The sequence below is a fragment of the Bombina bombina genome, chromosome 2 (assembly GCF_027579735.1).
Source record: "Bombina bombina isolate aBomBom1 chromosome 2, aBomBom1.pri, whole genome shotgun sequence".
Lineage (NCBI taxonomy): Eukaryota > Metazoa > Chordata > Amphibia > Anura > Bombinatoridae > Bombina > Bombina bombina.
In genome coordinates this window covers 481,038,669-481,110,757 of record NC_069500.1, presented here as the reverse complement: position 1 = coordinate 481,110,757, position 72,089 = coordinate 481,038,669, and positions in this window count along the sequence as shown.

The following is a 72,089-nucleotide window of genomic DNA, read 5'->3' as shown; positions in this document are numbered from 1 at the left end:
GAAACCAGTAGTGGCACTGCTGCTTCTTCACTAAATGATACCAAGAGAATAAAACAGATTAGATAATAGAAGTAAATTAGAAAGTTGTTTAAAATTGTATTCTCTATCTGAATCATGAAATCATTTTTTGGGGTTTCATGTCCCTCTAAGCTAGCCCATAAATGGGTTGATATGCGATATGCAGATGAAAGGCATTTGAGTTTGAGCTTCTGAAAATGGTATGCCTGCATTTTTCTTGTTACGTTAAGCTCATTTTATTTTTTATTTTTATATTTTTATTGAGGTTTAAGTTAATCACATTAATGGGAAAAAAAGAATACAGATATAGGAACAACAGGTAGGATAGGTTTATCTAAAATATAGTTTGTTCTGCATTTTAGAATTACAGAAAGCCACATTATTGGTTTATGGAAATAAGAATAAACAATTGCTAATGGCAAACTAGTTTTGGCCCCTATCTCTGTAGAGTACACAAGTAATATCACATACTTAGTTTATCTGCCAGTGTGACAAAAACAAAGATACTCACTTAAGGTATACTGAGTACTGTAAGCTAAGAACTACAGAGCAATAATTAAAATCAGGTAAAGAACTTTAAGCATTCTAGCTAGCTTTTTGTAGGAGACTGCATAAAGATTCATATTAGCAGATCCAAGGAGCATTCCAGTAATCTAATATCAGAACTTTAAAAATTCTGTATCTCCGTATGTCCACCTATATTAATAATACTTTATCAATCAAGGTTTTATGCAACAAAGGACACTGACAGGTAGACGAGCACCAAGTCCATCTTGTTGCTTGAATGATATACAAGTCTCAGCCCACCCCAATCCTCGCTGTTGTACAGGTATTCACAAAGTATATATTGCTGATTGGCCCTTTAGTATAGAACTTAATACCTACCTAATGCCTAGCAGCGAGGCATGTGAAACTCATTTTTAATTGTGCTTGTGGTGTTCTCTATACGGCCAATTTAAAAAAAAAATAGTATGTTTTTTGTGTGCAGAATTTGTTTTTTATTGTGTTTAAATGTCTTTGTAAGCCTTTGTGTGAGTGTGTGTAAGAGGAAGAGTGTGGAAGAGTGGGAGTATGAGTAAGTATATGTGAGAGAGTGTCTGAGTGAGAGCATGTGAGTCTGTGTGAGAGTCTGTATGATACGGTGTGTGTATGTGTGCCCCATCTGCAGCAAACTGTTATACATTGTGTGTTCAGATACCTTTCTATTGTGGCCAGCATAAATTTTTCAGCAATTTCTGCTACAGTAGCTCTTCTGTGTGATCGGATCAGACGGGTTAGCCTTTGCTCCCCACGTGCACCCTTGGGTGCCCATGACCCTGATGCCAGTTTACCGGTTGTCCTTCCTTGCACCACTTTTGTTAGGTACTAACCAGTGCATACCGGGAAAACCCCACAAGACTTGCCTTTATGGAGATGCTCTAAACCAGTAGTCTAGCCATCACTATCTGGCCCTTGTCAAAGTGACTCAGATCTTTCTCTTGTCAATTTTTCCTGCTTTCAAAACATGAAATTCAAGAACTGACTGTTCACTTGCTGCCTAATTAATATATCCCACCCCTTGACCGGTGCCATAGTAATAATATAATCAATGTTTTTCCCTTCACCTGTCAGTGGTTTAAATGTTGTGCCTAATCAGTTTATATGCATCTCTGAAAAAATTAAGAGACCACTGCAAAATGATCAGTTTCTCTGGTTTACTATTTATACATATGTGTTTGAGTAAAATAAACATTTTTGTTTTATTCTATATACTACTGACAACATTTCTCCCAAATTTCAAACAAAAATATTGTCATGTAGAGCATTTATGAAATTTAGAAAATGACAACTGGTAAAAATAACAAAAAAGATGCAGTGTGTGCAGGGAGGAATATTAATAGTGCTGTCCAGAAACACAATACCTGTTCCTCCCTGCACACCCTGCAGCATGTGTAACTCATAAGTGTCCAGGAAAACATGGCTGAGGTGGCAACCCTAACTGTATATAGTGGTACTGTAGAGTGACACTGTTTACCCCCTGCCCCCCCATGATGTAGTAACAAGGTCTGTAATTTGCTGGTTCCACACATACATATACATGTATAAATAATCACACAATCACATACATACATACACACATACACACACACACACACACACATAAACACCATGGGGTAAAACAGAAACACTAACCCCTGTAATCATAGACACTAGTAAAACATCATGTCACACTCACATGATATCAGTGCAGGCAGTGGCAGGTCAGCGTTTTTTTATAGAAAACCCCCCTTTAGTTTCGCCCCTGGGTTCAGGTCTGGAGATTGAGCTGGCCATGACAGGGTCTTGATCTGGTGGTCCCTCATCCACAACTTGATTGACCTGGCTTTGTGGCATGGAGAATTGTCCTGCTGGAAAAAACAATCCTCAGAGTTGAGGAATATTGTCAGAGCAGAAGGAAGCTTTTCTTCCAGGATAACCTTGTACGTGGCTTGATTCATGCGTCCTTCACAAACATAAATCTGCCTGATTCTAGGTCATCTTCTCTGGTAAGTCCAATTTTCAGCTTTGCCCAACATCTGGTCATTTAATGATTAGATGGAGAGATGGAGAGGCCTACAAGCCACAGTGTTTTGCACCCACTGAGAAATTTGGTGGAGGATCAGTGATTATCTGGGGGTGCTTCAGCAAGGCTGGAATTGGGCAGATTTATTCTTGTGAAGGACACATGAATCAAGCCACGTACAAAGTTATCCTGGAACTGCTGTGACAATGTTCCCCAACTCTGAGTATTGTTTTTTTCCAGAATCAAAATGCTTCATGATACAGCCAGGTCAATCAAGGTGGGGATGGAGGACCACCAGATCAAGACCCTAACATGGCCAGCCCAATCTCCAGACCTGAAGCCAATTGAAAACCTCTGGATTGGGATCAAGATGAAGATGGATGGTCACAAGCCATCAAATAAAGCCAAGCTGCTTGATTTTTTGTGCAAGGCAATGCTTGGATATGTGATAGAAACCATGTAAGGTTACACCCGATGGCCTACATGACAAAGTATAGTTTTATAGAGGGTGCATTTTTCCAATTTTAATTTGTTTGTTTTGTAAGTTTTAATGGCCTTTTTTTGTAATATTGGGACCCTTGGTAATGAAACTTGTTCTATGCAGTGATAAGTGAATTCTTAGAAGATAAATGGGGCTTCTTTGATTATAATGGAGCTAAACATGCAACTCACAGCTGTGAAAAGGGGCTGGTACATATCTGTTCGAGTTTATAAGCTAGACAATGTCAGGTAGTTTCTTGGCTGCTTAGCCTGGCATTCAGTTTATACTTTACAGTCATCCAACAGAGAAATTGACTTCTCAGTGAGCCCAGTGTACATAGAAAATGACGGGTACATACTTGTTGTCTCATCTGTAAGTCATTTAATTTCAGCAATGGAATTACCTGTATCTTTGCCTTCTATAAAAATCAATTGAGAGAGTATAGAAATCCCTTGAGAGTGGGGGAAAAAATCGGCCCCATGTGTTGTTCACCCTTTGAGAGGTTCTCCAAGAATTGAATGCGCTCTCCCAATATGACCAATTGTGGGATGGAATTGAATTGAATGCTCTCTCCCAATATGACCAATTGTGGGATGGACATAAATATATATGTATATATACAGTACATATATATTTACAGAGAACACACTGTTCTGCAATGTAAAGGCATTTTTCAGTGCCATTTTTTTTCTAACAGTCCAACACCCGTCGCTTTTAACCCCTTAAAATTGCCTAGTGCCGTTTTTTATTAAAAAAAAAAAGCTACATTTTTTTTAAAATAAAAAAAACTATAATAACCTCTATTTTGAGGGCATTTGGGGCTCTTTTATAAAATGTATAAAAACTGTAAGTCTTATTTGTATGTCCAAGTCTGCATTGATATTGCTCAATGATGATGAAATAGATCCTTGCTTCTGCTCTTTACATTTGGATGATCGCATTAGGAAACTACTGCATAATATGATCCTAACTTTACCGCGATGCAGACCGCTCCAGATCCCACAAAGGCTGCAGACACCACCGGAAGTGCTAGGGAAGCAATGGTGTGTAACAGCCAAGGGGGTGCACGCCAGAAAGCGGCCAGTTCCGCCGCAAAGTAGAAAATCAAAAAAGGAAACGGCTGCACACTTCTTTCCTGTGTGAGGGTTTTTACCTTTATCCATAGTGTAAGACACAGGAAATGGCACTGTTATGGGTAGTTAAATCTTTCAGTTAGACAAAGACCTTATTTCACAATCTTATGTTAGTGATGATCAACACCATAACATAATGATGCTGGGCATTAAGAACCATGCTTAGATTTGGGACCATTTACAAATCCAGATGGTGAAATAATTCATACTGATTATGACAGTGCAGGGCATCACAGTTGTTTCTGTTCCCCAAAGATACATAGGGTCTGATTTATCATCGCTCAGCGGATCATGTCCGACAGACATCGATTAATGCCGACAGCATGCGCTGTCGGCATTTATCATTGCACAAGCAGTTCTGATGAACTGCTTGTGCAATGCCGCCAGGGGTGTCAATCAGCCCTATTGTATAGGATTGGGAGGATTGATGTCCTCAGCCTCAGAGCAGGCGAACCAGTAATGGAGGAGCGGTCTTAAGACCGCTGTCGGCATTTATCATTGCACAAGCAGTTCTGGTGAACTGCTTGTGCAATGCCGCAAGGGGTGTCAATCAGCCCTATTGTATAGGATCGGGAGGATTGATGTCCTCAGCCTCAGAGCAGGCGAACCAGTTATGGAGCAGCGGTCTTAAGACCGCTGCTTCATAACTGCTGTTTCCGGTGAGACCTGAAGGCTCGCCCGGAAACAGGGGCATCAAGCTCCATTCGGAGCTTGATAATTCCGCCCCTTAAACTGATCTTCGCTCCCTTGTTGTTCCTGGTTTGTGCACATCGTGTTAGAGAGCGGCCCCACCAACTCTATGCTTAAGAATAATGCTCTGCTGATGTGCTTGCTATAACTCGTGCATGCGCAAAGTTCAACAACTGACTCAATTGTACTTAGATACTGTTATAATTGTGATTGGAGCTCTGTATCTAATGAGCTGTTGGCATTGATTTCTTAATTGCAGGAAGGCTGAGAAGATCACTGACATAGCGAACCCATGCGCAAAAGAACTGTTTGCTTGTTTTTCTAAATGCAAACATGCCAAAATGCCACAAATCTTATCGGACAACAGTGATAACTTCATCACACAGCAAAACACACTTAGTGGTGGGGCTGCTGGAGCAAACAATACAATTGGAGCGGTTTGATTTACAATACAAAAGTAAATTGGATTATTGGAAGTTTTCAGAAATGAATCACATAGCTATTTATATAGTTGCATCGATTGACGCTAGACAGGCTTGTTGAATTTACCATCACTTTAAACATTCTTGATCTTCTCTAGTCCTCACAGTAGGACTCCAGTCATATTTTTCTTACTATCCTGTACTGCTGCATTAGAGGGAACTAAGAAAATGCTTTGAAATGTCTTCTCTCCATGCTGGTTCACCGTTCTCTACCACAGCTGTAATTCTGGGGTCACTAAATTTTTAATATATAATTTACATATAATTCTATATATACATATGCACATTCATTTTTTTTTTTTTAAATAACTGAAAGAAAAGATGCACAGATTAGATATCTTTGATTTATTTGTGCGCGTGTTATATATTAAGGCTAGATTTATAATACTACTGTTGAACAGGGGCGGACATCCTCGCTCCTGTCGGCCCGGCATTGTCTCTGGCGGGCAGTAATTTGCTGCCTGCATTTATCATTGCACATGTGCGCTTGTGTGCAACCCCACCCTCTGCCCGCGTGCAGCCAATCATGCATGGGCTGTCAATCTCCCCAGTAAGAAAATTCCAGTGAGATTGATATCCTCCACTTAACAGGTGGAGAATAGGGTTGTTTAATGTCTCTTTAATAAAAGTGAGGCTATAAAGGTAGTAGGGTTAGGAGTAATTTACGGAAACACACAAACAGGGTGGTTAATTCATGGAATAAACTTCTAGTTGAGGTGGTGTAACACTCATGGGATACTCCTCTATCAGACCAAACTCGGCCAGTAGTCTTGTTATGCAGTCATCGAGCCGGAATGATAGGAAAAATCCCAGAGCAGAGAAAGTTAGTGAGTTGAGGAAGGCGGCACTCATCACAGGCAGGACAGTCCCTAGCGGCAACAGCAGAGCAGTCCAAGGATGAACCACTAGAATGGTCAGGCAGGCAGGGTTTGGCAACAGCAAAGCAGTTCAAGGACAAACCACTAGAATGGTCAGACAGGCAAGGTTTGGCAACAGTAAAGCAGTCCAAGGATAAACCACTAGAATGGTCAGGCAGGCAGGGTTTGGCAACAGTAAAGCAGTCCAGCAGATTGAGGGTTAATGCAGGTAGAGTAGTCAGGCAGGCAGGTTCAGCAACAGTAATCAATCCAGCAGTTTAAGGGTTAAGGCTGGTAGAGTAGTCAGACAGGCAGGTTCAGTAACAGTATTTAGGCACTTAGAAAGAACGATCTGTCACACCCAGGAGTACACAAAGTAGCACCTATACTTGGGCAGTGACAGATCATTTGTGGCAAGTTTAAATAGGCGCAGGATTCACGCCACAGAGGTCTGACCGGCATCAGGAGCATGCGGCGATGATGTCAGCGCTGCACGCATCTGAGCCAACACTGCCCCTTGCAACGAGCAGGAAGGAGACGCCATGCCCCTAGCAACGGCTAGAGTGATGCAGCATGACATAGCCCCCCTCTCAAGGGTTCCCTCCGGGAACCAGAGTCGGCCTCAAAGGATGAGCAACATGGAATCTGGAGACCAGAGATGGAGCATGCACATCACAGGCAGGAACCCAGGAATGATCTGCCACAGAGTAATCCTTTCAATGAATCAGATACTGCAGTTGTCTGCACCTGTATCTGGAGTCCAGAATCTTAGCTACCTCATATTCGGGGTCACCACGGACCAGAAGCGGAGGAGGAGGAGCCGGGTATATCTATTCTTTATGTAAGGTTTAAGTAGTGAGATGTGGAAGGCTGGATGTATGCGTAGGGTTTTTGGCAAGGAGACAGTCTTTTCAGGACCTTGTAAGGACCGATAAACCTAGACCCCAATTTGTGACAAGGTTGACGTAGACGAATTCGTCGAGTAGAGATCCAAACACATTCACCCACAGGAATGGCATGTACAGAAGCCCTATGATGATCAGCAAACTTGTTATATCTAGAGACAGATGAACGCAGCTGAGAGCAAATATGTTGCCAGTGAGTGGTGAGTTCAGTGACGTGTCGGTCTTCAGAAGGGACCCCAGTGGACTGAGCTGAAAGAGGGAAGACACAAGGTTGATACCCTGCTGCGGCTTGAAACGGAGCACATCGAAGAGAAGAGTGCCAATGAGTGTTTCTTGCCAGATCAGCTAGGGGTAGCAACTCAGACCAGTTGGTATAGTGAGCGTTGATGAAGGCTCTAAGGTAGGCTTCAAGATCCTGGTTTGCTCTCTCTGTTAGTCCATTGGTCTGAGGATTGTAGCCAGAGGACAAGGAAACAGTGGTTCCAATCAACTTACAAAAGGCTCTCCAGAAGGCAGAGATGAACTGTGGACCTCTGTTGGAAACAATATTCACAGGAATGCCATGAAGTCATACCACATGCAAGAGAAAAAGGAACGATACTTCTTGCGCAGAAGGCAGTTTGGTTAGGGATACGAAGTGAGCCAGTCTGGAAAAGCAGTCCACCACAACCCAGAAAACTGTATGGTGGTTGGAAGAAGGAAGGTCCACAATGAAGTCCATTGTTATGTGTGTCCATGGTTGTTTGGGAATGGACAATGGTTGGAGCAAGCCAAGAGGCAAAGATAGATGAGTCTTGTTGGCAGCACAAATTGTGCAGGCTTTCACATAATCCTGAGCGTCAGACTTCACAGTAGGCCCCAAACATGTTGAGAAAGACGCTTGAAAGTCCTAGTCGAACCAGGATGTCCTGAGAGTTTGCTATCATGAGCCCAGGCTAGCACAGGGATACGCAGGTTCAGGGGTACAAAGAGGATATCAGAGGCATCAACCTCTAAAGTGAACTGTAGGTCAGGATCAGGATTGCAGATAGCTGAACAGAAAGCCTTTTACAGACAAGAGAAGGCATTTATGGCCTTAGAAGGACAATATTTACAGTCTTTGTTCCGTTTTGTCAATTCAGTGAGAGGAGCGACTGTTTGAGAAAAGTTCTTTATAAACTTGCGGCAATAATTGGAGAATCACAAGAACCTCTGCAATTCCTTTAAAGAGGCAGGTTGAGGCCATTCGAGTACTGCGGTGAGTTTAGCAGGATCCATGGCAAAACCCTCCTTCGAGATGACATAACCAAGGAATTGAATCTGAACTTGATCAAACTCACACTTTTCTAGCCTGGCTACCAAAGAATTGTCTCTGAGACAAAGAAGAACCTGTCTCATGTGTCTATGATGCTCCTCTAAAGTGGAAGAGAAAACAAGGATATCATCCAGATAAAAGATGACAGTGCGGTTGAGGAGGTCATGGAAGTCATTGTTGACAAATGCCTGGAAGACTGCAGAGGCATTACACAGCCCAAAGGGCATTACAAGGTATTTGTAATGCCCAGCTCTTGTGTTAAAGGTGGTCTTCCATTCGTGGCCTGGATAGATGCGAATCAGATTGTATGCCCCACTTAAGTCCAATTTGGTGAAAAAGCGAGCATCCTGGAGCGAGTCGTACAGTTCAGTGATCAATGGTATGGGATAGCGATTCTTGATGGTTATGTTGTTCAAGGCCCTGTAGTCAATGCAGGGTCTGAGCCCACCATCCTTCTTACTGACAAAAAAGAAGCCTGCCCCAGCAGGAGAGGAGGAAGGGTGAATGAAACCTTTAGCTAGGTTCTCTTGGATGTACTCCTCCATGGATTTGGTTTCAGCCTTGGAGAGTGGATAAGTCCTCCCTTTAGGAAGTGGGGCTCCGGGAAATAGATCAATCTTGCAATCATAAGGATGGTGGGGTGGCAGCACGTCAGTTTCTTTTTTTCTCAAACACATCCGCGAAGTCTGTGTATACTGAAGTAAGGTTTGAAGGAGTCTGTATACTGGCTATGGAAATATGGGGCAGAGGAATGACTTTAGCAAGGCAGGAGTGGAAACAGGAGGTACCCCAGCCCATTCGAACTGTGGATTGTGTACCCAAAGCCAAGGAAGACCAAGGATGACAGGCTGTGCTGGGGAATGAATGACCTCAAACTGCAGCTGTTCAGTGTGGAGGACTCCCACAGTCAGGGTCAGGGGTGCTGACTCAAAATGGATCACGCCTGAACCAAGGGGGGTGCCATCCAGGGTAGTTATTTTGAGACAATGTCTTTTTCTGCAGAAGAGGCAAACCAGCTTGAATCATAATACAGTGATCCAGGAAGTTTCCAGCTGCCCCTGAATCAATGAAGGCTTGAGTGTGGACAGTATCCTGATGGAAGGTAAGGGTAAAATGTACCAGGATCTGAGAGGAGTGAGGGGATTTAGTTGAGATCATGCTTAGAGGTATCCCAGTGTTATCCCCTAAGCAGTGACTTTTCCCGGATGAATGTCACAGTCCTTTAGTTGGTGGGTGTTAGATCCACTATAAAAACATAGTCTCAGTCTCCATCTTCTCTGCCTTTCAGACTTTGAAGGTTTGAAGGAGGAGAGATCCATGGGTTCCTCTATCTTTGATGCATTCATGGAGACACCTCCTAAAGGCTGTCTTGAGAGCACTGCCATCCCAAGTGGTTTCAAGTGCCAAGGTGCAGAACTCAATGGCAAATTGTGCCACAGTTTTATTGCCCTGGCAGAGATCCAGGAGAGAATATTCCACAGCAGAGGTACAGCCAGAAGTCCCAAACACAGAAGATAAAGCAGAAATGAACTCATCAGCATCATGCAGGAGTGTAGCATTCTGTTCCAAAAGGGGAGAGACCCAGGATAGGCTCTCGTCCTTTAGCAAGGAAATGATAAAGGTGACACCCTTGACTTGTGAGACTGAAAGGTGTGAGGATCATTGCGGAAGTGCAGCCTGCATTGGTTTAGAAAGCCCCTGCAATCAGTGGTACCTTCATACTTGTCAGGCAAGGGTATCCAGGGTATACTTCCAGAAGCAGAGGAATAAGTCACAGTACTAGGAGTAGGGGCTGGTGGTGTCGTAACAGGAGCGGCATCCCTCGCTGCAACTAGTAAGGAGAGGTGAGCGGTAATAGCCTCTAACTTGGAATCCATATTCTGCAACTGTGTGGTATGGGTTCCCAACATCTGTCCCTGAAGATAAACAGCTTGTGCCACCTCATCTGGCTGCATGGCCCAAGTATATTGTAATGCTCGTGGAATACTCCTCTATCAGAGCAAACTCGGCCAGTAGTCTTGTTATCCAGGCGTCGAGCCGGAATGATAGGGAATATCCCAGAGAAGAGAAAGTTAGTGAGATGAGGAAGGCGGCACTCACCACAGGCAGGTCAGTCCCCAGCGGCAACAGCAGAGCAGTCCAAGGATGAACCATTCGAATGGTCAGGCAGGCAGGGTTTGGCAACAGTAAAGCAGTCCAAGGATAAACCACTAGAATGGTCAGTCAGGCAAGGTTTGGCAACAGTAAAGCAGTCCAAGGATAAACCACTAGAATGGTCAGGCAGGCAGGGTTTAGCAACAGTAAAGCAGTCCAGCAGATTGAGGGTTAAGGCAGGTAGAGTAGTCAGACAGGCAGGTTCAGCAACAGTAATCAATCCAGCAGTTTAAGGGTTAAGGCAGATAGAGTAGTCAGACAGGCAGGTTCAGTAACAGTATTTAGGCAATTAGAAATAACGATCTGTCACACCCAGGAATACACAAAGTAACACCTATACTTGGGCAGTGACAGATCATTTGTGGCAAGTTGAAATAGGCGCAGGATTCACGCCACTGAGGTCTGACCGGAACCAGGAGTGTTTGCGGCGATGAAGTCAGTGCCGCACTCATCTGAGTCGACACTGCCCCTGGAAAAGAGCAGGGAAGGAGACGCCGCGCCCCTAGAAATGGCTAGAGTGGTGCGGCGTGACAGGTGGTAAAGAAAAAAACTGTGGGGGTTACCCTACAAACTAATTAAGTTTACACTTTATAGGAAATACTGTCCGAGTTGTTGGGACTATGGTTCTTATCTTCCATCAAAAATCTATCACCGAGATTACGAGTTTTGCTGTAACAGGGGTAAAGAGCATTTTTTTTTCAATGCTCCGTTAAGACAACGTTTGGAACAGACAATAGAATGCAAGCTCAATCCTATTGGCTGATTTGATCAGCCAATAGGATTTTTTCTACCTTAATTCTGATTGGCTGATAGAATCCTATCAGCCAATAGGAATTCAAGGGACGCCATCTTGGATGACGTCATTTAAAGGAACCTTCATTCATCGGGAGTCGTTGGAAGAAGAGGATGCTCCGCGTCGGCTGGCTTCAAGATGGACCCGCTCCGCTCCGGATGGATGAAGATAGAAGATGCAATCTGGATGAAGACTTCTGCTCATCTGGAGGTCCTCTTCTGCCCGGATCGGATGAAGACTTCTGTCCCTCTGGAGGACCACTTGTGCCCGGCTGGGTGAAGACGGCTCAAGGTAGGGTGATCTTCAAGGGGGTAGTGTTAGGTTTTATTAAGGGGGGATTGGGTGGGTTTTAGAGTAGGGTTGGGTGTGTGAGTGGTGGGTTTTAATGTTGGGGGGTATTATATTTTTTTTTACAGGTAAAAGAGCTGATTACTTTGGGGCAATGCCCCGCAAAAAGCCCTTTTAAGGGCTATTTGTAATTTAGTATAGGGTAGGGAATTTTATTATTTTGGGGGCTTTTTATTTTATTAGGGGGATTAGATTAGGTGTAATTAGTTTAAAATTCTTGTAATTATTTTTTATTTTCTGTAATTTAGTGGGGTTTTTTTTGTACTTTAGTTTATTTAATCTAATTGTATTTAATTGTAGTTAGTTTAGGTAATTCATTTAATGATAGTGTAGTATTAGGTGTAATTGTAATTTAGGTTAGGATTTATTTTACAGGTATATTTGTATTTATTTTAACTAGGAAGATCTTAAATAGTCAATAACTATTCAATATTTATTGTACCTAGTTAAAATAAATACAAACTTGCCTGTAAAATAAATATAAACCCTAAGATAGATACAAATGTAACTATTAGTTATATTGTAGCTATCTTATGGTTTATTTTACAGGTAAGTATTTATTTTTAAATAGGAATAATTTATTTAATTGTAGTAATTTAATTTTGTTTTATTTAAATTATATTTAAGTTAGGGAGGTGTTAGACTTAGGTTTAGGCTTAGGTTTAGGGGTTAATAAATTTAATATAGTAGCAGGGACGTTGGGGTCGGCAGATTAGGAGTTAATAAATGTAGGTAGGTGTCGGCGATGTTAGGGATGGCAGATTAGGGGTTAATAAAATTTAACTAGTGTTTGCGAGGCAGGAGTGTGGCGGTTTGGGGGTTAATATATTTATTAAAGTGGCGGCAATGTCCGGTCGGTAGATTAGGGGTTAAAAACTTTATTTAAGTGTTTCCGATGTGGGGGGGGCTCGGTTTAGGGGTTAATGGTTAGTTTATGGGTGTTAGTGTACTTTTTAGCAATTTAGTTAAGAGTTTTATGTTATGGTGTTAGCCCATAAAACTCTTAACTATTGACTTTTAAATGCGGTATCAGTCTTGACAGGAGAGGGTGTACCGCTCACTTCTTCCAAGACTTGTAATACCAGCGTTAGGCAAATCCCATTAAAAAGATAGGATACGCAATTTACGTAAGGGGAAGAGTCGCAGAAGAAAAGTGAGCGGTACACCTGTACCTGGCAGACTCGTAATACCAGCAGGCGTTAAAAAGCAGCGTTGGGACCTCTCAACGCTGCTTTTTAAGGCTAATGCAAGACTCGCAATCTAGCAGTATATTTCTAATTGTATTTGCTACTATACAAAACAGTTCATATTTATCTTTGTATCTTTAAAATAAATATCAATTTTTCACAGCACATTGTTATTGTTGAACTCAAGTCATAAGTCGTTGAATAAAGGGGTTGATCTTTGAAACTACTGCTGATCGCTCAACTTGTGTAAAGAAAAAGAGTTTTATATTTCATCTCAAATACACTGTATGCCAGGAGGTTCATATCTTGTATAGCCCCCACTCTTTTTCCTGAGGCTATCAAAGCATAAAAGAACAACACTGGGTCTTGATTTTTAAGTAACTGTAACTAAAGTCTTGATTGGCTAACGCAGTGGAAAATATGCTAAAAGCGCTCGGAGGTAAAGGAACGGGGATTGTAAGGGTAATTTAGTCAGAGCTGCCTTATCTCCCTCACATGAAATGGCACGGCACAGAATCTGCATGTCAAAGACAGTGCCGCTTCTCTGAGCATAAACACAGCAATCCTTCTGCATGGATTCCAGCTATTCTCTTCAACCTCCTCTACACATATAATGCAGAGTACTACTATATTTTTGTAAGAGCAAAATAAAATGTATTTCTCAACAATATTTTATATCAATGACAGAAAATAGTCATATAGGATGTAACAAAGAATAAAGGCTATATTTCAAATTACCTTATTCAATTATAGTGTTTAGGCAAGCAGTGATACAGTGAGAACATTTGTAAGAGTTCAGTAACCTGTTATTGAGTCATTTCTGGATTATGTCTTGTGCACTGGGACAAAAAGCATGACATATAAATCTTAAAAAATGATTCTAAAGATTGTGTTTTCTTTCATTGTAGAAATCAAATACAAATAATATATTTACTCTTTGTGTGTATGTAATTATGAGGCTTTCATGACAAATGAATTTCTCTTGCCCAGTGAAGAAGCCTTTTTAAATGGCAGGTAAACTCTTCATCCCCCGTTAACAGGTTAAAACGTAAGACATAAAATTGAAACACTTATTATGTTTGTATAATCTTAGCTATGTGTTATACTTTAAACATACGTGATTAAAAGTTTGGGTACAGTTATATATTTTAGGAGAATGTAAATTTTTCTTAGAATAGTTGCAATATGCAACTTGGAACTGATGTATACATAAGAAGTAAGGACATACTCTTTTGTGTTATTTTTCTCATCTATGTAAACTGTGTTGTTGTTGTCCTATAAATGATACATGCATATGTTTGATACCTGAACAAAAATAAAAAATATAAAAAAAAATTGAAACACAATTGAATTTCCATTTTGTTCATCGCTGCCGTGGATCTAAATACGATCCCCTTATTTATCAAAAAAGCAGTCAAAACACGTGCGTCAAGTACGGTGCAAAGAGAATCGGACTGTTGTTAACTAAGAGTCATCGATGATGCGGTTATTCAGGTTTTTCCCAACTTTATTTATATCATTTCATTACTGTCCATGAACAAGCACATTTCTCTAAAGCTAATCTTTTATTGTTCAACTATTAATGTCCAAGAAATAGATAGATTTATACCTCAACAAACAATATCTCATAGAAAGTTATTGTTATATTGATTTGTTATACAAAAATTATTAGTGTCCTAATGTCAGCATCAATGTTTATCTTTAATACTAATTTCACATATACATCATTTCAAAGTGTAATACACAATGTAACAAATGGCACTTACAAGTTCTGATGAGTGATCAATGACACAAGTATCGAGCATTTTGATTCGTTATTGATAGTTTAAAATGTATATTTGAATCAGATAGGCTGATGTCATAAATCATGTGATTATGCATATTACAATCAAAAGTGGTTGGAAAATTCACTAGTGTGTGGGTTGTTTAGGAGTTTGCGTCATAATTTTTGCGAAAAGTGTTGCGTCAAAATTGGTCTGAAGTGGAAAGTGTGACTTGTATTACATGGCTTAAACATGGTGCACATAGATTTTTCACAAAAAAAATAAAAAGGAAGTTAGCTATATTAAGTTCTGTATTTCATTGTTATCTCTATATCTATTAGTGCGACAAGTTTGGGGCAAAACTTTTCAACAAATTTGTAGAAACATTGTCCCCATGCTTTGTAATGAGAGACAAATTTGTAACATAATCCATAAGTAGTAATGTATTTTTCATTATTATCCCTATATGTACTAGTGCACCAAATGTGGAGCAATAATATTGTTTGATTTAGAAAGGGTATACAATTTTAGTAGAGTTTCTAATTTACTTTTATTAAGTAATATACTTCATTCTCTTGCAGCATCGAACATAAGCCTTCAGTGTTTTCAGACTATCATTGACTTCTATGGCATCCGCGACCTGAAGGGTGGGGGATTGAAAACTAGGTACGCTGCGTCAGAATATACGCAAGCGTACCTGTTAAATATTTGATAAATTTGGAAAAGGTTCAAATAGAGTTGAATCTGAATTTGAAACATCTGTAATGACGCAAGCATCGATCTGAGTTGGATTGAAATTGCGGGATCATATTTTACGTCACAAAGTTCAACATTTGCTGATCTTGACACTTTGATAACTACGGCGGATCAATCTCACAACAAATACGATGCGGAATTCAAGTGTATTATCAGTTGACGCTTTAATAAATTGACCCCTGTAACTGTACTTTTAAATGCATTTTTAATGTTTTGTTTCCACGTTTTAGTTGAGAGTAACAGTTATTCAGAGCTCTGAAGTCGCGCTATCCCAATGAGCGTTAAATACTTTCAACTCGTAATCTGCTCAATACTTCTGATGCACACAAAGAGACGCAATATATATGTTTATATGTGTGTACATATGTTTCTATGTATTTCTATGTGTATATATGTATTTACAGACATATATACACATATAAACACATAAATATGCATGTATACATATATATAGGCATATATATAAATGCATTGGAGCCCTTTGTAGTCAAGTAGATAAAAACATGAAAAAGCATATTTATGCAATATTAATATTTAATAATGGTTTTCCCTATGTATTTACTAGAAATATTTCACATTACAAAGTTCTGCACATAGCAGAATATGTTCTTAGTGTTTATAAATATATATATTCCTATGTATCTATGAATAAATAAAACATTCTGCTATGTGAAGAACATTAGAATGTGAAATAGTAATATTCTCATGCCCGATTAGCACACTTGAGTATATGGATTTGCGCGCGAGTAGGGTGTTTTTTTTTCACTTTTTTTGCTCCTTTGACTTCGATGAGGAAATACGTATATTCTGATATTCTAACTTCGTCTTTTTGTGAGCATCGGGTTAGTGCGCGAGCAAAAACTTTTTACTTTGAACTTTTAATACAAGTGCTACCCGACGCTTGCAAAAAGCTTACTTTTAGCAAAACTAGTGCACGAGCGGGAGCGATAAATAACGCTCCACTCGTAATTTGGCCCTTAATAGGTAGAGTAAAACCTCTCTTGTTAGGGACATTAATCATGAGCTAGCTCACTTGTACACAGAGAAAATAAACTTTTATATCAGGGTAAGCTTTTGACCTGTTCCTAGAATGTGACAATAATGGCACTGAGCTGGGTATAAAGCTTTACATTTTAAGTCTAGGGGGTAGATTAATCAAGCAGCAGATGCTGCAATCTACCCCCGAAGTTTCAGGTCCACCTGAAACTTAAGTTAAAAAGCAGCGGTCGTAAGAATGTGCAGGGGGCGACATTGCACAAGCATTTCACCAGCATACACTGTCAGCATTTATCATGTCAGCCCGACATTTGATAAATCTACCCCAGGGATCAATTCTTTTTTGCTCAACACAGCGTCAACCTTATTTGCACAGTTGACCACATTTGAAAACAAATAACTGTAAGGGACACTTTACAGCAGACCCATTAAAGGGCCATTATACACTAATTTTTTATTTGCATAAATGTTTTGTAGATGATCTATTTATAAAGCCCATAAAGTTAGTTTTTTTAAAAAATGTATAATTTTGCTTATTTTTAAATAACATTGCTCTGATTTTCAGACCCCTAACCAAGCCCCAAAGTTTTATGTGAATACCGTCAGCTACCTTCTCCAGCTTGCTCCTGTTTGTGTAAAGGGTCTTTTCATATGCAAAAGAAGGGGGAGGGGGGAGTGTCTTATTTACCACTTGCAGTGGGCTTTCCAGCTACCTTTTCAACAGAGCTAAACTGAAAGCTTCTAAGTAGTTTTTAAACCATTTTATACTGGATTTTTATATCAGTATCTGTGCATCTTATTCTTTATAGTAGTGTCTATGACATGCAGTTATATGAAAATGAGTGTATACTGTCCCTTTAAGTAAGCTGGTTACTACATTATTGACCACATCCACTGACAATTCCTCCCCAAATAGTAGGCTGACCATATTGCCGCTTTAAGAAGGAACACATATGAAAAATACATATGTGAGGGTTCTTATACAAAACCATTTCTTTAAACAGCCCTGAAAACAGCCCTGACATATGTATTTTTCATATGTGTCCCTTTTTAAGGCGGCAATATGGTCAGCCTACCAAATAGCAATATTTAGCACTCCACTTGTAATCTAGCCCTAAATAAATCATTGCTTGATTGATGTATTCAGAGCAAAGATTAGCCTGAGAATAAATTGTACAAGTATTTTTAAAAATTATATTAGTTTAGTATTTTAAATATTGAAAAAAGGGTAAAGTTAATGTCTATAAAGCAGTGGGCACCACCATATTGTTCCTTAGGTTATCTTTCCTGCTGAGGCCAATTAGGAATGGTTATAAATGGCTTACTAGAGTGTGCAACCAATGACTGTGTGGAATATAGCTGTGTCTGTACTTCCATGTTTAACATGAATTGGAAAGCCCACAATATTCAAAATTAATTAAATTACAGGAAAGGAGGACAAAATAAATAATGAAAGTATATTGCAAAGTTGTTTTACTACATGTTATTAAACAGTCTATATTAATATATTGAGGTGTTTAATGTGCCTTTAAGACCAGAAAAGATTCCATGTCGGATTCCCACAGTCAAGCTTGCTCATCAATTCTGGTTTTTACAACGTAGGGATATAGTACAAAATGAATTAATTTATATTTAGCATATCATTTGTTACATATGGTGCTGTATATGATATTTAAATAGTTAACCATTACAACAACATTTTTTAGTGATTCAACTAGCAAAGAAATGTTGATTAAAGAATGTTTCCAGTTCATCTGCAGTCACAGAGTTTACCAATTCCAGTCCGACTTATGTTTGTTCAAGAGCAAAGAAAAAAAAAAATCTTTAGCATATTGTTTACAGCTTGCTATTTTAAGGCAATTATTTTGTTGCATGATTTAAGATGACTTTTGGCAGGGGAAAGGGAGGCAGAAATATATTTGTGCATCTAAAATCTCTTTTGTTCTTACATTGTTAAGCATCAAAAGCCAAAAGATAAACAATATGTTCCTGACTTGGAGAAATGTTTATTTATTGGGTTTGAAACAGATAGAGAAAGCAATAGCCAATATAAAGGCACAGAAATGAAAACAGTAAGAAAGGAGCCTAAAAATAGTAACATCCTCAGATCCTTGGGAGTCAGGTCTCACCATGGTAAAGTGACGTGTGTCTGACCACATTGTAACCAAAAGAGAGGAAAGTAGCTTGCTGAGATGAAAAGGGCTAAAACGTGATCACTTTCAAAATATAAACCAAGTTTTATCAATCCGACAGAATCAACACTTTCCTGGTGTTGAAACGTGTTCTATCTAGATATATGGGAAACAATTGTTATAGAATGATCTGTATATTTCTTTCATGAGAATGAAAGGATTCCATCACTGGGGTCCTTGCTGTGTAAGAAACACATAGAGCTAGATTACAAGTGGGGAGGTATTTAGCGCTCATGCTTGAGCAGTAATACCATTGAGAGTAAACAAACATTTGCGGGTTAGCATGCGTATTACAAGTTGAAAGTAAATTATTTGCACGCAAGCGACAACCCGGTGCGCACTAGCTGCTGGATACTACATTAAGTTCTTCTCCCCATAGAGTTCAATGGAGCACATAAAAAAAAATAAAAAAAATGCTGTAGCGTATCATGTCCGCCAGACATCGCTGAATGCCAACAGCATACGCTGTCAACATTTAACATTGCACAAGCAGTTCTGGTAAACTGATTGTGCAATGCCGCCCCCTGCAGATTCACGGCCAATCAGCCTCTAGCAGGGGGTGTCAATCAACCCACTCGCATGCGATCGGGCGGATTGATGTCTACAGCCTCAGAGGCGGCGGACAAGTTAAGGAGCAGCGGTCTTAAGAAGGCTCATGCGGAAACAGAGGCATTGGGGCCGATACGGACCTTATTAAATCGGCCCATATGTGGAGAACTTTGGAATGTAAAATATTTACAGTACATACACAAACATTATTAAATAATAAAATTGATTAAAAACAATGTTTCATGTTTAAAAGTATTTGAGTGGAAAGGGCTGCAATATATATATATATACATATATATATATATATATACTGTATGTGTTTATGTGTGTATATGTATGTGTATATATATATATATATATATATATATATATATATACTGTATGTGTTTATGTGTGTATATGTATGTATATATATATATATATACTGTATGTGTTTATGTGTGTATATGTATGTGTATATATATATACTGTATGTGTTTATATGTGTATATGTATGTGTATATATATATATATATATATATATATATACTGTATGTGTTTATGTGTGTATATGTATGTGTATATATATATATATATATATATACTGTATGTGTTTATGTGTGTATATGTGTGTGTATATATATACTGCATGTGTTTATATGTGTATATGTATGTGTATATATATATACACACATATTTAGACATGTATATGTATGTGTGTATATATATATATATATATATATATACATATTATATATATGTTATAGACCTTTCCTTTAAAATACCTTGCCATGTGTCATATACCATATACCTTTGAACCCTGATAACTTTTTTTTTAGAATTTATTTTAATTATTTTATCAGATAGTGTATGGGTGTAGCAGTTTATTTTAAAGTATTAATGTTGTGTTTAGTGCACATTTTACGGGACGTATTCACTCGCAGTGAGCTGACAAATGCAAATTTAGATTGCTACCAACTTGTAATATGAGCGCAAGTTAGCACGGTTGCGATATAACATATTGTGTCCCACGCTAACAATAGCGCGCCACTTTTAATCTAGCCCATTATGTTATGCATGTAAAGCCAATATTTTAAATATGAATGGCATATATTAGCAATTATGCACTGCATTATATACATTTTTAAAATGTTTAGCCAACGTTTACAAGGTTTTAAATGGTTTCGCAAATAAGTAAGTAGCTCAGGGAATGGTGGAAATAATGTTCCTGATTTTGCTGTAGCTAATTAGGGTCACATGCAAATTAACTTTTTACCTCTGTGATTACAGTACTTTATATCAAAGGCTCTGCAGACTTATCTTAGTGCAATTTACAGACTTGCATTTTAACCAATTAGTGTTGACTCATGAATAGCTCCACAGGAGTGAGCACAATGTTATCTACATGGCACACATGAACTAGCAGTGTCTTGTTGTGAAAAGCTATAAAAATGCACTGAGATAAGAGGCTGTCTGTAGTGGCCTAGAGACAGGTAGAAATTGAGAGGTTTAAAGGTTATAAAGTATATTAATATAACAATGTTGGTTGTGAAAAACTGGGGAATGGGCGGTAAAGGCGTTAACATTTATTAGTTTATTTTTAACAACATTAGGCTCAAATTTAGAAAGGTTCAAAATATACTTCTAACCCCCCATGTTACAACATATTGTCTAGCAATATGCTTCAGCAAACTGGTTAAAAAGCATGTATTATTATTATTATTATCATATTTATATACAGAATGGCAGCTATTTTGTATTTGAATTGCTGTAATTTCATACAATTTTATTTGTGACCAAAATTAAACATTTCTGTAAGCGCAATTCACCTTGCTGCATATTCACGTGAGAGCTGAATATTTCTACCATCCCTCACTTGCACAAAATATTGCTATAACCAGACTTTAGAACAAAGCAAAGATTTCCAAATGTTTCTCATATTTGCTGTTTTTGGCAGAGCTTGAAGGAAACGTGAAACAGAGGGAATTTCAATGGTCTGGACTCTGGCAACTAAACAGAGTCCCAGAGAGGCAGATTTCATTCATTCGTGTCTGGCCTATCACAGTCTTCCTTTTTTCTAAGTCTCCGCCTCTCTTCTTCTCATCTTACACGTTTCTGTTCCCTATAACAGAATCTCTTGGTTTGCTTTGTTTATTTTTCCAGTCCTTTTCTTTCTCTATTTTCCATTTTTTCTATATCGTCATCTGTTTTCCTGTGCTCACTGATGATAAGATGATGTAGAATTATGTTACTTAATTCATTGTAAACGTTTTCTTTTTAATGGGATCCAGGGGTGCAGTGATGGGCTTTTTGTGCATATTATTTGCAGTGATAGGAAATACAATAATGCTGCCTCTGTTATGTATCCTTATTACTGTACTGTTATTACTGTATTGTGTAAGGACCACTCAAGACTCACATTCTTCCGCCAGCAGTTTATGTCTCTATTTTTCTGTAACTCTGTAACACATTCTTATGTTTCTTGCCTTTCCGTCTTGATTGTTAACACTGATTTTTTTCCCCCTCATTCTATTCTTTTGCTTTTGTTCTCTTTTTTTACACTAGTACTCATGACATTGTCTCTTGGTAAGCCCAGAATAAGTTACAGCTTATATGTAACTTGTATAATTTTATTAAGGGACATTAAATGCTTTGTATGAAGTATGCATTGTATAAATAGATATATACATAGGTAGATAGGTAGAAAGATAGATAAATAATAGATATATAATAGAAATATAGATAGATAGATAGATAGATAGATAGATCTTATATTTAGCACATATTTATAGAACTTCTAAAAGAACTGCTCTTAAATAAAAACTCAAATTAAGCATATACACTGAGGTATTTTGAGATTTCACATGCTTTTGTGAATCTACTCAATATAATTACATAATGATTGTAGGACCGAGGAGCACGTCTTAAAAAGGTTACTAATAAAAAATTATACATACGCACAGTATATATATACAGTATATATATATATATATATATATATATATACACACACACAAGGATATAAAAAATATCACTATAGTCAGGGGGATAAAAGTTACTAGTTCACTCAAAGATAAAGGCAATGCATGTATGTGTATATATATATATATATATATACTGCTGTCAGATTAGTAAATACGTAGGTGTGGTGTTTTTTCCTAGTCTTTGGTTGCTAAGCTTGTCCTGTAGCCCTAAAAGTCAACACATGAAAACAGCGCATTGTTGCAACATCCTACTGGATAACTGAGGATTCAAATTTGATGATTCTAATTTAAAAAAGATGGTGAAATCTGTAGATTCTATTCCAGCTGAAGCCTTGTCAATTTTTTTCTGTGTGCATCTCAAAATATAGAAGTGTTTTTAATAATTAAATACCTATATATTTAACACAGATGTGTATCTGGGAGCATAAAAGTCCCATTAATACATCCGTTAGACCAACCTATCCATGTATGTTACAATTAGGGTGTGGTACATATATTTCTGACAGCGTTAATAAAAAATGTAGCAGCACTTCCTGTTGCTGTTTACGGCAAGAAAAGCATGATATCCTTGTTGGGTCAACTAAGTAACAATCATTTTAGACTCAAGAACAGGGTGAACCCCAAAATATGTATCACTATAGATAAGTTTTAAGAATCTGGACTGTCTCTCTGTTTTAGATAATTACAACATATTCCAGGAGGACATACTGTTGCTTTTTGCATCTCTCCACATGCAAATAGTTCACCCTTTCATCACCCAAGCCTGATCTAAGCATGTTCCAAACATGAAACACGCCATAAATCTGTAGGTCTGGAAAGTTTTACCATACAGTGGGGAGGGAATGCCTTTAGATGAAGCACTTTCTCTGCCTTGTGTATTTCAGATCACTGTGAGGTGGGAAGATTCCCAGACTCACTTCTGCCTCCCCCTTCCTGCACACTTGTATGGAGCAGGAGACCAGATGTCTCACACTTTATAAATATTGCTCTTCTGAGACACCTTGATTTGCGTTCCTCTCGTCATCAGACTTTGCCGGTGACCCCCTTCAGAGAGGATTGCAGAGTATCTCGTAATCTTTTGCTGGAGAGTTCTGCAGAGCATCACTGAATGTTTGCTAGAATGGTTAAGTTTTGTTTTTTTGTTTGTTTTGCAGATCATTGCATGTGTGATAAAAATGCAAACTAAACCATTTAAGGCTGTGACACACTGAGAGCGGTGCGGCGTGCAGCGTGATGATGCGGCTGTCCACGCTCAGTGTATCCTGCCATTTCATCTCTGCACGCTCAGCTGCGTCAGGTCGCGTAGCTGAGCACTTAGAGTTGAAGTATTTGAACTTCAGAAGCCACACAGCACGAAGCAGCTGCTTCGCCTTTCGCCGCATCGCTTGCAGTGTATCACAGCATTTAAAGTTTAAAGCGATATCCACTTATTAGCAAAGACTATATTGCAGTTCAAAAAGTTATCAACATCTTCTTTAAAAATAAAAAATGTCAGAGTTATGGATACATTTGATTTTGGTGATGTATTTCAACTGAAATAAAGGCTGTGGTTTAATTTGATGTGCTTATAAGAAAATCACTAACACTATATAAATTATATCAGTGTGCTAAATATAAAATAATTAATGCATAACTAAAATATGCTTGATGCTAACAGATATAATGACAAAACATAATAGGAGGTCTATGGATTAAAAATGCCAATGCTAAATACCATTGCATCAATTTTTTAATGAAATATAAAACATTTAAAAGCCCAGTGAATTATATAAAAGAAAAATATCAGTAGTTCCTTTTTACAAAAGTAAAACTTTAGCATGAATTGCAAAACAAACGTATAATAAGGGACATATTTTGGCCTACTAGGCCTGTGTCTGACAGAATAGGATTAAAGTGAGGTCAGCAAATTTGAGGGTTAGTTACATGGAATTGGGCCTTCCCAATTCATGCTCTCTATGGGCAAAATTATGAGTTTTCCACGCACGATATGTTTTTTTCACAATCAATTTCCATTGCTCAGATATTACAAGTCTTGAAAAATCGCAATTGTTTGTGTGCATTCGCCATTTACGCAACAATCCTTTCCACGCCTGAAGAGCTGTAGTTAACAGTACATTACAAAGTACAGTAACACTGTCTTATAAAAAGTATTTGTAAAACATATTGCACACAAAAGTTATAAGGGCTTAAAGATACAAGATCTCGGGTGTTAGAATAAAAAAAAGCAGACACAGGGATCCACGCAGGGATTTTACATTGACATTCATACACATATATAGAGAAACATGGATTTATATGTATAGAGATATGTTTAACTATGGAGATAATGAAAATATTTTACATTACAAATCTATGCACATTAAACAATATCTCAGATGTATTTTCAAAGAGATATTTGCATGTAGATCTCAAGATATCTAGACATATATATTCATATACATAAAATAGATATATCATTAAAAAATCATCACATATATAGAGAAATATTTATTTATAAATAAATAGAACATATTCCGTTGCAAAAAAATTTTTGCAATACAAAATATTTGCATTTTCAAGTACACTTTTCAAGGAGAATACGTCACGGGCTTTGTGCAACATTTTAAGGTTTTTGTGGTTTTATTTTTTTCTATTTGTCTTCTTCACTGACTTCTATGGGGAATACGTAAATGCACACGTGATTTGGCTGTTTGCATTATGCGGCTTAACACGCGCGCAAAATAAGTTATTTCTCAACTTGTGATAGCTGCACTACCCAAAATGCAAAAAACCCATAACGCGCACAGGGTTTTCGCAACTGATTTGCCGCTCAATTTGTAATCTTGCCCTATATATTTGATTTATTATGGCCTAGATTTAGAGTTTGGCGTTAGCCGTCAAAAGCAGTGTTAAGGGGTCCTAACGCTGCTTTTTAACGCCCGCTGGTATTTAGAGTCAGCCAGGAAAGGGTCTACCGCTCACTTTCTTTCCGCGACTCCAGGCTACCGCAAATCCCCTTACGTCAATTGCGTATCCTATCTTTTCAATGGGATTTGCCTAACGCTGGTATTTGGAGTCTTGGAAGAAGTGAGCGGTAGAGCCTCTAACTAACTAACACCCATAAACTACCTATGTACCCCTAAACCGAGGCCCCCCACATCGCAAACCCTCTAATACATTTTTTAACCCCTAATCTGCCGACCGGACACCGCCGCCACCTACATTATAGCTATGAACCCCTAATCTGCTGCCCCTAACATCGCCGACACCTATATTATATTTATTAACCCCTAATCTGCCCCCCCCAATGTCGCCGCTACCTAACTACACTTATTAACCCCTAATCTGCCGACCGGACCTCGCCGCCACTATAATAAATGTATTAACCCCTAAACCGCCACACTCCTGCCTCGCAAACACTATAATAAATTGTATTAACCCCTAATCTGCCCTCCCTAACATCGCCGCCACCTACCTACAATTATTAACCCCTAATCTCCCGCCCACAACGTCGCCGATACTATAATAAAGTTATTAACCCCTAAACCTAAGTCTAGCCCTAACCCTAACACCCCCCTAACATAAATATAATTTAAATAACATGAAATAATATTCCTATAATTAAATAAATTATTCCTATTTAAAACTAAATACTTACCTAAGATAGCTACAATATAACGAATAATTACATTGTAGCTATTTTAGGATTTATATTTATTTTACAGGCAACTTTGTATTTACTTTAACTAGGTACAATAGCTATTAAATAGTTAATAACTATTTAATAGCTACCTAGTTAAAATAAGTACAAAATTACCTGTAAAATAAATCCTAACCTAAGTTACCAATACAGCTAACACTACACTATCATTAAATTAATTAAATAAATTACCTACAATTAGCTAAACTAAAATACAATTAAATAAACTAATCTATAATACAAAAAAAACCCCCACTAAATTACAGAAAATAAAAAAATATTACAAGAATTTTAAACTAATTACACCTAATCTAAGCCCCCTAATAAAATAAAAAAGCCCCCCAAAATAATAAAATGCCCTACCCTATTCTAAATTACAAAAGTAATCAGCTCTTTTACCAGTCCTTAAAAGGGCTTTTTGCGGGACATTGCCCCAAAGTAATCAGCTCTTTTACCTGTAAAAAAAAAATACAACCCCCCCAACATTAAAACCCACCACCCACATACCCCTACTCTAACCCACCCAAACCCAGCCAATCAGTCAATAGAATGTGAGCTCAATACGATTGCCTGATTGGATCAGCCAATCGGATTGAACTTCAATCTGATTGGCTGATTGAATCAGCCAATCAGATTTTTCCTACCTTAATTCCGATTGGCTGATAGAATCCTATCAGCCAATCGGAATTGAAGGGACGCCATCTTGGATGATGTCACTTAAAGGTACCGTCATTGTGTTAGAAGACTCCGGATGAAGAGGATGGCTCCGCGTCGGCTCCTTGGAAGATGGCTCCGCTCCGGATGGATGAAGATTGAAGACGCCGCCTGGATGAAGACTTCTACCGGATGAAGGACCTCCTCTGCGCACCTTGGATGAAGATTTCGGCCCGGTTGGGTGAAGACGACTCAAGGTAGGGAGATCTTCAGGGGGTTAGTGTTAGGTTTTTTTAAGGGGGGTTTGGGTGGGTTAGAGTAGGGGTATGTGGGTGGTGGGTTTTAATGTTGGGGGGTTGTATTTTTTTTACAGATAAAAGAGCTGATTACTTTGGGGCAATGCCCTGCAAAAAGCCCTTTTAAGGGCTGGTAAAAGAGCTGATTACTTTTGTAATTTAGACTAGGGTAGGTCATTTTATTATTTTGGGGGGCTTTTTTATTTTATTAGGGGGCTTAGATTAGGTGTAATTAGTTTAAAATTCTTGTAATATTTTTTTTATTTTCTGTAATTTAGTGTTTGTTTTTTTTTGTATTATAGATAGATATAAGTAATTTTGTACTTATTTTAACTAGGTAGCTATTAAATAGTTATTAACTATTTAATAGCTATTGTATCTAGTTAAAATAAATACAAAGTTGCCTGTAAAATAAATATAAATCCTAAAATAGCTACAATGTAACTATTAGTTATATTGTAGCTATATTAGGGTTTATTTTCTAGGTAAATATTTAGTTTTAAATAGGAATAATTTATTTAATAATATTAAATTTATTTCGTTTAATTAAAATTATATTTAAGTTAGGGGGGTGTTAGGGTTAGAGTTAGGTTTAGGGGTTAATAACTTTATTATAGTAGTGGCGACATTGCAGGCGGGAGATTAGGGGTTAATAATTGTAGGTAGGTGGCGGCGATGTTAGGGAGGGCAGATTATGGGTTAATACAATTTATTATAGTGTTTGCGAGGCGGGAGTGCGGCGGTTCAGGGGTTAATACATTTATTATAGTGGCGGCGAGGTCCGGTTGGCAGATTAGGGATTAATAAGTGTAGGTAGGTGGCGGTGACGTTGGGGGCGGCAGATTAGGGGGTAATAAATATAATATAGGTGTCAGCGATGTTAGGGGAAGTAGATTAGGGGTTCATAGCTATAATGTAGGTGGCGGCGGTGTCCAGAGCGGCAGATTAGGGGTTAATATTATAATGTAGGTGTCAGCGATAGCGGGGCAGCAGATTAGGGGTTAATAAGTGTAAGGTTAGGGGTGTTTAGACTCGGGGTTCATGTTAGGGTGTTAGGTGTAGACTTAGAGAGTGTTTCCCCATAGGAAACAATGGGGCTGCGCTAGGAGCTGAACGATGCTTTTTTTTTCAGCCAGCTCAGCCCCATTGTTTCCTATGGGGATATTGTGCACGAGCATGTTTTTCCAGCTTACCGCTACCGTAGGCAATGCTGGTATTGAGGGTTGAAGTGGAGCTAAATTATGCTCAACGCTCCCTTTTCTGAGCCTAACGCAGCCACTCAGACAACTTTAAAAACCAGCGCTGACTTAAGGGTGCGCTGGAAAAAAAAGCAGCATTAGCACCGCGGGTCTTTACCGACAAAACTCTAAATCTAGGGGTATGTTTCTAAAACATCAAAGTCCATGACTTCTGGTTATGATAATTATGGCACAAGCTAAATTTGATTGTAGTGGGGGAGGTTAGAAGGTAAGAAGATTTCCCAATGCTTAAAGCAGCACAAAAACTATAAACACTACTAAGTATAATAGAGGGTAAATATAAACAGTTTTTTGTGAAATCTGCTAATATCTATGGAGACGCCATTAAGCACCCAATAACATTTTTATTTGTAACCATCAGGATAAACAGTGAAGTATTGTCTGGGCCTAAAAGGTGCCCATCTCATAGGAATCATCAGTAGTTCATAGATAGACTGCACAATACCAAAAAGGTGATATGATGAGACTAGAACTTTAACTGACTTGACTAATCTTCTGAAATGTCTAGCAGCAATTATTAAGAACGTTTTACTGCAACCACAAAGCAGAAACCACACAAAAGGTTCTACTACATTGGTTTCCTGTAAACATTGCCCCTTATAAATTACTCTCAATAACTGATCAAGATTTCTACCAAAACAGCCCCTCTGATAGTTAATGTTGCCCCCAAAAAAGTCATACCAAGATGTTTAGAAAAGATTATTTTCCTCTGAGCATGAAGCACGATGATCAGTTGTGCAAGCGAAACCGGAGGCGCGCTAACTTTAGGACTTCAAATATCGCAACCACGTTAACTTCTTCTCCCTATAGACTTCAATGGAGCCCTCTAAAAAAACTAGCACTTATCGCTTGAGTGAAAACCCGACACCCTTTCCAGTCAAACACCTTGTCATATACCATGTACCTTTTAACCTTTATAAAAAAAAATATAATAATATTTATATGAGTATTTTTTATCAGATAGTGCACTGGTTCCCAAACTTTTTTCGGTTCAAGGTGCACCTAATGTTTTAAATTTTTTCCCAGGCACCCAAAGTCAAACCGTAGTTCAATATTACATACCTGACAATTGCAGTGCGCAGTTGGTGACTTGGTGCAATTGGTATTAAACGCAAATTATCACACATTTACACTTAAAATAATAAAATCATAAGGATGTGGTGCATCCTCTTCATTTTCAGACCTAGCATGCTTATAAAATAAAAACTTGTCTATTTTTTTAGGAAGATAATTAATATGTACTTGTAATACAGTAATATAATTAACGTGATAACTGTAATAAGTAACTTGTTCAAATACCAAAGAAGGAAAGGAGTTTCTTTTTTCAAGAAACATTATTGTATCTATAGATGAGTAAGTAAATGGTCTGGCCTCACTTACAATTAAAATGTGGGAATGTAGGTAAACATGGGTAAGTACCAGACTGTCTCAAATACTCCCAGTGATAGGTTCAATAATGCAGGATGTGGATAAGAACAAATATGCAGCTAAACACAGTTCAATAATGCACAAAAACTGCCACAGCCAAACAATATTAGGGCTCCACTGCCACACAATATCAGGGCTAAACTGCTGCACTGCCACACAATATTAGGGCTAAACCGCCTATGTATATATATAAGACTGTATTGTCCTTTTTAAATTTTGTGCTTGAACTTGTTTCCTTCAGTAACTCTTGGACTCCCTGCTAGACAGCACACTAGTACCTCCCTTTGGCTCCTTTAAACTATGTGATTGTGTATAATATACAGTATATATATATATATATATACAGGGAGTGCAGAATTATTAGGCAAATGAGTATTTTGACCATATCATCCTCTTTATGCATGTTGTCTTACTCCAAGCTGTATAAGCTCGAAAGCCTACTACCAATTAAGCATATTAGGTGATGTGCATCTCTGTAATGAGAAGGGGTGTGGTCTAATGACATCAACACCCTATATCAGGTGTGCATAATTATTAGGCAACTTCCTTTCCTTTGGCAAAATGGGTCAAAAGAAGGACTTGACAAGTCAAAAATAGTGAGATATCTTGCAGAGGGATGCAGCACTCTTAAAATTGCAAAGCTTCTGAAGCGTGATCATCGAACAATCAAGCGTTTCATTCAAAATAGTCAACAGGGTCGCAAGAAGCGTGTGGAAAAACCAAGGCGCAAAATAACTGCCCATGAACTGAGAAAAGTCAAGCGTGCAGCTGCCAAGATGTCACTTGCCACCAGTTTGGCCATATTTCAGAGCTGCAACATCACTGGAGTGCCCAAAAGCACAAGGTGTGCAATACTCAGAGACATGGCCAAGGTAAGAAAGGCTGAAAGACGACCACCACTGAACAAGACACACAAGCTGAAACATCAAGACTGGGCCAAGAAATATCTCAAGACTGATTTTTCTAAGGTTTTATGGACTGATGAAATGAGAGTGAGTCTTGATGGGCCAGATGGATGGGCCTGTGGCTGGATTGGTAAAGGGCAGAGAGCTCCAGTCCGACTCAGACGCCAGCAAGGTGGAGGTGGAGTACTGGTTTGGGCTGGTATCATCAAAGATGAGCTTGTGGGGCCTTTTCGGGTTGAGGATGGAGTCAAGCTCAACTCCCAGTCCTACTGACAGTTTCTGGAAGACACCTTCTTCAAGCAGTGGTACAGGAAGAAGTCTGCATCCTTCAAGAAAAACATGATTTTCATGCAGGACAATGTTCCATCACACGCGTCCAAGTACTCCACAGCGTGGCTGGCAAGAAAGGGTATAAAAGAAGAAAATCTAATGACATGGCCTCTTTGTTCACCTGATCTGAACCCCATTGAGAACCTGTGGTCCATCATCAAATGTGAGATTTACAAGGAGGGAAAACAGTACACCTCTCTGAACAGTGTCTGGGAGGCTGTGGTTGCTGCTGCACGCAATGTTGATGGTGAACAGATCAAAACACTGACAGAATCCATGGATGGCAGGCTTTTGAGTGTCCTTGCAAAGAAAGGTGGCTATATTGGTCACTGATTTGTTTTTGTTTTGTTTTTGAATGTCAGAAATGTATATTTGTGAATGTTGAGATGTTATATTGGTTTCACTGGTAAAAATAAATAATTGAAATGGGTATATATTTGTTTTTTGTTAAGTTGCCTAATAATTATGCACAGTAATAGTCACCTGCACACACAGATATCACCCTAAAATAGCTATAACTAAAAACAAACTAAAAACTACTTCCAAAACTATTCAGCTTTGATATTAATGAGTTTTTTGGGTTCATTGAGAACATGGTTGTTGTTCAATAATAAAATTAATCCTCAAAAATACAACTTGCCTAATAATTCTGCACTCCCTGTATATATATATATATATATATATATATATCAATCTGAACGGACAGTACCTCTTGCGTAGTCGCATCTGGGTGAGTTCATTCTCTGGCGCAGCGCATCATTCATGAGCAAATGGGTGTGTCACAGATTGGGAACCACTGAGATAGTGTATATATGAGTGTAACAGTTTATATTTGAACTAGTAATAAAGCCCGTGTACACGGGCCATTTTTTGCAGTACAGCGGTCCCACCCCTTGCTCTCTCCCCCCTCTCTTTTGCTCTCTCTTCCCCCCTCTCTTTTGCTTTCTCTCCCCTCTCTCTTTTGCTTTCTCTCCCCCCTCTCCTTTGCTCTCTCTCTCCCCTCTTTTGCTTTCTCTCCCCCCTCTCCTTTGCTCTCCCTCTCCCCTCTTTTGCTCTCTCTCTCCCCTCTTTTGTTCTCTCCCCCCTCTTTGGCTCCCCCCCCCCCTCTTTGGCTCTCCCCCCCCCCCTCTTTGGTTCTCTCCCCTCTTTTGCTCTCTCTCCTATTTGGCTCTCTCTCTCCCCCCTCTTTGGCTCTCCCCCCCTTTGGCTCTCCCCCCCCCCCCCCCTTTGGCTCCCCCCCCTTTGGCTCTCCCCCCCCTTTGGCTCTCTCTCCCCCCTCTTTGGCTCTCTCCCCTCTTTTGTCTCTCTCCTCTTTGGCTCTCTTTCCTCTTTGGCTCTCTCTCCCCCCTCTTTGGCTCCCCCCCCCCTCTTTGGCTCTCCCCCCCTCTTTTGCTCTCTCTCTCCCCTCTTTGGCTCTCTCCCCCCTCTTTTGTTCTCTCCCCCCTCTTTGGCGCTCCCCCCCCCCTCTTTGGCTCTGCCCCCCCCCTCTTTGGCTCTCTCCCCTCTTTTGCTCTCCTCTTTGGCTCTCTTTCCTCTTTGGCTCTCTCTCTCTCCCCCCTCTTTGGCTCTCCCCCCCCCCCTTTGGCTCCCCCCCCCCCTTTGGCTCTCTCCCCCCCCCCCTCTTTGGCTCTCTCTCCCCCCTCTTTGGCTTTCTCTCCTTTTTGGCTCTTTTTCCTCTTTGGCTCTCTCTCTCCCCCCTCTTTGGCTCTCTCTCTCCCCCCTCTTTGGCCCCCCCCTTTTTCTCTCTCCCCCCCCCCCCCTTTGTCTCTCTCCCCCCCTTTGTCTCTCTCTCCCCCCCCCTTTGTCTCTCTCCCCCCCTTTGTCTCTCTCCCCCCCCCTTTGTCTTTCTCCCCCCCCTTTGTCTCTCTCCCCCCCCTTTGTCTCAGGTAGTTAAACAGTTAATCTTAGACCCTTATCTAATCCTCTCTGCCAACTCAAAGGAATATACTGTGATCTCTCTCACACGGTTAGGAAAAGGTAGAGCTGGAAAAGAATGTTTTGAGTGGCGCTCTGGTGGGAGCTGAAGGATATAGACTAGAAGAACATGTAGATAATATGTGTAATCTCATAAAAAAATAGTTTGATCAAAACCACTATTATAAGTAATATTTAATATATATTATTATTATCGGTTATTTGTAGAGTGCCAACAGATTCCGCAGCGCTAAATATAGTGTAACAAATGTTTAAAAAAGTGAAAATAAGCATAAAAACATACATAAACAAAAACATATATTATAATATGACCTAATGTAAGCTAATCCATTCTACCCATAGCTAACGATCTGTCTATATTGATTTATAGAACATGGCTCGGTTCTGACTCTTTGTGCAGTGTGATGTTAATCTGAACACATGATGGCAAGTATAAAAAGACTGCATAAATAGAGATATATAGTGTAACAAATGTTTAAAAAAGTGAAAATAAGCATAAAAACATACATTATAATATGAACACTTAGCAAATTCTAAACAGGTTGTGGCCACAACATATATATAAAAATTTCTAAACAAAAAACACTAAAAAGTATATATAGAGGCCTATCTATCAAAGTGTCAACCGCAAATACTCCGGAATTCCGCATCGTAGTTGTTGCGAGATTGATCTGACCTAGTTATCAAAGCCTACAGACCAGCAAATGTTGAAATTCGTGACGTAACATACGAACTGGCGATCTCAATCAGACGCAGATCGATACTTACGTCATTGCAGATGTTCTGAATACACATTCGGCTCTATCTGACACTTTTTCCCAGTTATCGAACATTTAACAGGTACGATTGCGTCTTTTCCGACCCAGCGTACCTGGTTTTCAATCCGCCACCCTGGAGGCCGCGGATGTCATATAAATTAATGGGAGTCTGAAAGCAGCGAAAGCTTATGTTCGATGCTGCAAGACAAATAAATATAACCCATTGATTTCTGTGGTAGTAACGTTTACACCTAACATAAACCCAGGGTCTAAACACCCCTAATCTGCCGCCCCAACATCGCCGCAAGCTAAATAAAATGTATTAACCCCTTTTCCGCCTCTCCCCGACACCGCTGCTACTAAATAAATGTATTAACCCCTAAACCTCTGGCCTCCCACATCACCACCACTAACTAAACCTATTAACCCCTAAACCGTCAGCCCACCACATCGCCAAAAACTAAATTAAGCTATTAACCCCTAAACAACCCCCTAACTTTAAATTAAAATGACAACATCCCTATCTTAATATAAATTAAAACTTACTTGTAGAATTAAAATAAACCATTTTAAACTATTAATTAACCTACCCTAACTATTATACTACAATTAAATTAAAATACCAATTAATTAAACTAAATTACATATTAGAGAAACCTAACCCTACTCAAATTATTTAAATATACAAATAAACATTATTAAAAGTACTAAATTACAGAAATAAACAAACACTAAGTTACAAAAAAAGCAAACACTAAATTACAAAAAATAAAAAACCAAATTATCAAAAATAAAAAAGAATTACACCTAATCTAATTGCCCTTTTAAAAAAAAAATCCCCCCAAAATAAAAAAAAACCCTAGCCTACAATAAACTACCAATGGCCCTTAAAAGGTTCTTTTGTGGGGCATTGCCCCAAAGATAACAGCTCTTTTACATTGCAAAAAAATACAAACACCCCCCCAACAGTTAAACCCACCACCCAACCAACCAACCCCCCCAAATAAAAAACATATCTAAAATAACCTAAGCTCCCCATTGCCCTGAAAAGGGTATTTGTATGGGCATTGCCCTTAAAAGGGCATTTAGCTCTTTTACATGCCCAGACCCTAATCTAAAAATTAAACCCACCCAAAAAACCCTTAAAAAAAACTAACACTAACCCCCGACGATCCACTGTTCTTGAAGTCCCGCTTGAAGGATCCATCCAGCCGGAGAAGTCCTCATCCAGGCAGCAAGAAGTCTTCATACGGGCAGCCTCTTCTATCTTCATCCACCCGGAGAAGTCCTCATCCAGGCGGCAAGAAGTCTTCATCCAGAGGATGTGCGGAGCATACTCTTCATACGGTCGCCGACGTACACTGGGACTTCAATGCAAGTGACGCCATCAAAGATGGCATCCCTTGCATTCCTATTGGCTGAAAGATTTCAATCAGCCAATAGGAATTAGAGCTGTTAAAATCCTATTGGCTGTTCAAATCAGCCAATAGAATTTGAGCCGCTCTCATTCTATTGGCTGTTGCAATCAGCCAAAAGGGTTTGAGCTCTCATTCTATTGGCTGATTGGAACAGCCAATAGGATGAGAGCTCAATCCTATTGGCTTATTGGAACAGCCAATAGGATTTTAGCAGCTCTAATCCTATTGGCTGATTTGAAATCTTTCAGCCAATAGGAATGCAAGGGACGCCATCTTGGATAGCGTCACTTGCATTGAAGTTCCAGTTTACGGTGGCGAGCATATGAAGAGGATGCTCCACACCAGATGTCTTCAGGATGGACCCACTCCACATATAAAGATAGATGAGGACTTCTCCGGCTGGATGGATCCTTCAAGCGGGACTTCAAGAACTGTAAGTGGATCGTCGGGGTTAGTGTTAGGTTTTTGAAAGGGTTTTTTGGGTGGGTTTTATTTTTAGATTAGAGTGTGGGCATGTAAAAGACTGTTGGGGGGGTGTTTGTATTTTTTTGCAATGTAAAATAGCTGTTATCTTTGGGGCAATGCCTCACAAAAGGCCATTTTAAAGGCCATTGATAGTTTATTGTAGGCTAGGGGCTTTTTATTTTGGGGGGCTTTTTTTATTTTGGGGGGCTTTTTTATTTTTATATGGCTATTAGATTAGGTGTAATTCTTTTTTATTCTTGATCATTTGGGTTTTTATTTTTCGTAATTTTGTGTGGGGGGGGGGGGGTTTGTAACATAGTGTTTGTTTTTTCTGTAATTTAGTACTTTTAATAATGTTTAATTGTATATTTAAATAATTTGAGTAGGGTTAGGTTTCTTTATTATGTAATCTAGTTTATTTAATTGGTATTTTAATTTAATTGTAGTATAATAGTTCGGTTAGGTTAATTAATAGTTTAAAATAGCTTATTTTAATTCTACAGGTAAGTTTTAATTTATATTAAGATAGGGATGTTGTCATTTTAATTTAAAGATAGGGGGTTTTTAGGTTTAGGGGTTAATAGCTTAATTTAGTTTTTGGCGATGTGGGGGGCTGACGGTTTAGGGGTTAATAAGTTTAGTTAGTGGTAGTGATGTGGAGGGCTGATGGTTTAGGGGTTAATAGGTTTAGTTAGTGGTGGTAATGTGGGAGGCCAGAGGTTTAGGGGTTAATAAGTTTATTTCGGTTGCGGCGGGGTCGGAGAGCGGCGGGATAGGGGTTAAAAACTTTATTTAGTTTGCGACGGGGTCGGGGGGCGGCGGGATAGGGGTTAAACATTTTAGTATAGTCGTGGCGTTTAGTGAAATGGTATAAATAAAGTTGGGAAAAACATGAATAGACGCAAGATCGATGACTGTTAGTTAACAAGAGTCCAATGCTCATCGCCCTGTACTTGGTGCTCGTGTTTTTGACGGCTTTTTTATAAATAAGGAGAGCGTATTGAGATCGGCGACCGCAATTTTTGGCGATGTTAGGCGAGCATTTTGATGCCGGCGAATGCAAGATAGTTGACAGCTTGATACATATGTCCCATAGTGTGTACCACTTAAAAAAGGCAAAGTGATAAATAGTTTTTTACTGACCGTTGGTTTAGGAAGTTGGTCTTCAAATCCGTATTCCTTATCAAACCTCTGATGTGGTGTTTTCCCTTACGGCAGCCGCACTCTATGACAAACTTTGGGCTGTGTGCTCTTGCAACAGCAAGCGAGATGGGAATATAACGACCCCGGATCTTTGCTTTCTTTAAAGTGACTATTTTCTATTTTTGTCTGATCACTGACAATAATATCGCACACACCGGAACTTTGCCTTCTCTCAAGTGATTAATGTATATTTACTCTATTCCGGACAATACTATTATATTGCATATACCAACCAAACAACTAGACATTGATGTTAGCACATTTCCTGACTTCTTGCCTGGCACTACCATATGCACATCAAATTAGCTATATTATATATATATATATATATATATATATATATATATATATATATATATATATATACATTTTAGTGTTTTTTTAGGGATTTATATATATATATGTTGTGGCCACAACCTGTTTAGAATTTGTTCATATTATAATATATGTTTTTGTTTATGTTTTTATGCTTATTTTCACTTTTCTAAACATTTGTTACACTATATATCTCTATTTATGCAGTCTTTTTATACTTGCCATCATGTGTTCAGATTAACATCACACTGCACACAGAGTCAGAACCGAGCCATGTTCTATAAATGTATACATCAATATAGACAGATCGTTAGCTATGGGTAGAATGGATTAGCTTACATTAGGTCATATTTCAGTAACACAAAGTTCACTATATGACACTACAGACTTACAGGTGTACGGAGATAGATAGACTTTAGAGTAATATGTGTTCTGCTTAAAATCAGCTTACAATTATGTGCAGGAATGTAAAATTGCAGTCTTCAGGGGCCAAAAATATTCCAAGATTTCAAGATAGGCAAATGTGTCTTATTTAGAAAGAAAGGACCAGATTACGCTAAGAGTGTCACAAAGGATTAGAGCTAAGGGCGAAAGAAGCCCAGATTCAGCATGCTATCTATTTCATTTCTGAGCATACAATTTACATTTTTTTAGTTTTGATTATGTATATATATAATTCTTAGATCAAATTGTTTTTCAAGTTCTTGGGGTGTCACATGCATATAAAATAAAATAAGAGAAGGGACTGTTTGGTGTAAGTGAATTGTAATAAAAAAAAGCTTCAATAGAGAAGCAGTGAGAAATAATAATACACTAAAATAGTACAGGTTATACATTTTTTTTATTTAAACAAGTGAGTTTAAGAATATGGGAAATTCTATGTAGTAGAGATGTGCATTAGTTTTGTAACGAATGCTAAAAACACCACATTTTTCGTTATTCGTGATATTCGTTAATTAACGAAATTACAAATGTACAAATTTCAAGAAACAAATATTCGTTCAACTAATTTGTTTATTCATTTTCTTTTCCATAACAGCCCAATAAAACGAAAGCAGGAAGAGCAGACAAATAGATTGACATTTTCACTCAGCCTGTCAGTGGAATATGTGACATTTTCTAGCCAACCAGCATTCTGAGAGAGAGAATACACAAAGAAGTGGAAAAAGGAAAGGCTAAAAGCTAAATCCTCAAAGGACACAAAAATATAAAATATATCGACCAAATGTTTGGGTGGTGGAAGGGGTATTATTCAAAAAAAATGTTGCTTTAAAGGGACAGTATACACTCATTTTCATATAACTGCATGTAATAGACACTACTATAAAGAATAAGATGCACAGATACTGATATAAAAATCCAGTATAAAACTGTTTAAAAACTTACTTAGAAGCTGTCAGTTTGGCTCTGTTGAAAAGGTAGTTGGAAAGCCCACTGCAAGTGGCAAATAAGACACTCCCCCCCTCCCCCTTCTTTTGCATATGAAAAGACCCTTTACACAAACAGGAGCAAGCTGGAGAAGGTAGCTGATGGTATTCACATAAAACTTTGGGGCTTGGTTAGGAGTCTGAAAATCAGAGCAATGTTATTTAAAAATAAGCAAAACTATACATTTACTTTAAAAAAAAACTTTATGGGCTATATAAATAGATCATCTACAAAACATTTATGCAAAGAAAAAATGAGTGTATAATGTCCCTTTAAATATCAAAAACAATGCTTTATTGCAGAAGCCAAAAGGCATAAGTTCACAATTTTATAAAACAAGGTACTTGCATAAAAACATAAAATCACATAAAAACACGTTTAGCTAGAATCGGTTTAGTATAGATGTGGTATATTGCAGATTAAAAAACAAATAGTACTGATTCTGTGAAGTTATGAACTAACCGGTATCTAGAATTTATATACGAGTTGAGCATAAAGTTAAAACAGCATATATGAACTAAAAGTAGCGTGCACACTCTATATAAAAGTCATAGCAATGTTCTGTGTATATTTCCACAGAAGGTAGGGTATAGAGTAGTAAGCTGACTAAAATACTGGATGAGTCCATAGCCTCCACTTCCTCCTCCAGTGTCATAGTAAGCAGCCGTCAGCTCTTGTTTCAAAAAAGTACTCCTTTGGATAAGAGGTAAATAGGACAGTTGCCAGCTTTAAGGCTGAAATGGCTACTATCAGCAGCAGCAGTAGGCCTGAAGAAGAGGAGGCTAGCCTTGTGTTGACACCACTTTCTAAGCTAGTGATTGATGCCAGTTAAATATGTAAGGACCTTTATTTTGCCTTACATGCTGAGGAACTAGATTATGATGATCCAGAGAAGGAGGTAAAGGAGGGTACAGATGACTATAGAAACACTGTGACATGGCTTATTAGCCAGTTTTTCTCTCTAGTTGGTAGGTCCTTTTCAATTATTGAAGGCGAGCCCTTCAAGCAGTTATTAGATGCCCTAGCCCCACAATACCACCTACCGTCTCAAAACCACCTTTAGCAGGAACGTGGTACATTCACTTTACCGATCCTGTATGATACTGCTAAAATAAGAGCTGTCGAAGGATGCTGGGCAGAGTGTGCACTCTACTTTAGACCTATGGTGTGCACCCAGCACACAGCACACCTTCCTATCCCTGACAAATTGGTGATAACCCAACGCTTCTGGTGTTGCTGGTGGTACTTCTTCAGAGAGGAGGTTTGGCAGTGGAGCAGGAAGGCAAGAGGAACTAGGTTGTCATTCCTTCCTTCTCCACACTGAGGTTATGGATCGCCAGCATACCTCAGCACATATATTGTCAGCCCTCAAAAAATGCTGGTAAAATGGGTTGGAGAGCAGGCTGCGACCAACATGGGCTTTGTAGTTACAGTTGGAGAAGCTAAAATGGTCAAAGCCCTTTGAGATGGCAAATTTGTTGGTGTGCACTGTGTGGTGCACATCCTACATCTTATTATGAGAGCCTCCCTCCCAAACAAGGGTCATGGCAGGCTAGCCAACATCATTGAGCAGTGTCATAAGATTGCTGGATATTTTCACTACATTGTGGGCTAGATTACAAGTGGAGCAGTATTTAACTCTCCCACACGATCATTAACTCTGCTAGAAGTAAGCTTTTTGTGCTCATCTATTTGCACTCATATTACAAGTTAAAACTAAACTGTTTTTGCTTGTGCGCTAACCTGACACATGTAAAAAGCCGAACTTTGTGCAGGCAATACAAAGTTAGACAAGATGCTTGAATTTGTTTCATAAAGTTTTTTTTGGCTATTATAAAATCGGTCTTCTTGTGCTAAAACAAATATGTTTTAATGCTTATACTATTGACCAACAGAGCTGGAGATTTTGGGGCCCGTGTTTCTGGAGAGTCTTCAGACTCACCAGAAACAGCAGTTATGAAGCAGGGGTCACAAAGAATCACCGGAATTCAACCCGATCATGTACGATCGGATTGATTAACACCTCCCTGTGATTGGCCGCGAGTCTGCAGGGGGCGGCGTTGCACCAGCAGCTCTTGTGAGTTGCTGGTGCAATGCTGAATATGGAGAGTGTATTGCTCTCCGCATTCAGCGAGGTCTTGCGGACCTGATCCGCAGTGTCGGATCAGGTCTGCAAGACCTTTAGTAAATAGGCCTCTTTGTCTCACAATAAAACAACTTTAACGCAAGCATTTTCATGAAAATATATATATTTGCAAAAATAATTATACTGCATAACTAAAATTATAAATGGTCATTTGGTTTGTAATTTGATTACAACACAACTAGAAAAAATGTAATCATAACTGGACCCATATTCCTATATTTATTAATTATTCTCTACATTAAACTGAGCCTTTAAAAATACTGGTTGTCACTGTAAAATACGGGCTGGGTGACATTCATGCTCATTGGATGATGTCAATAAACATTAGATGGAAGAGAAGGAAGTACAATTTAGCCATGGAGCATTAATAGGATGTAATTGTCAGACATTGAGCTTTATCAGAAAATACTGCTTTTTACGTATGTTTAAATGCTGCTTTAGAATTGATAGAATTTTTTTTATAACAATGTCACTTTAAAGATAAAGAGTGAAGAATTTGGTATGAGGTGTGTTCGGTGCACAGAAGTTGAATAAGATAAAATGTCAATCAATAATGACAGGTTTGAAAGATTTGTTTTTGTTTTTTTTGCAAGATTTCAGATATCTTAAGTAACAAGTTTGAGAGATGCTTGTAAAGATATGGACATTGCAGAGAATTTATGTTTTGTTGTCTATATTTTCTTTGTATGAATGTAAGCAGCCTAAAAGCTGATGATCATACTAAGAATATGGCATTCTAGAAACCTTTATAGGTAGAATGGCGTATGGGAAAGACAGTGTTAAGTGTAAGGTCAGTGGTACAAATAGGTGCTTGGCTATTGGATGAATGAAGTGTAGCTGTAGCATTGAGGTTACCATTATGCGTGCTTAAGTCACCAATGATCTTATATATATATATATATATATATATATATATATAATTGCATCAAGTAGTTGACCAGAAAGCCAATTAGCACTAACATGCAACCCATAGAGAAAGGATATTAAGAAGTGATCATTTTTATTTTAAATATATTCAATAAGCAAATTTATCTTGAACACAACAGTAATTTATTTGTATCACTGTCTGCCACTCAATTTACTACAGAATATATATATATATATATATATATATATATATATATATTTTTTTTTTTTTAAATATATATAGCAAAGTAAATACAGGGATGCACTCACTGGGACTTTCAAATCCGTCACCTTTATTGTTTAACGTTTCGGGTTTTCCCCCTTCCTCAGACACAAACAGAATTGAAAACAGTTCTGTTTGTGTCTGAGTAAGGGGGTGATACCCAGGAAACGTTACACCCTGGGCAGCTGGTGTATTGTGAGTGCTGACTTTTTGGAATATGTTTATACATGTTTATTTATATATATATATATATATATATATATATATATATATATATATATATATATATATATATATATATATATATAGCCAAATGTTTAATTATTCATAATTTAAAACAAACTTTGCAATGTACTTTCATTATTTATTTTGTCTGCTTTTACTGTAATTTAGCTCTGAAAACTGTAGTGTTTCCACTCTCCCCCAGATAGGTTGACATGCATTCTTTGTAATGCAAAACACTGACAACCCTACATGCTGCATGGTGATTGGCTGATATGTGCAGGAGGGCAGGAGCTCATTTATATCTGTGCCTAATTGCCTACGGCAAAAGAAAGATAAGTACAATTCACAAGGCTTTTAGAAAGAGTGTGTCCCAAGCCTGCAAAATAATTCCTATTTTACATGAATGTTATATTGTCACAAAATGACAATAAAAAGTGCTTTTAAAACATGTATTTTGCATGCAGATATTAGAATTGCAGTGAGTAATAATTTCGGATGCATAAATTTAGAAAAATGACTTTATTTAACTGTGTTGCCATTTGCTGAGTGTAATGTATTCTCTCCTACTTCTGAGTTAAATCTAGCAAATTATTTCCAGATATGCAATGGGTTAAGAGACAAGACTGAAAGAAAAAAAAAATAGATATATTATGTTTTAATCTGGCGGCAGGGATTTCACCTTCAGCGAGAGAGATCACAAAAATATCTCTATGCTGAAACTGAACTTTTGAACTTTACACTCATCCAGTCAGGCTCCAGAAAACCTGTGCTGTCAGTCACTTCTTCCATGGATTCCTTAACATATGAAAAACAGATAAAACTTACACGGCTCTGCTCTGCATCTGACACTTCATGAATTTCATGCCTCTGAAGTTGTCTATGTCTTTATCCCTATCCTGTGAGAGGTATCAGGGACACATACTTCTCATTCCCTTGTAACATCCAGACATCTTCAAACATAAATCTGAGCCATATAACTCATATTTGCTTTTTTAATACACATGCACACATATACACATACACACGCACATATACATAATACATACGCGCACATATACATACACATACACACACACACAAATATACACACACACACATACATACACACACATACATATACACACACACACAAACACATAAACATACACACACATACATAAACATACACACATACACATATACACACACACACACATACGCACACACACGCACACACATAAACATACACACACACACACATAAACATACACACACACACATACACACACACATACACACACACATAAGCATGAACACACACATACATACACACACACACACATAAACATACATATACACACATAAACATACACACACACACACACATAAACATACACACACACATAAAAATACACACACATACACACACATAAACATACACACACACACATACACACACACATACACACACACACACATAAACATACACACATAAACATACACACACAAACACATAAACATACACACACAGACATAAACATACACACACAAACACACATAAACATACACACACACAAATAAATATACACACATAAACATAAACACACACACATATATACACATACACACACATACACATAAATCCCCACACAAACACAAACATCTACGCACACAGAAGCACACACATATATATTAAACCATTGGTGTCTACATATTTGGACATTACAGTAATCTTGACACAAAAGGTAAATCATTTAATAGTCTAAAATGTATTATAATGTATAAATGTGACTTAAAGGGCCATAATACCCAAATGTTTAAACACTTGAAAGTGATGCAGCATAGCTGTAAAAAGCTGACTAGAAAATATCACCTGAACATCTCTATGTAAAAAAGAAAGATATTTTACCTCAAAAATTCCTCAGTAGCCACATCCCATTGTAAAGGACTTCTAAGCAGCAAATCAGTATGTCTGTCCCGGGACAGTTAAAGGGACACTCAATCAAAATAAAACTTTCATTATTCAGATAGAGCTTGCCATTTTAACCCCTTAATGACCGCAGCACTTTTCCATTTTCTGTCCGTTTGGGACCAAGGCTATTTTTACATTTTTGCGGTGTTTGTGTTTAGCTGTAATTTTCCTCTTACTCATTTACTGTACCCACACATATTATATACCGTTTTTCTCGCCATTAAATTGACTTTCAAAAGATACCATAATTTTCATCATATCTTATAATTTACTATAAAAAACATTATAAAATATGAGGAAAAAATGGAAAAAAACACATTTTTTCTAACTTTGACCCCCAAAATCTGTTACACATCTACAACCACCAAAAAACACCCATGCTAAATAGTTTCTAAATTTTGTCCTGAGTTTAGAAATACCCAATGTTTACATGTTCTTTGCTTTTTTTGCAAGTTATAGGGCCATAAATACAAGTAGCACTTTGCTATTTCCAAACCACTTTTTTTCAAAATTAGCGCTAGTTACATTGGAACACTAATATCTTTCAGGAATCCCTGAATATCCATTGACATGTATATATTTTTTTGTTAGAAGACATCCCAAAGTATTGATCTAGGCCCATTTTGGTATATTTCATGCCACCATTTCACCGCCAAATGCGATCAAATAAAAAAATTTTTTCACTTTTTCACAAATATTTTCACAAACTTTAGGTTTCTCACTGAAATTATTTACAAACAACTTATGCAATTATAGCATAAATGGTTGTAAATGCTTCTCTGGGATCCCCTTTGTTCAGAAATAGCAGACATATATGGCTTTGGCTTTGCTTTTTGGTAATTAGAAGGCTGCTAAATGCCCCTGCGCAAAATACGCGTATTATGCACAGCAGTGAAGGGGTTAATTAGGGAGCATGTAGGGAGCTTCTAGGGTTAATTTTAGCTTTAGTGTAGTGTAGTAGACAACCCCAAGTATTGATATAGGCCCATTTTGGTATATTTCATGCCACCATTTCACCGCCAAATGCGATCAAATTAAAAAAAACGTTAATTTTTTCACAATTTTAGGTTTCTCACTGAAATTATTTACAAACAGCTTGTGCAATTATGGCACAAATGGTTGTAAATGCTTCTCTGGGATGCCCTTTGTTCAGAAATAGCAGACATATATGACTTTGGCGTTGCTTTTTGGTAATTAGAAAGTCGCTAAATGCTGCTGCGCATCACACGTGTATTATGGCTAGCAGTGAAGGGGTTAATTAGGTAGTGTGTAGGGAGCTTGCAGGGTTAATTTTAGCTTTAGTGTAGAGTTCAGCCTCCCACCTGACACATCCCACCCCCTGATCCCTCCCAAACAGCTCCCTTCCCTCCCCCACCCCACTATTGTCCCCGCCATCTTAAGTACTGGCAGAAAGTCTGCCAGTACTAAAATAAAAGATTTTTTTTTTTTAAAAAAGAAAAGAAAAAAAAAGCATATTTACATATGCTGTGTTTAGGATCCCCCCTTAGCCCCCAACCTCCCTGATCCCCCCCAAAACAGCTCTCTAAGCCTCCCCCTCTGCCTTATTGGGGGCCATCTTGGGTACTGGCAGCTGTCTTCCAGTACCCATTTTGCACAATCAAATATTTATTTCATTTTTATTTTTGTTATTTCCCCCCCCCCCCCCCGGACCAACCCCCACCACCTAAATAACGAATAAGGTGTTTTTTTTTTAATTACTCGTCCCACTTTTATTTTGGGACACATTTTTTTCTGTAGTGCAGCGGTCCCCACCCGGTCCCTGCCCCGGCGCGCCCCCGCGCGCGCCCCCCCCGTGCACGTGCGCGCGCCCCTGCGCGCGCCCGGACTTGCACGCCCACGATCCCGCCCCCCTCCACATGACAAGGGCCATCGATGGCCGCCACCCACCTCCCACACCGGCTCCCACCCACCAACGATACCGGCCATCGATGTCCGGTGCAGAGAGGGCCACAGAGTGGCTCTCTCTGCATCGGATGGCCATCTAAGGTTATTGCAGGATGCCTCCATATCGAGGCATCACTGCAATAACCGGAAAGCAGCTGGAAGCGAGCAGGATCGCTTCCAGCTGCTTTCCACACCGAGGACGTGCAGGGTACGTTCTCAGGCATTAACTGCCTTTTTTCTGAGGACGTACCCTGCACGTCCTCGGTCATTAAGGGGTTAAACAACTTTCCAATTTACTTCCATTAACTAAATGTGCACAGTCTTTTTATATTTAAACTTTTTGAGTCACCAGCTCCTACTGAGCATGTGCAAGAATAAGTGTGTATGCATTTGCAAATGGCTGATGGCTGTCACATGGTACGTGTATGCATTTGTGATTGGCTGATGGCTGTCACATGGTACAGGGGGAGTGGAAAAAGACATCACTTTTAAAATTGTCAGAAAAAAAAATCTACTACTCATTTGAAGTTCATACTAAGTGCTATTGCATTGTCTTGTTATCTTGCAATTGTTGATTATGCAAATCTACTGTGTTGACTGGTCCTTTAAGGGGTTGAGCCTCATGTACTCTCATGTTATTTCCCTATTCAGCTTAAGGAAGTTTACAATGAAATCTCATGAGAGTTAAGTAAAATCTCATGAGATCACAGTAAAAGAGTTCATGACCTCAGCACTGTTGATGCTGATTGGCTGCTGTTCATTTCTTCATTTTTTATTTTTTTTTACCTGCAGCTGAGCAGCAGCTGAGTATAATTTTTTACACAGACTTACTCTGCTGAGCTGAGGAGATTGTGAGGTAAAATATTTGCCTTTTTTACATAGAGATGCTCAGGTGATATTTTCCTGTCAGCTTTTTACTATTATACTGCATCAGTTTCTAGTGATTTAGCATATGAGTATTATGTCCCTTTAAAGACTTTAGGAAATCTAGGATACGTTTTATTTTTGACATTTTTATGGAAGTGAATCTATGGGGCCTATTTAAGAAGGTGCGAGCGTATATGATCCGATATTGCGGATCATGTCCGCTGCACATTGATAAATGCCGACAGCATACGCTCTCGGTATTTATCATTGCACCAGCAGTTCTTGTGAACTGCTGGTGCAATACCGCCCCCTGCAGGGGGTGTCAATCAACCCGATTGTATTGGATCTGGTTGATTTTTCGGCGATGTTTGTCTGCCGCCTAAGACCAGACGGACAGGTTATGGAGCAGCGGTCTTTAGACCACTGCTCAGAGGCATAACTAGAAATCACAGGGCCCAGGTGCAAGAATCTCATGCGATCAATGAAATCCCTCACATAAAAGTCCAGGACCCAATGGTTTTTCTAACGTACTACAGGGAGTGCAGAATTATTAGGCAAATTAGTATTTTGACCACATCATCCTCTTTATGCATGTTGTCTTACTCCAAGCTGTATAGGCTCGAAAGCCTACTACCAATTAAGCATATTAGGTGATGTGCATCTCTGTAATGAGAAGGGGTGTGGTCTAATGACATCAACACCCTATATCAGGTGTGCATAATTATTAGGCAACTTCCTTTCCTTTGGCAAAATGGGTCAAAAGAAGGACTTGACAGGCTCAGAAAAGTCAAAAATAGTGAGATATCTTGCAGAGGGATGCAGCACTCTTAAAATTGCAAAGCTTCTGAAGCGTGATCATCGAACAATCAAGCGTTTCATTCAAAATAGTCAACAGGGTCGCAAGAAGCGTGTGGAAAAACCAAGGCGCAAAATAACTGCCCATGAACTGAGAAAAGTCAAGCGTGCAGCTGCCAAGATGCCACTTGCCACCAGTTTGGCCATATTTCAGAGCTGCAACATCACTGGAGTGCCCAAAAGCAGAAGGTGTGCAATACTCAGAGACATGGCCAAGGTAAGAAAGGCTGAAAGACGACCACCACTGAACAAGCCACACAAGCTGAAACATCAAGACTGGGCCAAGAAATATCTCAAGACTGATTTTTCTAAGGTTTTATGGACTGATGAAATGAGAGTGAGTCTTGATGGGCCAGATGGATGTGCCCGTGGCTGGATTGGTAAAGGGCAGAGAGCTCCAGTCCGACTCAGACGCGAGCAAGGTGGAGGTGGAGTACTGGTTTGGGCTGGTATCATCAAAGATGAGCTTGTGGGGCCTTTTTGGGTTGAGGATGGAGTCAAGCTCAACTCCCAGTCCTACTGCCAGTTTCTGGAAGACACCTTCTTCAAGCAGTGGTACAGGAAGAAGTCTGCATCCTTCAAGAAAAACATGATTTTCATGCAGGACAATGCTCCATCACACGCGTCCAAGTACTCCACAGCGTGGCTGGCTAGAAAGGGTATAAAAGAAGAAAATCTAATGACATGGCCTCCTTGTTCACCTGATCTGAACCCCATTGAGAACCTGTGGTCCATCATCAAATGTGAGATTTACAAGGAGGGAAAACAGTACACCTCTCTGAGCAGTGTCTGGGAGGCTGTGGTTGCTGCTGCACGCAATGTTGATGGTGAACAGATCAAAACACTGACAGAATCCATGGATGGCAGGCTTTTGAGTGTCCTTGCGAAGAAAGGTGGCTATATTGGTCACTGATTTGTTTTTGTTTTGTTTTTGAATGTCAGAAATGTATATTTGTGAATGTTGAGATGTTATATTGGTTTCACTGGTAAAAATAAATAATTGAAATGGGTATATATTTGTTTTTTGTTAAGTTGCCTAATAATTATGCACAGTAATAGTCACCTGCACACACAGATATCCCCCTAAAATAGCTATAACTAAAAACAAACTAAAAACTTTTTTGGGTTCATTGAGAACATGGTTGTTGTTCAATAATAAAATTAATCCTCAAAAATACAACTTGCCTAATAATTCTGCACTCCCTGTATAGACAATTCAAACATATCTTAGCCCTACATCTAACAAATTTATGTCACTCCCTAGATGGAAAAGGGAACTTTTCACATAATCTATTAAAGGCTCACATGTCAGTGATCAAATTCCAACATGAGAGATGTTGCTCCATAAACTGATGATTTGTTGCATTTAGAAGAATTTGGTTTCCTTAGATGGAAAAAACTCCCTTCGTTCACTTATATTGAATTTTATTGGGAATCATACCAACACTCCCCCCCCCCCATAACCCTAAACCCTTTGATTCATGGGGTCTTTACCCTTCCTTAAAGGGACACTGAACCCACATTTTTTTCTTTTGTAATTCAGAAAGAGCATGCAATTTTAAGCAACTTTCTAATTTACTCCTATTATCAATTTTTCTTCGTTCTCTTGCTATCATTATTTGAAAAAGAAGGCATCTAAGTTTTTTTTTGTTTCAGTACTCTGGACAGCACTTTTTTATTGGTGGATGAATTGATCCACCAATCAGCAAGGAAAACCCAGGTTGTTCACCAAAAATGGGCCGACATCTAAACTTACATTTTTGCATTTCAAATAAAGATACCAAGAGAATGAAGAAAATTTGATAATAGGAGTAAATTAGAAAGTTGCTTAAAATTTCATGCTCAATCTGAATCACAAAAGAAAATTTTTGGATACAGTGTCCCTTTAAAGGGACATGCCACCCACATTTTTTCTTTTATGATTTAGAAAGAGAATGCAATTTTAAACATCTTTCTAATTTACTTATATTATCTAATTTGTTTTATTCTCTTGATATTCTTTGATGAAAAGCATATCTAGATATGCTCACTAGCTGCTGATTGGTTGCTGCACATAGAAGCATCATGTGATTGGCTCACCATGTGCATTGCTTTTTCTTCAAATAAGGATATTTAAAAAATGAAGAAAAATTAATTATGGAAGTAAATTGTAATGTTGTTTAAATTTCTATTCTCTATCTGAATCATGAAAGAAAGATTTTGGGTTTAGTGGCCCTTTAAGCCCCCTCGATTACTATATCTGCTCAAAATGTCTGTGTTTTTCTTTTTTTTAAGGCTATGTTCAACCTCAGTTGTTCTATAAGTAGTTTTTATATTGTTCTATTGTACATCTACTGGTGTACAACTTAGAGAAATCTTCAGGTATGAGAGAACAATATAGAGTATTGGATACTTACTTTTTTAACTCTTGCCACGACTTGTTAAAGGACTTGATTCTCTCCCCACTAACTTTTTGTTTGTCGTTATTGTTTGATTTTGCTCTTTCTTTTAAAAAAAATAGTTTTTTAATTTGCCTTCTCTGAGCCATGAACTTTTAATTTTTACTTTTTTGCCTCTTTAAGTACTAGCTCCGGATTGGCTGTGAGTATGCCTGCAGTGTAAGAGGGGGCATTTCATGTCCCATTAAACTTATAGGCATTCTGGGAGTTACAAACCTAGGAGATTCTTTTTTTGTCTTTATTAAGTCAGGGCTGGCTTTAGGGGGGTGCAACCAATCCCACAGAGCGCCACAATAAGAGGACACAGCACTAGCAAGCACATGATATAAACAAACTGAGTATCTAACCTCTAGATATATAAACATATTTGCTAAATATAAATATTTGAATAGCAGAGTGAATTTAAAAAACAAACAAAAATGTATTCTACCATTCAAATGTTGGCCCATCTCTATCATTTACTGAGAAGCCCTAATGTCATCAGATAGACAGGCCTCAATATAGCAGGGCAGCAGACAACAGCTTCTTGTTCAAAAGACAATCGTTGTTATTCTTCCTCCTGCCTAACAAGAGACCAGAACTAGCATAGCTTGCCAGTCCAGCAGTAGGGATGGGCGAATGCGCTGAAAGTGTAATTCGTTTGGTAGAACGAATAGTCCTGAGGACATTAGTTTTGAATAATTGAATGTTGATAAGAATGAAAATTCTTAAAAATTTGGTAATCGAATGTTACTTTTGTTTTCAAATGTTCATAATTAGATTGAATATCCGCATATTTCGAATATAACATTTGATTTAGCAAATACTATTCAGAAGTTCAATAGCTTATGTGGTAGGGAATTTAGTAAATTGATACATAATACAGGGAGTGCAAAATTATTAGGCAAGTTGTATTTTTGAGGATTAATTTTATTATTGAACAACAACCATGTTCTCAATGAACCCAAAAAACTCATTAATATCAAAGCTGAATAGTTTTGGAAGTAGTTTTTAGTTTGTTTTTAGTTATAGCTATTTTAGGGGGATATCTGTGTGTGCAGGTGACTATTACTGTGCATAATTATTAGGCAACTTAACAAAAAACAAATATATACCCATTTCAATTATTTATTTTTACCAGTGAAACCAATATAACATCTCAACATTCACAAATATACATTTCTGACATTCAAAAACAAAATGTTAGGGGTAACAAAAACAAATCAGTGACCAATATAGCCACCTTTCTTCGCAAGGACACTCAAAAGCCTGCCATCCATGGATTCTGTCAGTGTTTTGATCTGTTCACCATCAACATTGCATGCAGCAGCAACCACAGCCTCCCAGACACTGTTCAGAGAGGTGTACTGTTTTCCCTCCTTGTAAATCTCACATTTGATGATGGACCACAGGTTCTCAATGGGGTTCAGATCAGGTGAACAAGGAGGCCATGTCATTAGATTTTCTTCTTTTATACCCTTTCTTGCCAGCCACGCTGTGGAGTACTTGGACGCGTGTGATGGAGCATTGTCCTGCATGAAAATCATGTTTTTCTTGAAGGATGCAGACTTCTTCCTGTACCACTGCTTGAAGAAGGTGTCTTCCAGAAACTGGCAGTAGGACTGGGAGTTGAGCTTGACTCCATCCTCAACCCGAAAAGGCCCCACAAGCTCATCTTTGATGATACCAGCCCAAACCAGTACTCCACCTTGCTGGCGTCTGAGTCGGACTGGAGCTCTCTGCCCTTTACCAATCCAGCCACGGGCCCATTCATCTGGCCCATCAAGACTCACACTCATTTCATCAGTCCATAAAACCTTAGAAAAATCAGTCTTGAGATATTTCTTGGCCCAGTCTTGACGTTTCAGCTTGTGTGTCTTGTTCAGTGGTGGTCGTCTTTCAGCCTTTCTTACCTTGGCCATGTCTCTGAGTATTGCACACCTTGTGCTTTTGGGCACTCCAGTGATGTTGCAGCTCTGAAATATGGCCAAACTGGTGGCAAGTGGCATCTTGGCAGCTGCACGCTTGACTTTTCTCAGTTCATGGGCAGTTATTTTGCGCCTTGGTTTTTCCACACGCTTCTTGCGACCCTGTTGACTATTTTGAATGAAACGCTTGATTGTTCGATGATCACGCTTCAGAAGCTTTGCAATTTTAAGAGTGCTGCATCCCTCTGCAAGATATCTCACTATTTTTGACTTTTCTGAGCCTGTCAAGTCCTTCTTTTGACCCATTTTGCCAAAGGAAAGGTAGTTGCCTAATAATTATGCACACCTGATATAGGTCGTTGATGTCATTAGACCACACCCCTTCTCATTACAGAGATGCACATCACCTAATATGCTTAATTGGTAGTAGGCTTTCGAGCCTATACAGCTTGGAGTAAGACAACATGCATAAAGAGGATGATGTGGTCAAAATACTCATTTGCCTAATAATTCTGCACTCCCTGTATATATATATATATCAGTTTGAATTTCTATTTTGAATATTGCATAATTTGAATGTTACATTTAAAGAGAGCATTAGAAATACTATTACAAATATATAGATTAAAAATGTTCTAATTCGCATATTGCATAATTTTAATCAGATTGTTAGAAAAATTCAAATCAAATATCACATTTAAAGAAAGCATTAGATATACTATTACATTAAACAAATGCTAGAATGTTGTACAAAATGCGAAATGAAGAACGAATGTGTTAAAATTAGTTTCATTTTTCAAATGTTGCAAAACATTCGCCCATCCCTATTCAGCAGCACCAAAAAGTTCACAATTCAGCAACCATCACAAGTCAGACAACATATTAAGATAAGTGAACAGTGTCTGACTTTGTGCTGATGTTATGCTACTTTGTCCACTTGGAAATCTGCTGTTTTGTGGATCCCCTATCCCATCCCCCAATAATTGTATTATTATATTTTCCTCATATATTTCTCACAACAACAGATCGAGGATATAGCAGGGGATCCATACAGTTATCACTGTGTTATCATAAGATGAATAAATGCAACATGAGGAAAATATAGGAGTGGGAAGCTTTTGTGACATACAACTATACCACTCAAATTTGCTTCCCCCAGCTCCTGCTGACCTAGGATCAGGGCCTTGTTTGCCTAGGCCAAAATGCATCCCTTGAATAACTACCTAATTGTTTATGAACTGCTCCAAAGTCATTATGAAAGGGTTAAGATCTGCTCTCTGTACTAAGATGTATTATTCTTTATGGCAAGCAGGCAGGGAGTTAACTGAACATATTTATTTTAATTTTATTTTTAAGTAGGGTGGAATCATTGCATGGTGCGGGGGACCACAGTTAAAGGAATAGTCTAGTCAAAATTAAACTTTCATGATTCAAATAGAGCATGCAATTTTAAGCAACTTTCTAATTTACTCCTATTATCAATTTTTCTTCGTTCTTTTGGTATCTTTATATAAATGATAGCTTAGGAGCCGGCCCATTTTTGGTTCAGCACCTGGGTAGCACTTGCTGATTGGTGGATACATTTAGACACCAATCAAAAAGTGCTTCCCAGGTGCTCAACCAAAAAATGGGCCGGCTCATATGCTTACATTCTTGCTTTTTTAAATGAAGATACCAAGAGAACAAAGGAAAATTAATAATAGGAGTAAATTAGAAAGTTGCTTAAAATTGCCTGCTCTATCTGAATCATGAAAGTTTAATTTAGAATTTTCCATTAATACATTTTAGACAGGATGGAGTTATTATTTTTGCAAGAGCAGTTTTGGAGCCCCTGCAATTCAGACTGCTACTGCTACATTACCTCACCGATGCCTAAAGTGTGGAGGATTTCAGTCACCACAATCAGATTCAAAGTGGGTTGTGCAATGTTAAATATGGAGAGCGGCTGCGAGGCCAGGGGGATAGCAAACTTTTTCTGCACGACAGTTGATAAATGGAGCCCATACACTGTGATATATTTTATATTCTATACTTTATTGCCCATGGAGATACAGAATATTTTCTGGATTTATTATAAATAGTGACAACATTTTATAATAATTATGACAAATTCTGGTAGCTTTATGCACAAACAAATTCAATAAAAACAGAATTTATGCTTACCTGATAAATTACTTTCTCTTGTGGTGTATCCAGTCCACGGATTCATCCTTTACTTGTGGGATATTCTCCTTCCCTACAGGAAGTGGCAAAGAGAGCACACAGCAGAGCTGTCCATATAGCTCCCCCTCTAGCTCCACCCCCCAGTCATTCGACCAAAGGTTAGGAAGAAAAAGGAGAAACCATAGGGTGCAGTGGTGACTGTAGTTTAAACAAAAATTTTTTACCTGACTTAATTGCCAGGGCGTATCCAGTCCACGGATTCATCCTTTACTTGTGGGATACCAATACCAAAGCTTTAGGACGCGGATGAAGGGAGGGAACAAGACAGGTACCTTAAACGGAAGGCACCACTGATTGCAAAACCTTTCTCCCAAAAATAGCCTCCAAAGAAGCAAAAGTATCAAATTTGGAAAATTTGGAAAAAGTATGCAGTGAAGACCAAGTCACTGCCTTACAAATCTGTTCAACAGAAGCCTCATTTTTAAAAGCCCATGTGGAAGCCACTGCTCTGGTAGAATGAGCAGTAATAGTTTCAGGAGGCTGCTGGCCAGCAGTCTCATAGGTGTCAGTATATTTATGAAAATCTTAGTAGTGCTATCCAAATAATATATAAGTTTATGGCAGGGTTGCAAACACAATAAAATAAAAAAAAAATAGAAGCCCTACTTAACCATGCATCTACTAGACCATACAATTAATATAAATACCTGAATTCTTTTATTTAGTTAATATCCATAAACATATTGAAGTATATTTGCAATAAAAGGAAATGAAACAAAATTTATATGCGTTAAAACCAACTCTTAAGATATGCTATCCTTCTTACAAAACCCAGAAAAATATACCTTCACAATTCAGCCTTTTAATTATTTAACACAATGGGACTAAAAACCTTTAACATCCAAGCAATACAATTCTAAACAGTGTTTATAAAACAATAGGATAATATATATTCTGCTATTTAATTGCAATTTATCCTAATACAAAATTAACTGACAATATCAGAACTTGTATAGATGAGTTACTTAGCCAATCAAACACAGATTTGAACAATACCTAGGCTTATAACTACCAATTTAAAATACAATATACTTCACCAATTTTGAACCAATTCGTAGCGGTCTTTAGGTCATCTCATTTGAAAGAAGGTTTTTGCACAAATCAAGGATAAGTTTTAAGCTCCTTGCTGAAGTGAACTTTTTTTTTTCAGGTATATCGCAGCCAAAATCAGATCACTAATTTTCAACAAGTTACAGACAACTCTCTCTTGTGCATTCAACACTCCCATTATATAATCATTGATGACATCATGTAGGTGGCACTACGGGAGCTGACCTTCCCATTGGTTATCTGGGAAGTCTAAATCGGATTGGCCCTTGGAAATTTCATTTTTAACAGCCAGAAAGAACCTTCTGGCTGTAGTTCTCGCAACATAACACCAGGTGGCAGCATACAGTACAACATAGCAATACAATACAGCATTTCTGACATTTTTAAGCAAGTTAATTTTTTTTTTTATAAAATGGTTATTTAATCAGATCACACTCTCTGCATTAATCATATATAACCCCAATTACAGATGGTTAATATTAGGTTATTTTTTCTGATTATTCTGATACCAAATATGTTATAGTATTAACATTTTATTATATTAAGGTAATTTAACACTGCTAATTATTAGCTTAAAATGCATTATAATTTTATCAGTATTCTGGCATTTCTTTGCAAATAACAGCTTATTTTTATATCTCCAGATTGGTAGTATTTAAAACTCCTGATATTTGCATCCACCCAGATATAGTATGTGACATTTCTGTGTATTTCTTCCTGAATACATAAATCCTGTTTATGTCGATCTGAAATAAAAATAAATGTTAATAATCACTTCTCTTCAGGTCCATAAACATCTATTCATGTTCTTAAACACACAGAGGCTAAGATATTCATGCCTTCAAAATATATATATATATATATATATATATCATTCAATCTTTTACTTTCCATATATATATATATTTAGATGTTAATGTTTGATATCACATAAATATACATCTCATATCCATTAAAATATATATAGTTGTTTTGAAATCATAATGTAAGTCATGGGCCTTCACTGTATTATCCTAACATTCTAACTTTTCAGTAACTTCAGTTGCCAGACTTTTTGTCTCATACTCACCACATGGGGTCAATCCACGAGTAGTTGTAAAAGTCTTAATGCAGCATATTTCCTGTTTAGCCAGCAGTGCAGATGTGGATTTAAAAATTAACACCATGTGCATAAAAGCTGCCTCTCCATGATTTTGATCAGTTCCAAAAGGGTAATTCAGACATTTCGTCTCCATATATTTGCCTGTATCCTGAAACTGTTATATTTTAGTTCCTTGCTAAATTATACAATTGCATAATTTAACATATTGAGTGTGTGAGATCTGCCAGAGATAATCCTTTGTTCTCCTTTCAGCCAAGAATGTCTCCTGTGCAATTGGAGTGGGGGAGATCTAATCCTTTGTCCTACAGACCATGTTCACATCCACAGATTTATTAGATAAAGTTAAATATATTTCTATATATTATTTAATAATATTTCAAATACCTTGACATAAATCCCCCTTTCCAATTCAAAAACATGTAGGACACATGTATTTGAATTGGATCAAGGTTAGTGGTATTTGGTGAGGATGTTGACCGTACACATCATGGACAGTCTTCTATGTAGATAGTCTGTCAATTTTGAACCTTCATGTTTATCAGTTAGGCATCTTTAAACTATAGTATGTCTCTAGTTCATTTGGGGATATGACACTTCATTCTCCCTCTATGACTTGTAGTTGGGATCTGGGATGACGTGCCCGCAATTGATTGATATGTACCCATTTATCTATGAAACCTTCATTTTTGGGGATCCGTATTTTATAGGCCACTGGAGATATTTTGTCAGTAATGACAAAAGGACCTTTCCATGAGGGAAGAAATTTCTTCTCCCTAACCTGATCTCTCCCAAAGTTATAAAGATAAACTTTATCATTTATTTCATATTCCTTTTTGGACGTTTTGAGATCATAATAGGTTTTAGTGGCAGTTGCGGCTCTTTCTAAATTCCTTTGAGCAAATGCAAAGGCATGTTGCAGGTGTTTCCTTAGGTTTTCCACATATTGATGTGTATTGGCAGCGTTTATCAAGTTTTGGTCTGATGTACGGTACAGTAGATGCTGAGGTAGAACCATTCTTCTACCAGTCATCAGTTCAAAAGGTGATATCTTGGTAGCACTACTTGGAGTTGCTCTTAATGCCATTAAGACTAGAGGTAGTTTTACATCCCAGTCTTTACCTGTTTCACTCACAAACTTTTTGAGGATTTTAACAATGGATTGGTTGTAACGCTCTACACCACCACTTGAGGCAGCTCTATAAGCAATATGGAGCTTTCTTTTAACCCCTAGTATTTTCCACATTTTCGTCATCACTTCGCTAGTGAAGTGGGTCCCCCGATCTGATTCGATTCTTTGGGGCAAACCAAATCTTGAAAACACATGGTTGATGAGCAATGCTGCACATGTTTCAGCACTATTGTTAGGTGCACTAATGCACTCTACCCATTTAGTGAACAGGCATGTCACTGTTAACATGTACTTGTTACCTCTTGATGACCTTGTTACCGGACCAATAAAATCAATTTGTATATCTGACCATGGCATTACCATCCCCCTTTTCTGCAATGGCGCTCTATGCGTTGGTGCAGTGGGTTGGAACTGTGGACAGATTAAACACCCTTGACAGTAGGTTTGAACATCTTTCAACATGTGTGGCCAAAAAGCATAATCACGTAATATTTCATACGTGAGTTTGGCACCACGATGACCAGATGTGGGAGCATCATGGGCATGTTGAAGCATTAGACCTCTGAACTTGGTGGGTACTACCCACTGCTGGATGCCAGTTTTGGAGGTTCTAATTAACAAACCATCCTGTAATTTGAATTGTGATTTAGATTTTATTAAGATTCTCAGATCTTCTTTGCCAATACAATCATCTTTTGAGATGGGGTTGCTTTCAGGATCTTCTATGTGTTTATAGAAGATGCCTACAATGGGGTCTTCTTTTTGACTAGTGATCAGGTCCTCACTAGGAGAATCCTGACTCCATTGTACCAAGTTAGGCTCACTCTGTTGTTTTGCCTGGTTTCTGGTAATGGCTTCTACCTGAATTGCACCCATTAAGTGGTCAATATTAAGGAGTTCTCCAGTTATGGCTCCTTGTTTGGCTAATGAATCCGCAAGGTCATTGCCTTCCTTATCAGGACCTAGAACTCTGGAATGACCCTTGGTCTTTTTCCAGTGTATGGTTAAATCATTGGATACTACCAGATTATCAATCTCGCAGAACAACTTGCCATGCTTGACTGGTTTGTTATTGCTTTTCTGCATGCCATTTCTTTTCCAAGTTGGCAGGTATTCAACAAAACTGTCACGCACATAATTTGAGTCAGTTATGATCACAAATTCATGAATACCATGTTCAATAGCCATTTCAATGGTTTTGAAAACAGCAGTTAGTTCTGCAACTTGACTGGATCTTGGTCCAATGTTGAAACCTACAGATAAATTTGGGAATCCATTTGCCCCAGTTATACCAATGCCAGCAACTAATCTGCGCTCATTATCAATAGTGGCATGGTAAGAACAACCATCAACATACACCCAAGGTAGTGTTTGGCAATGGTCCTCATTGTACATTTTATATGGGGAAAGCAATTGTTCCTCCAGAAAATCATCTTCTGATAATTCTTCCCCAGGATCTCTATCAGTACAGTCGTGGAGCTCAGCGAGCCCTTGTGCGACTGTATTCTTTTTATTCTGCTTGTAGCGAATTTCTAAGGGCCAGCCTTGCAAGGAAAGAGTCCACGCTGTTATGCGGCTATTAGACAAATTCCCATCTCTTATTCTCTCACTTTGCAAATATAGCAAAGGCTGGTGGGCCGTTTCTACAATAATTTTCTCGCCCTGTATATAGCTGCGGAAATTTTGTAGAGCCCATACAGTAGATAAGAGGGCTTTTTCGCAATCGCTAAATTTTATTTCTACTGGGAATAGATTTTTGCTCGCATAAGCAATGGCTTTGTTCAAATTATCATGCTTTTGGTATAACACAGCACTCATGCTTATATCTGTGTAACCTGTCTCTAAGAAGAAAGGTTTACCACCTTCAGGGTACGCTAAGCAAGGTGCTTGAGTGAGTTTTCTCTTCAGCTCTCTGATGGCTGTCTCTTGAGACTCACCCCAGTGCCATTTCACATCTTTCTTTAGAAGAAGTAGTAGTGGTTTAGCTAATTCCGCATAATTATCAATGAATTTGCGAGAATAATTCGTCATACCCAGGAATGATCTCAATTCCTTTAAGTTAGTTGGGTTTTTAGAATTCACTATAGCTTCCACCTTTTTCTTCTGGGGATTTAATCCATCAGAGGTAACTTCATGTCCCAAGAAGTTTACACGAGTGCGGCACCATTGAGCTTTTTGCAGGGATAATTTGACACCTGCCCTTTTAAGTTGGCTGAGGACATGTTTAAGTTCTGTGATGTGTTTTTCAAAGTCTGTGCTTTTGATTAAAACATCATCAACATAAGATAAGGTCCCCCTTTCCAGTGCGTCAGGCATAGCCTTATGCATGAATACAGCAAATTCATGTCCAGAATTTATGTATCCAAATGGAAGTCTCTGGAATGCATATTGGACCTTTTGGAAGGAGAATGCTAGCTTATATTGGTCCTCTTCATGTACCTTTATGGTCCAATATCCCTGTGCACAATCAATGGCAGTGAATATTTTGGATCCTTGCATTTGTGCTAGGCACTGGTCAATGTATGGTACAGGCCAGCCAGACATGTATACTCGTTTGTTTAGCTGTCTTAAGTCAGCACACAAACGCCATTGTCCATTGGGCTTAAGGACACCTAGAATAGGATTATTATAAGAGCTGTGCACCTGTCTGATAATACCTCTTTCTTCCAAATTCCTTATGATCTCTGCAAGAGAATCATATGAGGCTAAGGGAAGTCTGTATTGTTTGACAAATACAGGTGGTGCATCGGGATCTGTTTGTATTCTTGCAATGTGCAAGTCTGTAGTACCACAGTCATAAGAATCCTTAGCAAAAATATCCTTGTACTCCATCAGGAGTTCTCGCAGCTGTTGGCGTTCATCATCGCTGGAACAGCCATTAGCTAAGGATATTTGCTCTTCGACTATTTGCTGAAATCCTGGAAAGATTTCAGGCTGTCCTATTTCATAGGCTTCTTCCAGTCTAGAGGTGAGATCCCCTTGATTATAATTTACATTGCTCCCATGACTCTGGGTATTGGGGTAATCTTGCTGTTTGATTGGCTGATCAAACACTAGAGAGGCTTCTTCAATTTTACAGATGCCTTCCTCTGAGCTGAAGGGATAAATAGACTGAATATTAAATAGACCCTCTGGCATAGATGCAAAGGATTGTTCTATTAATTGTTCTTCAGTTAGGTATCCTTCAGGTATTAGCCCAATTACATTATTCTGGAATCCAAAAGTGTAATAACTTGATTCCAGTGCATATCCTATGGTAGTTCCCTTGGATAATGTTATATCCTGTGGGGTCATGTTATGCACAATAATATTTATTGGAACAGTTCCAATATTCACCATAGGAGTGTAGGTTACTGAGACACCCAGATTTTGTATTCTATTGGAGAGGCAAATCAGTGTTTCAGAAGTTTTTAATTTCTGACCTCTCTTTACCTGTAAGGGTAAAAGAAATTTATCAGCCCCAGCAGGAATTATGACATCGCTAGATACCTGCATATTCACAGCATATGGCAATTGCTGGTTTGATTTCAGGGCTGCATTTTCATCCTGAAATACTTCAGGGTCCCCCTTTAACCTGCTCCAGAGGCAAGAATTAATCAAATCTATTTGTATGGCATATCTATGTAAGATATCATTGCCAATGTATATTTGATTATGGGGAGTATTTAAAACTAAAAACAGGTGCTTCACTGACTTATTACCAATAGAGATAGATAATAAGCACTTAGCTGTGATGTTATAGCTTTCAGACCTGTCATCCAGGCCGTTGACACAGTGGTCTTGGGGAGAAAGATATTTAATCACTTTAGGTTCAGCTATTTGCGCTAATAAACCTTCGCTTATATAGCTAGCTTCCTGTTTTAAATTTATTTTAGCATACTTGGTTTTACCAAGGTCATGCACTTGTATAGGGATAAATAGATCCTCTTTAACTCTCTCAATCCCTGTGAGGTATTGAGTGTGGCCTCCCCCCTTAGGGATTTTATGGTCCCCCTTGTGGAGTGCTATGGTTAATACATCGCCATCTAGGGAAATATTCGCTATCTTTCCAGGCGAAATTTCAAAAGTATTACCATCAGAGCCACTAAAAGGAGTCTGATCATCTATTTGTAGAATAGTGATTTCAGGTATAGGGTTATTCCTGAAATGAATCTCCACAGCATCTGGTTTCTCTTCCACCACGTGACAGCTATGTCGGGCGCGAGATGTACCAGATTTTTCATAATTGATAGGCCGTTTAACTTGCGACCAAATTACATTATTTATGCAATCAATTATGGTGCTTAATCGTTTCAGGAGATCACTACCAATAATTAAACGATCAGTTGGCAGATCCACTATAATGACAGGGTGTCTTATGACCCTGTTCCCCAATTTAAATTTTAACCAGGCAGTACCGTAGACTTTTAGGGAGTCACCCCCAACACCTATTAGAGAACCGTCAAATTCTTTTATTTTAGGTTTGTGGGGTGTTAGCTCATTTAGCTGTGTGTAGTATCTGTGGGATAAGATAGTTGCCTGTGACCCAGTGTCAATTAATCCCCTGATAGGGTTGGAGACTGAATCTTGCACCTCAACTAGTACATAATATCTTCCTGCAGTTTCTATCATTTCACACATAAAATTTGCATTCTCATACATTTGTGGGCTTCGCCACGTATTACCTGAGTTTGCCATGCTTTCCGATGCAGAAGAAGCTTCATACCTACCTGTTTCCTTTATGACAGGGTCGGCTGGATTCTTTTGTACTGCATCTGTGGAAACAAGGTTAAGAGAGAGCTGCAAAGGAAGAGATTTGTTAACTTTTTCCGGCTGATGTCGCTCATTGTCACAGCTAATTTGTCCGTTTCCGGTCTGTGGGGAGATAACATGATTAGTATCATTGATATTTATTACTACATTTTGTATATCTCTCCCCTCCCCTTCAGGTGATACTGCAGTATTTATGACTGTGCCTGTGGTCCACTGCTGACCACTGGCTGTACCCCTAAAAAAGTATTGTTCGGTTGCTGAGCCGTAGATTTTTGACTCATATTAGCGATTTGTTCGCTCAACCGATTTAATTGGGTAAACAGCATATCTACCTGATTGTACAAGTTACCTCTACCCCTGGGCCTATCTCTTGGTGCCCCATTGTACTGATTCCTGGACCATTGGGTTCCCTCAGAATCAGGGCCACTATTTCTATTCTGGCGTGGTTGCCCCTGGGGTTCAGCTTGTTCAGTATTAATATTTTGGGAAGCATTATATACCTGGGGTGTCTGGTTACCCTGAGAATATCTTCGCCGTTTATTGTATCTACCCTTGCGCGGATACCAATTATTTGGTGAGTAATTATTCACCTGATTATGTCCCCCACTTTGGTTATAGTCTCCCTGCGCCTCAACCTGTGTAGGGGGAGGGGCAGAATTAAACCTCTGTGGAGATGGCCTGTTTTGACTGGCCACCTCTGCATAAGTCCTCTTGTTAGACTCCAAATTGAGGGGGCTAGGTGACACCCTAGTTTCTGCCAAAATTTTGGGTTTTGACTCCTTTTTAACCCCCTGCTCACTGGACTGCTGAATAGAGTATAACTTCGTACTCTCTTTGATCAGCCATTCCAATGAGCAGTTCTCATCAAAATCTCTAGCTAAGTTGATTTTGATGGGTGTAGGCAATGCTTCAAAAAATAAATTTACAAATTCTGAGCCATCAAATCTGGGATTATCTTCAGCCATACTGTACGCATTTTTCAATACAGAAAGGAATTCGACTGGACTCTGATTCGCACGACACTTTAAACCATATACCGCTATTTTCGCGGCAGTTTTAGTGCGATATTGCCCGAATTCTTTTCTGCATTGTTGTTTTACCCCATTCCAGGAATGAATATTCATATCCTTTAGTGAAGCAAAGAATTTGTGATGCTTACTGTCAAATACCCAAGGCAGAAATTCAATTTTCAATTTCTCACTTGTAACATTCATTATAGCTAACGCATTTTCAAAAGCCTGTAAATGATCAATTACAGATGTTGTTCCCTTATTGGAGAATATAGGTACTGCGCGTTGTACGAAGGTGATTATTTTATGGGAATCATAGACTTTATCAGACTTATTTTGGGATTCTCTGTTAGAGTTTCCCTCCCCCGCATCAGCTGCGCTACAGCTGTCCTCTGGATTTACATCCTGAGGGGATTGTCTATTTGGGAAATCTACTTCTGACCCGTTAGGGGTCATTTGTCTATGTTGTTCTATATATTTTCGTACCTCGTCCCTTACGCGTTCGCTAAAGGAGTTAGCATTATCTGTATTATTCTCACTGCTAATATAGGGGTTTTCATTATGGCGATATGACCTTTTTAAATCGCTTAATTCTCTCTGGCTTTGCGCAAGCTGTTTATTTAAATCTTGTATCTGCGCGATTAAGTCCATATTGTGCTTATCTAAGGTGGCTAGGTTTTGGGCAAATTCATCCATTTTATTTTTGGCTATTTTTAAACCCTCTTCGCGTCTGCGCGAGGAACGAATACTATTTTCTAGCTCCTGTATTTGCAATCGTTTGTCTGTGACACAAAACGACATTTCGTCAATTATGCATATTAAAAGGGGCCAGGATTTTAGTATTAGTTCGTCTCGCTTTATGGGAGCTTTGCATTGATTAATCATTAATAATTCCTGGAAGAATTCATTCTCTTCATTCCACATATTATTATTAACGGTAATATTTTTAGCCCTAGTTTCAAGCATATCCATAAAATCATTTAATTCACCCGCAATATTAAACTTCCCTTTAAGGTAACTTAAGATATCTTTCTTAAGGACCTGACCTTTAGTAATAGGTATGGTTATGGGACCAATTTCATTGCTATGTATAGAATTAAATGAGTCACTTCTGGCTACAGACATTATTATATTGGTTTAGTACTTAGTTAAACTAAAACGCTAATACAATTTTTGCCAATAAAAAGAGAGAAGGAAAAATTTTATATTTCAAAAAAATATTATTAATTTTGAAATATGAAAAATTAATATTCCGAAATATGAAAAATTTATATTTTTGATTTACTTTGAAAATATGAAAAATTAATATTTTTGACCAATTTTGAAATATGAAAAATTAATATTTTTATTAATTTTTCAAAATTAATCTTTAATAATATTTCAAGATGTTAATGTCAATCTCGAAATATGAAAATTAATATTTCAACTTTTCAAAAAAAAAATATATCTTCAAAATATTAATATCGAAATATGAATTTTTTTTCTTTTATAATAATTTCTATTTACTTACAAATATATTATATCAATTATGATGGATATTAATAAATCTCATGCAATGCCTCCAATTATTATGTCAGTATATTTATGAAAATCTTAGTAGTGCTATCCAAATAATATATAAGTTTATGGCAGGGTTGCAAACACAATAAAATAAAAAAAAAAATAGAAGCCCTACTTAACCATGCATCTACTAGACCATACAATTAATATAAATACCTGAATTCTTTTATTTAGTTAATATCCATAAACATATTGAAGTATATTTGCAATAAAAGGAAATGAAACAAAATTTATATGCGTTAAAACCAACTCTTAAGATATGCTATCCTTCTTACAAAACCCAGAAAAATATACCTTCACAATTCAGCCTTTTAATTATTTAACACAATGGGACTAAAAACCTTTAACATCCAAGCAATACAATTCTAAACAGTGTTTATAAAACAATAGGATAATATATATTCTGCTATTTAATTGCAATTTATCCTAATACAAAATTAACTGACAATATCAGAACTTGTATAGATGAGTTACTTAGCCAATCAAACACAGATTTGAACAATACCTAGGCTTATAACTACCAATTTAAAATACAATATACTTCACCAATTTTGAACCAATTCGTAGCGGTCTTTAGGTCATCTCATTTGAAAGAAGGTTTTTGCACAAATCAAGGATAAGTTTTAAGCTCCTTGCTGAAGTGAACTTTTTTTTTTCAGGTATATCGCAGCCAAAATCAGATCACTAATTTTCAACAAGTTACAGACAACTCTCTCTTGTGCATTCAACACTCCCATTATATAATCATTGATGACATCATGTGGGTGGCACTACGGGAGCTGACCTTCCCATTGGTTATCTGGGAAGTCTAAATCGGATTGGCCCTTGGAAATTTCATTTTTAACAGCCAGAAAGAACCTTCTGGCTGTAGTTCTCGCAACATAACACCAGGTGGCAGCATACAGTACAACATAGCAATACAATACAGCATTTCTGACATTTTTAAGCAAGTTAATTTTTTTTTTTATAAAATGGTTATTTAATCAGATCACACTCTCTGCATTAATCATATATAACCCCAATTACAGATGGTTAATATTAGGTTATTTTTTTCTGATTATTCTGATACCAAATATGTTATATTATTAACATTTTATTATATTAAGGTAATTTAACACTGCTAATTATTAGCTTAAAATGCATTATAATTTTATCAGTATTCTGGCATTTCTTTGCAAATAACAGCTTATTTTTATATCTCCAGATTGGTAGTATTTAAAACTCCTGATATTTGCATCCACCCAGATATAGTATGTGACATTTCTGTGTATTTCTTCCTGAATACATAAATCCTGTTTATGTCGATCTGAAATAAAAATAAATGTTAATAATCACTTCTCTTCAGGTCCATAAACATCTATTCATGTTCTTAAACACACAGAGGCTAAGATATTCATGCCTTCAAAATATATATATATATATATATATATATATATCATTCAATCTTTTACTTTCCATATATATATATATTTAGATGTTAATGTTTGATATCACATAAATATACATCTCATATCCATTAAAATATATATAGTTGTTTTGAAATCATAATGTAAGTCATGGGCCTTCACTGTATTATCCTAACATTCTAACTTTTCAGTAACTTCAGTTGCCAGACTTTTTGTCTCATACTCACCACATGGGGTCAATCCACGAGTAGTTGTAAAAGTCTTAATGCAGCATATTTCCTGTTTAGCCAGCAGTGCAGATGTGGATTTAAAAATTAACACCATGTGCATAAAAGCTGCCTCTCCATGATTTTGATCAGTTCCAAAAGGGTAATTCAGACATTTCGTCTCCATATATTTGCCTGTATCCTGAAACTGTTATATTTTAGTTCCTTGCTAAATTATACAATTGCATAATTTAACATATTGAGTGTGTGAGATCTGCCAGAGATAATCCTTTGTTCTCCTTTCAGCCAAGAATGTCTCCTGTGCAATTGGAGTGGGGGAGATCTAATCCTTTGTCCTACAGACCATGTTCACATCCACAGATTTATTAGATAAAGTTAAATATATTTCTATATATTATTTAATAATATTTCAAATACCTTGACATAGGCCAAACGGATGATGCTTTTCAGCCAAAAGGAAAGAGAGGTAGCAGTCGCTTTCTGACCTCTCCTCGTACCAGAATAGATAACAATCAAGGAAGATGTTTGTCTGAAATCCTTAGTTGCTTGTAAATAGAACTTTAAAGCACGAACTACATCAAGATTGTGTAACAGACGTTCCTTCCTCGAAGAAGGATTAGGACACAGAGAAGGAACAACTATTTCCTGGTTAATATTCTTGTTAGAAACAACTTAAGGAAGAAAACCAGGCTTGGTACGCAAAACTACCTTATCTGCGTGGAACACCAGGTAAGGTGAATCACACTGTAAGGCAGATAATTCTGAAACTCTTCGAGCAGAAGAGATAGCTACCAAAAACAAAACTTTCCAAGATAACAACTTAATATCTATGGAATGTAAAGGTTCAAACGGAACCCCTTGAAGAACTGAAAGAACTAGATTTAGACTCCATGGCGGAGCCACAGGTTTATAGACAGGCTTGATTCTGACTAAAGCCTGAGCAAACGCTTGAACGTCTGGTACCTCTGCCAGACGCTTGTGTAAAAGGATAGACAGAGCAGATATCTGTCCTTTTAAGGAACTAGCGGACAATCCTTTCTCCAATCCTTCTTGGAGGAAAGACAATATCCTGGGAATCCTAATCTTACTCCATGAGTAACCCTTGGATTCACACCAACAAAGATATTTCTGCCATATCTTATGGTAGATTTTCCTGGTGACAGGCTTTCTAGCCTGAATCAGAGTATCTATAACTGACTCAGAGAATCCACGCTTTGATAGAATTAAGCATTCAATCTCCAAGCAGTCAGACGTAGAGAAACTAAATTTGGATGCTTGAACGGACCCTGTATTAGAAGATCCTGCCTCATTGGCAGTGTCCATGGTGGGACAGATGACATGTCCACTAGGTCTGCATACCAAGTCCTGCGTGGCCACGCAGGTGCTATCAGAATCACTGAAGCCTTCTCCTGCTTGATTCTGGCGACCAGACGAGGGAGAAGGGGAAACGGTGGAAAAACATAAGCCAGATTGAAGGACCAAGGCGCTGCTAGAGCATCTATCGATACCGCCTTGGGGTCCCGGGACCTGGACCCGTAGAGAGGAAGTTTGGTGTTCTGATGGGACACCATCAGATCCAACTCTGGAGTGCCCCATAGCTGAGTCAGCTGGGCAAATACCTCCGGTTGGAGTTCCCACTCCCCCGGGTGAAAAGTCTGACGACTTAGAAAATCCGCCTCCCAGTTGTCTACTCCTGGGCTGTGAATTGCTGAGAGATGGCAGGAGTGATCCTCCGCCCACCTGAATATTTTGGTTACTTCCGTCATCGCTAGGGAACTCTTTGTTCCCCCCTGATGATTGACGTAAGCTACAGTTGTGATGTTGTCCTACTGAAATCTGATGAATTTGGCCGCAGCTAGTTGAGGCCATGCCTGAAGAGCGTTGAATATCGCCCTCAGTTCCAGAATGTTTATCGGGAGAAGCGTTTCTTCCCGAGACCATAAGCCCTGAGCTTTCAGGGAGTCCCAGACCGCACCCCAGCCTAACAGACTGGCGTTGGTCGTTACAATGATCCACTCTGGCCTGCGGAAACATATTCCCCGAGACAGGTGATCATGAGACAATCACCAGAGAAGAGAATCTCTGGTCTCCTGGTCCAACTGAATTTGAGGAGACAAATCTGCATAATCCCCATTCCACTGTTTGAGCATGCATAGTTGCAGTGGTCTGAGGTGTATCCTAGCAAAAGGGACTATGTCCATTGCTGCTACCATTAATATGATTGTCTCCATGCACTGAGCTACAGATGGCCGGGGAATGGAATGAAGAGCTTGGCAAGTAGTTAAGAGTTTTAATTTTCTGACCTTCGTCAGAAATATTTTAATTTCTACCGAGTCTATTAGAGTCCCTAGGAAGGGAACCCTTGTGAGAGGGGAAAGAGAACTCTTTTTGATGTTCACCTTCCACCCATGAGACCTCAGAAAGGCCAATACAATCTCCGTGTGAGACTTGGCTCTTTGGAAAGACGGCGCCTGAATTAAGATGTCGTCTAGGTAAGGCGCCACTGCTATGCCCTGCGGTCTTAGCACCGCCAGGAGGGACTCTAGCACCTTTGTGAAAATTCTGGGAGCAGTGGATAAGCAAAAGGAAGAGCCACAAACTGGTAATGCTTGTCCAGAAAAGTGAACCTGAGAAACTGGTGATGATCTTTGTGGATAGGAATGTGTAGGTATGCATCCTTTAGATCCACGGTAGTCATATATTGACCTTCCTGGATCATTGGTAAGATTGTCCGAATGGTCTCCATTTTGAATGATGGGACTCTGAGGAATTTGTTTAGAATTTTTAGATCCAGGATGGGTCTGAAAGTTCCCTCTTTTTTGGGAACCACAAACAGGTTTGAGTAAAAACCCAACCCTTGTTCCGCAATTGGAACTGGGTGGATCACTCCCATTGTATGTAGATCTTCTACACAGCGTAAAAACGCCTCTTTCTTTGTCTGATCTGTAGACAGACGAGAAATGTGGAACCTTCCCCTTGGAGGAGAGCCCTTGAATTCTAGAAGATATCCCTGGGATACAATATCTAATGCCCAAGGATTGTGTACATCTCTTGCCCAGGCCTGAGCGAAGAGAGAGAGTCTGCCCCCTACTAGATCCGGTCCCGGATCGGGGGCTACCCCTTCATGCTGTCTTGGTGGCAGCTGCAGGCTTTTTGGCCTGTTTACCCTTAATCCAGCCCTGGTAAGGTTTCCAGGTTGCCTTGGGCTGTGAAGCGTTACCCTCTTGCTTTGCAGCCGGAGAGGATGAAGCGGGGCCGCTCCTGAAATTACGAAAGGAACGAAAATTAGCTTTGTTCTTTGCTAAAATCATTTTCCACTCAGCAGAAATCTTCATCACTTTTCTGCTAGAGAGTAAATAGTACAAACCGGTACCATTTAAAATAACAAACTTTTGATTGAAGATAATAAAAACTACAATTCTAACACCACATTCACTTTACCCTCCCGAGAGAGACCCTAGTGCTTAGATCCGGCAAAGAGAATTACAGGGGGGTGGAGCTAGAGGGGGAGCTATATGGACAGCTCTGCTGTGTGCTCTCTTTGCCACTTCCTGCAGGGAAGGAGAATATCCCACAAGTAAAGGATGAATCCGTGGACTGGATACACCTTACAAGAGAAAGCCCCATTTAACTGGAAAATATATTTTATCTGAGTGAGTGTATATGTATATATATAAATATTGGGGTGATTCCAGTCTATCGGCTGATTTTTTTATTGGCGAGTTTTAGACTGAAAAAGGGTACTGTCATTTTGATTCATTAACAATAGAAGGTTTTCTGTTGTTCCTCGGAAATCAGAACCCCAACATCTAGAAATGTCATGTAGCAATCACTTCTTGTAAATGTTTGTTTTTAATTCACACTTGGGGTATTGTGATTGTCACTTTCAGCGCAGGCATCTTCATAAACATGATTTTAAATGGAGTTGCTTCTTTGTGACTGGGCATTCAAAAATAACTGAACAGGCTTCAAAGCCCCGGTAATGAAACGAGGTTCCTCTTGAAAGCACGGTCACCAAGAAATGATCCTGTTTGAAAGCACAACATTTGTTATAGTGCGAGACTGCGAGTACTGTTAGAAGGACTCTAAAGTCAAAATGAAACATGATTCGTGTCATTTAAAGAGACTTTCCAATTTACTCCCATTTTCAAATTGTACGCATTCTTTTTATGTGCACACTTTCTGAGGCATCAGCTCCTACTGAGCTTTTGCAAGAGTTCACAGTGTATACATATATTCTTTTTTATGATGCACTTTATAATTATGAAATTCTACATTATTTAATGGTCCTTTAAAATCCTATTTTAGAAGATGAGTTAATCTGGTCTCTTCCTTCTAATAGAAAACCGTACTGTTTTTCCTGATTTCAGATGTATAACTCACCAAACCAGAAACCAGGGCTTTCTCAATCAATAATTTGAAATAACTGGAAAAAACAATACTTTAACAATGTTTAAAATATTAAAATATGAAAAGTGTAAATATTTCAAGTGTCAGTATAAACATGCCCAGAATATCCATCATGCCTATATACAAATGGCATTCATATAGTTTACCAGTTATCAGACGGGATTCGGATTACAAAAGGTTAATGTCACACATATAAATAAGTATTTCCCTTACACATCATACAAATAGGTTGATTCAAAAGAACTGTAATGTTATCTTAGAAGGTGTGAAAGGGCCATTTTGTATGTCAGTTTCAACTGGATACCCAGTTTTGATCAACTGAAAAAACTTTTCAGGAACTTTTTTATTGAAAACTCATTTCTGGCTGTGGGCTGTTAGCGTATTGGCATGTAATCACTTGAAAAACACACTTCCCATATCGTCAAATAAAGTGTTACACTCATATTTGCACTATTTGATAAAAAATATTCATATAAATATTACCAAAAATGTTTTATAAGGGTTAAAAGGTATATGGTATATGACAAGGTGTTTAATTGGAAAGGGCTATATACATAGATATATACACATAGAAACACATATATACACATGTATATACATATGTACACATACAGATATATATACTTTGGAGCCCTTTCTACTCAAACACTTTAAAGGTTAAAAAACATTTTCTTTAACTATTTTAATATTTAATAATGTGTTTAACTTTGTTTTTACTGTAATTATTTTACTTTACAATGTTCTTCACTTAGAAGAAAATGCTCTTTTTATTTTTTAAATATTTATTTATTTATTTATTTTCATCTTTATTATTTTATTTAGGTTACACTACTTCATAGCAGACAACGTAAAACATGGGTTCACATAGTAATAACACAAAAATATAATCTTTCTGGACAGAGTATATAATACAAAATATGCAGGGAGTCATCCAATAATGATATTTAACATTATGAAAAAAAAGGGATAGCTTTTGCATCTTCACTCTAAACCGTTTGTAACTTCCATACTCTCATGTAGCTGAATAGAGTGCCAATCACTATCTCTATTAGTTTCGACATTACAAATACAGCCACTCCATTTGTTACTGCCCTATAATTTCAACTAAATCATTTCCTTTGTCAGGTTAATCTCATTAAGTTATTATTCTATAGCAAAAGAACAGTCCTGCAGCTTCCATGGTAACCTCATTTTTCATTTTTACTCTTTTCCTTTTACTACACAATTATCTTACAGTATGTTGTTGACATCTAAGACTCACACACAGAGACCCTGTTTACAAATAGATGAACCCAGAAAAACGCACACATATCAATATTTATTTATTTATTTATTTATTATTTTATTTATAAAATATTTTACCAGGAAGGATACATTGAGATTTCTCTCGTTTTCAAGTATGTCCTGGGTCCACAAAACATTGCATTGATACAATAGGGTACAATAAAATTCAAAAACAATAATAATACACAATAGATGCAAAAATTGTACATAGAACAGGTAAGAAATATATAATCAACCATGACAGGTGCATTCTGTTTTGAGACATGTAGAGAGGGATCTCTTAAAGGATGTTAGGCTTGGGGAAGGTTTGAAAGTGTGCGGGAGGTCATTCCATAAA